The following is a 72089-nucleotide window of genomic DNA, read 5'->3' as shown; positions in this document are numbered from 1 at the left end:
TTCAAGGTGATGTTTCACCAGAGCTTGATTTTCATGGCTTGCTGGTGACTCCTTTAGATCTCACCTCCCAAAGGGCAGACCAAAGAGGCATTTTTGGCAGCCCAAAGAGGAATTTTGAGTAGCCCAAAGGGGCATTTTGACTGTAAGGTCCTGTCAGAGACATGGAAGTGATCCTGGACCTTCCCCTCTCATTGAAGCTGTCAACTGGCTGAGGTGAATTCAAGCAAGATCAGTGCCTTCAGCAGCTCAACTCAAGCTTTGAGATCTCTTTTACAAAAGACAAGCTTCAATTGCATTTATTTTAACCAGCTGCAATCCTCTGCAAGCTGCAACTCATTAGGTTTCTATCTGGGCAAAGACTGGGCTTAAGAAATTTGTGAAGCTCCTAAAAGACATACAGTCTGATAATTAAAACAAAAGAAGTGTGGCAGCTTGACATGACTCAGCAGTCAAATATTTTCATTCAGAGCCATTTAGCATTAAAATTCAAACAGACTCAGCTGCCGTTAGTTATTTATGAAGGAAAGAATCTCAATTAAGTATCCTTGATTTGTTCAGAATTCAAGTTACAATGAAGCTTTTATTTCCTTTTAATTGTAAGCAAACAGTGTTATTAGTGCTCAAGGCAGACAAAACAGCAGTATTATCCTTATTCATCCACCATTATTACTAAAAAGTAACAAGAAAAGGCAACAGAAGCCCCCCAACCTCAATCTCTTCCTCCACCCCTCAAGACATCCTTTCTAATCCTATAAAAGTATCTGTCTTTGATTTCAAGTGGAGTACCTGCTGTGCAGGATGCAATGCCAATCCAATTTGCCTGCAACAAAACCAAATGGGTTGAAATGAACTCTGCATTTTGAAGATGTTTTTGTTTAATCATCACCGCCACTCCTCTCTAATGAATACATTAATCAAGCAAAACTTCGAGCGCAAACGGAAAGGCTCATCTCCAGAAATGAAAAAACAAACATTAAAAAAAAAATTAAAAATCCCAATCTCCACAATATCCGCTGCCACTATCAAACCCTGCCTCGCTTCCCTTTGGCAGGGCTGGAAATGCAGATCCCTGAGGGTTGTTGGTCTCGGGTTTTGTGTTGCTGAAATGGCTCCCGAGGTATTAAAGAGTCTTTTTTCCCAGCCCCGTGATCGAGGAAGAAGTTGAAATTCCTCAGCTTTGGTTTTCAAGGTTGGGGTGGTGTTTGCTTTTTATACTAAGAACTACATGTACTTTATTTGCAATAATATTCCAATACCTATCACCTATGTTAGGCAGTCTGTCTCTGCTCTAAACCAATCCAAAAGTGTCACCATCACAGCAGAAGATGGAGGACAAGAAGAAGGAGGACAGGACACGCCCAGATTCCTCCATCTTGCCTCCTGAACCCCCATTCTAAATCCCCAAAATTCTACTTTTTCACCCTGTGACAAATCAACTATCATTCTACTTCTGGCTTGTAAATCTTCGGGCAAAGTTGGCAACTTTTTCTATGGGCTAAGATGAAGGCACAGGTGGTTTTTGACTCCATGCCAAGGTCTCTGAGCCCCCTGCCAGGGTCTGGAGCCCTCCAGGGCAGCCAGAGGAATATCCTGGGTTCTGAAATTTGGGAGACACAGAGCAGAAGGAAGTGGAGGAGGAAGCAGGTGAGCTGCCAGCACTCCACTCCATGGCTGATTAATGGCTTGCTGCTCAGGATGTGCATCCTGAGCTTTCCTGACACCCCCCCAGATGTCCAGAATCCCACTTTATTTTAAGGAAATGATAACAGCCCCCACTGCAGCGTCAGCAGCATGGAAAGGCCACGTGCATAATGTTTATTCAGAGCTGTGAAATGCGTTTCTTTCAAAACTCGGAACAATTCGCCTTTTCCACCAGACAGTGAAAGGCACAGGGCTCTGGCCTAAAGACACAGTGGTTTTTAAAAGTTAGACTTTATAAATGCTCATTTCTGACATAAATTCAGTCACACCCTTTATTTAGCTTATGATATTCGTCCATATTTTTGAAGTAGATATTGATGATGAATTTGCATGGGAAAATACCAGCAGGGAAGAGGAGTAAAGGAGAGAACACCACGGCTTTTCCAGTCTGGTATTCCCACCATCTCCACCACCCAGGAAAAATTAGGGATTTGTGGAAATTTAACCATTGTGGTACACTGCAAAAAGCCAGTTATTTCACAAATAAAGTGGAGGTAATTCAATATATTTTGCTTGAATGTCAAATGCATTTTAGGTATCTTTTTTCCCTTTATATGAATTTGCCTTGTTGAAATTGAATTTTACCTCTTCCACAGAGGTAAAATTTAAAATTACTTCTTTCTTGCTTCATCTGTGCATCATTTTTTTTTCCATGTGATTGAAGCATTTTGGCTGGTCACTGCCAAAATGGTACCACATGCAAATCTGGGGAAAATAATTGCTCTGCCAAAGTTGCAGTGCTCCTTCAACAGGCTTTGTTCCAGAGCTTTTCCAGGAGGAATTATCACACTGCACTCCATTAAAGGATCATAAAACTTTTAAAGGCATTTTATGATCAGGCCAGTGACCTTTACTAGAGTTTCTGACCTGCCTTCCACAAATTTTATCTCATCACGGATATATCAATGGTAAACAGCAGAGGAACAATCATATTGTTGAAATTAATTTGTAATTTGACAATAAAATAAAGGCAGTCTTTCTTCTATCAGATGGTCTAAGTGAAATATAGTAATATTACACAAAATTATAATAAATTAATTTTAAAATAAGTTAAGATTTTTATGTGCTCTCTCAATTCCTGGAGGGTTCATACCCTTTTCTAATATTTCTGAAAAAATGAGGGAGCAGATTTGACCCCACTGATGCAGAACAAAAAGATATTTTACTGTTCTGATGCTAAGGTCAATTGTGCCATTTTTGGAGTTACCAAGAGAGGAAAGGACAGTTGGATCTTTTGCATGGCTATACAAAAAATTAAATATATGTATATTCAATTACTTTAAATTGATTCAACTTAATTTAACAAATTAAATATATACATATACATGCACACATATATACACATAGTACAGATTTAGCAGGACAGGATAAGAAGTATCTCCCATCCTCTGATGGAAAGGTCTGGAATTCACAGCTATGCTATATTGTGACAACCACAGAACAGGTCTATTTTTATTTGTATATTTAAAAATTCTATCTTGTTCAGAATCATTCCAGAAAAAATACTCAGTTGGGAAAATGGGAGGCTCTGCTTCCATGGCAAACAGGGACTGAATCTGATCACTGCCAAGTTCAGAAAGGGAAGGAGACAGCTCCTCTCAGCCTCATTACAGACGCCAGATGAACCAAGGTGCACATGCATTATGCATGAGGTAATTTGAAAAAGTTGTATAAAAAGTTTAAGTTGTGATTATTTGTCATCACTTTAAAAAAAATAAAAATTCCCTGTCACCGCTAGCAATAACATTTATTTACCAGTTATTCCAGTGTTATGCATTCAAAAGAATAGCTCATATTTTCTTTACTCTTTCTTCCAAATCCTCAATTTGAAAAGCAATTAAAAGATATCCCCAGATATTTGTCTGCGAGAGACTCAACTTCCTGATTTCTGCTGCTGATAGATACGAGGCAACATCACGTAAGGGGGAGAAAAAGACGAGAGAAAACAAGTCATCCCAACCTTCTGTCAGACACTTTACAGCATAATGAGCTATGATGAAAAACAAGTCAAACGCCGGGAAAACCAGAAAGCTTGGAAATTTGATCTCCCTGACGGGATCGGGAGTAATTAATTATATAACCCGTGTGACCACTGGATGTCCCCACCGTTCCTGGAATGCAGCAATTCCCTGGCAGCTCCAAAAAAAACCAGAGTGTGCAAGACACAGGGACGTGATGATGATTCCTACAGATTCCAATTGGATTCCTACAGAAATTCCAATTGGATTCCTACAGAAATTCCAATTCCCAACGCGCTCAGTGGGAGCGGAGCAGGGACCAGGGCACACTCAGAAACACTCTTTGAATTCAGCTTCCTCCAGGTTCACTCGGTGCCTGGCTGGATGGTGAATAATGCAGCACTGAGTGGCGCTGGGTGACAGAATTATTTCTGAGGAGATGTGAAGGAAGCCTGGACTAGAGCACGGGGCAGACAAAAAAGGCCCTTGTGCCACTACAGGTGAGAGAAAAGGTGAGCAGGAGCAGGGATGGCAGCGCAGGGCTGCTGAGAGCTGCCTGTCAAAAGCAGCCAAAAGAGCTGGAAAAACAAGGAGAACATCTGTAACACCCCGGGGTGCTCTTCATATCAAAGCTTGGAGGGCATTGGTGGATGAAAGATGGAGAAGGCAAAGGAAAACAAAAACAACCCCCAAAATACCCAGGAAGACTCCTTGTACACATCCTTCCTTGGAGGTCAGGCCAGGAAAGTTCATGTGAAGCTGTAGAAGCCAAGGTGTTAGCATCAACTCATTTTTATTTATTTCCAAATGTGACAAAAGGCTAGACCTAGTTCTTCCATCAGAGAAGACCCAAGTGTCTTGCTTACTGTGATGAAAAGGAAAGATCACGTCCTGTTTTTAAAGGAAGGAACTTCCTACAAATAAATTCTAAAGCTAACTTCAAATCAACCATGGGTCTATTTTGTGGAGTTAGAAAACTCAAGCTCCAGTAGCTTATGACTTATCTCATTGTTGTAATGAGAGGTTACACCACAAAAAGCACCAGATCTCCTACCATTAGCACAGCTCCCTGTGTTAGATATTGAGCTACAAAGCTATGGGAAGGGCAGCTGGGTCTCAGACAAAATAATATTTGAAGAGAGTGCACTCTGTGAAGGTGATGTGCAGGTTTATTCTCCCTCCTCCATCCAAAATCCCCTTCCTACTACTTGCAGAAACCTGATCAGGGAAGTGTCTGGCCCACAGCTGGTTTCACTTGGACTTCAAAAAGCAAGGCATAAAAACCCCATGAGCCAAAGTACTGGCAGAAAGATACTAAAACCAAATGTAAACTGAAAACAAGTACCTGAATTGAACATTAAACTAGATCATGCCAAACTGGTAATCAGGATTTTGTTCAGCTATTTTTTGTATTACGACTGGTTACAGAAGTTATTGGGAGAGCAGAAACACAGAATAAAGGGATCTCCTTCAGCCTGGGCCCCTCGAAGGTTTTACTCAGATGGCTTTCGTGTTTTGTTCTTTATTTCCCTCCCCCTCAGTAAAAGGATGACTGGTCTGACACACTGTGGATATTCTTTTGTTCAGATTTCAGATGTTCACAAAACAGAGCTGCTCTGAAAAGGCAGGGGTTTTTAGGGGGAGAGCCCAGGGGGAGGAAAGTACATGAATATATTTGAATAATAAACTAATTTGAGGATTTAATGGTTTGCAATTAAATTAATTAGGCACTCAGGCTTACTGGACAGTGTCTTCAAGCTTGTTCCACTTGTTTTGAAGTGATGCACATGTACAAATGTGCCAGAAAACCTCCATAGCTTTTATTCCCTCCCCTTGATTTCATAGATTTCAGACTGACCATAATGCAGACACTTCATATGGAGAAGAAAATGCATAAAGTGATTTGCTGAGATTTCACAATAATAACAGTAAAAAATATTGTTACCTGTTAGGCTGACTTCTGGAAGTCACCACTCTCTTTTGCAGCATGCTGTCTGACAGACAGAATTCACTGTGTACACCTCAGCCTCCCAAAAAGCAGAGTTACTATCGTGGCTCTTCATCCAAAGATTTGAGATTGCTTAAAAATGTCGGGGATGCTTTATGACAGCTGCTCAAATCCAGAGCAGTTTCTTTACAGCTTTTGGCTCTCAGAGAGGATAAAGTAACATATCTAATCCTGAGGCCTGATTGCTTTCCTAGGTGTGAAAGGGAGACAGTGCACTCTCATTTTCAGACTCACCATTGGAAAGCTGGCGCCTCCTCCACTCTCAAACATCACAGCTCCACTTGACTCCAAGCTGAAGTCAAGTAAGGGGGCCCAGAACTCTTCAGTGCTCAGTTTTTGCATCTTAATCAAGTGCTACAATTGCATAGGCCGTAATTATGGCTAACCTGTAAATTTAGGAGAAAATAGTAGCAAAAGCTTAATTGCGACAAATAGTTAAAATCCCTTGAGCCAAATATTTTGGACACAAAAGTTCAAGATCACATGCGGTCTCTGGGGCCTACAGCCCAGAGAAGGAAGAGTTTAATTACACTCATATAAGCAAAATTATTGAGGCATTGCTGAGGATCCTCTCAGTGACTCCGCAAGAAAGATTTTGTCCATGCATGCCAAAGACAATTGAATGGAAAACTATTAAAAGACGCCCACAAAACAAAAATAAAGACAAGATTTTGGCCAACTTTAGTCATATCCTTATTCTGTGGCATTTTTTCTTCATCAATCATTAATTTAACAGATAAAAATTTGGTCCAGAGTGGCTACATTGATCTCTGATGAATGTTTTAGCTAATCATCTGTGATATATATATATAATTTGTGTCTGAAATGTAGCTCAGCCTCAAACACTCCCACTGCCTTCCTAGAGCCCTGATAAACCAGAACAAGGCTGCACAGTAAATCCTGTCTTGCACTAGGGAGTCTCACAAATTCAGTTTTGATTTTTTGTAAACAGATTGCTCCTTGAGTTGTTATTATTAGTGTGAGCTGGACAGCTTGAATTAGAGAATAATTTATTCCCTGTGCATTTCTAATTACAGCAAAGAGGTTCACTCACTGACACACTTGTCCGTCTTGTTCTTTCCTGTCTTTCAGGCATGGCTGATTGCAGCTAAATAGACAGACCAGCACAAACTGCACGAGAAACACAACTCTGTCAAAAACGGACTGAAGTGTTACCATTAATTATTCTGGACCATGTGCTCATTTGCAACAGATCTAACACGAGAAATATTCTCAGAGGTGTCAAACAGCCTCAGTTTCATAGGTGCATGGGGGTGGCACTGACTAAGTGTTTGACTGACTGGTAGGATGTGACCTGCCAGAGACCCTTGAAGCTTGGGGATTTCATGTGCAATTTGTGTTTCAGCATTCAATAGATAATTTAAATTGGGCCGCTCTCTCTGAGCACTTCTGAAGGATCTACACGCCTGAGCCTGTGTCAGAACTGCACAAATATCTAAAAAAAACCCTGAAAAGCAAACAAACAAGCAAGCCCACCCCAAAACACTCATGAACATCTGTGCAAGTGATTGTTTGGAACTCACTGCATCTTAAAAAGGCTTGAAGAAAGTGAAAATGCATTTACTAAAGAATGTTGAAAGGTAGGTGCAACAATAACTGGGTGCATAGGAAGAGAGCTTGAAAATGCTAAGTGGGGGAACAGAACAAACCCCAAATCACCTTGCTTTTGTTAACCTCTGCTACAACTGGGGCTGTTGTTTTAAATAATGGAACAGAGAATAGCTCATTGCAGCCATTAATCAGATGAACAAACTTTGCAAAGGCAAGAATCAATTGACTGCCAATTCACACTTGAACTGTCAGGAGAAGCAGCACTGGATTTACAAGTTATACCCTTCAGCTACTTAAACCAGAACTACAAAAGAAGCATTTTCTGGTATTTTTTTAATAATAATGATAAACAGATACTTTAGGTGTGCCCTTATTGGCACTGTATTTAGATTTTTAGCACCTGTGCAATTTAACAGACAAGACCTTCCTCCACTCTCACATATTCTCCTAAACATGAATTTCCTATCCCAAGGAGCAGCAATCAAAAGCTTCAAGGAATAAAGTAACACCATTTTCAAATGGCTAATAATCACCTCCTTCCCCTCTTCATACAGTTTGCTGTTCTCTATTCTTGAAACTGTTTGCTTATTTTTGCAAGGCTTGCATAATTTTTGTACTTGCATCTCTGCAATGAAATTTCTTCCCTAAAGTCACAGACATTCTCTGGTTCTTTTTTACAGAATATGTAAGGCTGCGTAATATTTTTGCTGTTAAGGTTTTACACAATATTCTCACCTTTAAAGTTTAGTTTACAAACAGCTTAAGTTTAAAGAGCCTTTCCATTAAATGACAGCTCTTTATAACCAGTGACACAGCTTGTTGAGGGGGTTATCATCTGTCAGAATGATGTTAAAATCTCTCAGGTTTTTCCCCTGAATACTTTAAAAGGGAACAATTTCAAGACAACAGCCAAACTCTGTGTACTAAGGTGAAGAAATTCAGAATTGCATGTAGCGCTGGATTTGCTTTCAAGCAGCATCCTCTCTTGCAACCTTTGGTTTACGATTCAACATTAGTTTTGAATTAACAATTTTGCTTGTTATCAAAGATTGCTCCATCCTGCCAGCTAAACAGGCATCACAGCCATTGACTATGCAGAAAATGCAACTCAGAAAACTCACTGTGCCTTTTTATTAAGTGACTGCTACCCCCAACCTCATGGCAATCTTGCTTCTGAACTTCACACTACATGGCAATAAAAGCATTTGGAATCTGCTTTCAAAAGATGCTTTTTACCAGGCTACAAAGCATGTAGGACAAACATCCACTGCTTTCAGGTCTGTTTTTCTGTTGATGTCCCCACTGATTCCTCATGGGTGACTGAGTTTTTTCGGATTGTTTGCTAAGAGTTTCAGCTTTCAAAACATTTCTTCTGATCCCAAAGGAAAAAGAATATATATTTTTAAATAATAAAAGGAGAATACAGAAAATATGCATAATGTGCATTCAGCTCCAACTGGTCAGCACACCCTGCTGGGTATTCAAGATGAAAATTCAGTTTCAAAACCTCTGCTCAAAGCTAAGCTGTGACAGTGCAACCACTTCAACAGGAGTTTCCCACATTAACAGGAAAGAGGCTTAACCCACAAAAATACAAAGCTAATATCTGCAATATTTCCTTGACTTGGACCTTTCCTCAAAAAGCAAGATAGGAATGAGAACATTTTGGCTCTACATAAAATTGTGGTGATGGTAAGGTCATGGACTACCCCCAAGTCAATTGTAGATGTACAGACTCCTATACTTTCATTTAAGCCATGGAGAACAAACAAACAAAAATTCAGCCTCAAAACAAAATAAACAAAATTGAAGTAGGAAAAGATGTTTGTCGTACAATATTTTAAAATAAAGCTTCTGCCAATTTTATTTTTGAAATAAAAAAAGAAATCTATAGACTGTATTTACAATTTGGTAGTCTTAGGGAGTAATATCCAGTATTCTAGAGATGAAATATCTCCAAAACACTGAAAAATTTCCATCAGAGCAGTTTCTTTTGCTCTTAGTACCACTGAGTATTAGAACTGATTAACTTTAAAGAGCTATCACCAATACTAGTAGATTTCATAAGGTTTGGATGTCAACCTTCTCTGATTCACAGAAATCTATATTTAAAGTTACAGACAGAGATTGAAACTAGCATAATTTAAAGTACTACATCACCAGAATACAACTTCTGTGGTGACACTTTCTAGAGACCAGATAGATAGAAAGGAAAAGGTAATTTTTATTCTATTCAGAACAGAGAAATCACGAGGAGATTTGTGAATTTCCTTTTCTTTTCCAGATAAAAAAAAAAAAAGGCAGATTTTCAGAACATCCTCTGGAAGGCAGCTGAATTTGCCCTTGCCAAGACAAATCTGGTACATGTTATAGCAAACAGACTCCAAGCTCAAGTTAAAAGCTTTGGTTCTGCTCTGCAGTTCTGCTCTGTAATGCCACAGGGAAGGGATTCTCCTACCTGACCTTTCCAACTCACAGTTCCCACAGGAACTGAAAAAGGCTGGTTTTCATGTCTGGTGGATCATGCACCTCTTTCCTCCATCTCTGGCAGAAAACAAGTGATTCAAGAAAATTTACAAGAATTTTCAAGAGGCTTCAAGCATTTTCAAATAGCTTCCACTAAAAGAGGGGAAAAGAAATCCAACATAGAACAAGACATCTCAGTTTAGTGCTGTGAAATTACCTCCAGGGCACTTTGATGAGACATTCTCAGAGTTCTTTAAAAAAAAATATTTAAAAATTATAAATGTTATTCTTTCTTTTCTACTCCAGGGAAACAGATTGAAACAAATGAAGTAACTTGCACAAGGGTATTCAAAGCCTGTGTAATTGTCTAATCTGGGTTCTACCTTCTGACTACCACTGCTGAGCCTTAACAACTCCCTCTTTCCTCCACAAAGCTGCAGGCTTCAGCAAACAAAACATTCCTTATAGCTAATTGGTATTACACAGAAACTCAACTGCTCTTATTTACAAAACTACAGATTTATGTCAAGCAAAGCCAATTATGCTTAATGTTTAAACTATTGCAGGTGCTCAGTGACATTGTGCTAGGCAGTAGAAGTGAAATTGCTCTTTTAATGCATCTTGTTCCAACTGGGAGCATGTGTTTTATAATCAGTGCAAATTTAACAGATGGAGATCTTAATCCTCCCCATCAAGTTTTCTTCAGCACCCCTACCCCAAAAATAAATAAAAAATAAAAAAGAAAGGAAAAAAAAAAAAAGGAGTCCCATGCATTTAGACTTAACTGAGGTGGTCTCTGACAAAACTGAGGTTTTGACTGGGCCAAAACTTGCACAATTTTTTTTTGTGTGTGTCCATGAATACAGTACAAAACACACATTTAACCATTAAAAAGACACCCTCAAAACATACCAGCAGAAATCAGGAATCCATCTGGCTATTCAAGGCCAGTAATGACTTCTGATGAGCACTCAGTTAAAACCAGCACAAACTCAGTTAAAACCTGCACAAAAGCAACTTCTTCCCAAGTCAAGTCTGAATCTAGAGTCCTTCATACTAACTACAAGGGAGAACAGTTAGAAAATTAATTACAGTAGAAAATTAAGGAAGTAATCAAATAGGAAACTGAACTGGGATGTTTCTGACCTCTCCTAATCTCATCTAGAAGGCAACATTTTCCACTATACATTTCAAAACTATAAACATGTATGGTGAGGATTAAGACATGAGTATCCTAAATTTACTTTGTGCAAAGCAATCCAGACTGGCAACAGGTGACCTCAAACCCAAGCAGTCAGATCTGAGTGCTTGGTGAAAACTGCCACAGATCAACAAAAGCAGACTCTCCTAACATTTTGTTGCAAAACTTTGTATGCACACACACATCCTTATATTTTCTGTCCTCCAATTTTTTTTTTTTTAATGTAAAAAGTCACTAAGTTTTTCAGAAGTGGAAAGCAGCTTCCTTCAAAGACCAAACCTTTGGAGTCTTTTATATTGATTTCACTGTGTGCTGGCGCAAGATTTATATAATTTAGGCAGTGCCCTGTATGCACAAAGGATTCCATCAGCTTTGAATGGAGTCCTAGATGCTGCAGCTCAAGAAAAATTCCTGTCTGTTGGTTTGGAGTGCTAAATTGCTCTGTCATAACAGTGAGATTGATTGATGGATTGATAGATTTTTGCATGTAGATTCCTCTGCTCCACCAACTGAACTAAGGCCAAATTCAGCATCCAGTACCCTGTTTTGTTCTGCCATCCATCTGAAAAGTCAAATTTCTTATTAAGCCTGATAGAAAAAGCATTTCTCCTCTCCATGTGAATATATTCAATATTCAACTCTTCATCCTAGAACCCATTCTAAGGAATTCCTATACAGGGCGTTAACTAATCCTCTTTTTTTGCAGAATTATCTTCATCTGACAATTCAACTCAAATGGCTGCATTCTGTTATCTGCTGCCGTCTATTCTCAGGTTTCAATTTATGAGGAGAGAAAAAAAGAAAGTGTTCTTGGGACGTTTAAGGCCATTCAGCCTGAGAATGCAGCAGACAAAACATTTTACCTTAAAATAGCCCTAAGTTCCTTGTTCTCTTGTTATTGGTGTAAATGGTTCCAAGCCACTGCTACTTTTGCAATTAAAAAAAAAATACATTAGTTAATAAAACATCTACAGTCCAATCATATTAATCTGCCCAAAATTTAAATTTTACCCTTCTACTACAGAGTTCATCTCCTATTGTGCATTACTCTCAAATACATTGAGAACAATCATACCCATCCTGTCAGCAGACTCCAACCAGCATTTTTGTAGCTTTTCTGCAAGGACAAAGGTCAAGTATTCAAGAATTTCTCAGGAAAGAAACGAATGTTTTTCATGACTTAAACCTGGGTCTATTGCAGTACAAACATTATTTAGAAAATAACACATTACAAACTAATAACTGTCAGGTGTCATGGAAAAACTTACCCAAATATGAGGAAATTAGCCTGTCTCACACTTTCCAGTGCCCTCAGAGAAGAGATGCTTCAGCCTTTGGCTGCCTCTCTTCTCACAGCCCCAGCTCATGCAGCCCCTTTTGGAGAAATACTCTGTCCTTTGCTGGGAAGGGATGTATTCACTATATTTTTCTCCCAATGCCCACCCTAAAGTTACAGCATCAAGTGTTGTTAATGGTGCAGAAGAGATTTCAGATTTTTTTATCAACTCTTGCACAATTTAAACTCAGAAGCTGTCACTTCAGTGAATTTCATCCTTTTCATGCAGCTTCTCCTGTGGTAGAGCATTTCTCATACCTAGCAAGCACTTTTACTCCACTGCCCCTTCTTTATGAATATCTTGATATCAAAGTTCTCCTTTAGTTTTTTTGGGTTTGGGATATTTCCTTATCACATAAAAACCCCACTTCTCCCATCAGTATTTTTAGTTCTATGACTTTTAAATAGAAATGTTAAGGGTTAGATTAACTCTCACAATAACAAAACAGCCAATTTTGGGAGTGTTTAACTTTGTAGATCTTCAAACTGGAAAGCATTTTACTAATAATTATTTCTCCACATCTCCAGCTGCATATACTCTTTCCCAATATTCCTCTCCTGATTCCCTTCACCCCACATCAGCTGGGCTGCAATTAGTAATATCGGTGCTAATATATTCCAGTCTCCCATTCTCCTATTAGCTATTTTCTTCATATCATCCTCCAGGAATGACAAATCTCAGTGTTGCTGTCAAGTGAGACTGGATCACTGATGCCCCAGCATCAATGTTTCATGGCACACGTTATGGACTGATGGCTGATATCTGGTTTCCAGTTTAATTTTTGGTAGATTTCAAAGCAATTTGTAAATAATGTTTGTGTCCATGTCACTGACAGGAAAACTAAAGTAGCAAGAGCCGTACACAAAACTCCCATCATTGCAAACATCAACCAGCCACTAGCAGATTTCAAAATTACTTGTAAATTATACTGTCACAAAATAATTTGCTAAACAAACAAATGAGAATGTTTATTAATTTTTAACCATTCCTAAATACAAATAGATGTGGATACCTTTTTCCATATAAAGATTAAAATCCTCTTTCCAACTGTGGCAAGCAGTGAGTTTTCCTTGGCCTCCACGTGAATTATGACAGTGCAGCCTTCTTCAAGGCCAGATCCTATGAATACTGCTATGTTGTTAACTTCTAAATAACAGTATTATTCACCAGATAATTCATAAATACCAGAACATTGTTCCACTTAAGTGCGCTGGGTAATTTATCCTTAGAGAGCTGGTGGATAAAAACCGCCAAATTTTAGGGTTGAAATTTTATCAGGGTGAAATTCTATCAGGTTTTCTCCACAGGAGACAAAATGGGAGAACTTTCCAGGACAGAATTATAGTGCTTGATGGCTTTTGCATGCTTCAAAAGTTTTTCTCCAGGAAAACCTCCTCTGAACCCATTGGTGCAATCCTCATGCAGATTGTTGTATCTGGGGGAAATACAGAAGGAAAATAAAATAATCATCCTTTAAAGTATTAGCTTCACCCATTGTTATGTATAACTTTTCATATAATATATAAATACTTGTATAATACTCTTTAAGTTACAGTGCCTTCCAAGTCCTGGACTTCAAGGCAGTCAAAAAAAATAGGAAAATGCATATTTGCATTTTCCTAGAGCCTTTCAGAACTTCAGGATGAGAAGTATCAAACTAGGTGCAGATGTTAATAATACCTATACTGCATCCTTTAAAAAAAAAATAATTAACTGCTTTGTTCCTACAGAGAAATTTTAGTGTATTTTTTCTTATTCCAAGTTTTAAAGTCTGTTTCCTCCCCACCTAAATCAGTGTTTATCTGAATAGTCTTCATTCTTTTTCCTCCCTGCTCAAAGAATTCTTATTCTTCAAAAAAAGAAACAATTGATTTCAAAAGACATTTTTAGTAATTAAAAACTTGTATTATTGAAAAATTATATGTTCCTATCTGAAGTCCCTGCCAAAAAATTAACACCTTTCCAGAAAGAATATGATGAAAGAATATGATGAAAGTAAGAATACAATGCTCTTCTTTCTTTAGGGCTTTTTGAATTAAGATCCTTTAACTATTTAAGGTTAATTACATCAGTTGGTTTTTTTTTTTTTTTTTTTACCTCTCCACATGTGATCTATCACTATCAATTCTTTATTACACACTAGTCCCGCAGATTTTATTAGAATTTTTAAATGCACCTACAAACAAGACACCAAGTTTTCGTTTTCTGACACGTACCTGTGTGCAATGGCCCAGAACCCCAGGGTGTTCACCATCATTAAGGAAGCCAAGAAGAAGAAGAACCTCTCCAATTTACCCTCATGCAGCGAGTGTGGGAACCAGCTGCCTGGTGAAGGAGACATTTGCAGCAGGATTAGTTTGCCTTGCAGCAGGACATGCAAATCAGAGATCATTGGGAGATTTAGATTAAAAGCATAGCCTTGATCTGAGCCACTGCAGCATCAGTGTGTCCAAAGACACCTTTTCCTGCATGAAAGACTGGTATCAAATCCTGCCCATCTCAGGAATGTGGCAATTCACCCCTTGAATGAGCTAATGGGGAAAGAAGGAAAACCAGACTTCTCACCATAGCTATATGGTAAAAGCCTGATGGCCTTAACAGATCCTTTGGCCACGAATGCCACTTTTACACACTGATTGTCATCCTTAGATTGTAAATATTTTTCTAATTAGAGACCAAGAGCAGTTCCACAGCACAGGAGAGACACCAGTCAAAGGATTACACCCTGCCAAACGCACATTGATATATTTACATTTTTCTCTTCCCTTCACATCTTAGAGCTATAAACACATTTCTTTTCAGAGCTGTTGCTTTTAGTTCTCCTGGGACTGACAGAGAACAGGTGCCATCAGTTTTCCTAAGCTCCTGCACAGTTCTCTCCATTCCATGTTGCATTTTTGCCCATCACAGAGCAGCACCACCACACCTCTGCGGGCTCCCTTTCTTTCACAGCATTATCTCAGAGCCAGTTTTAAAAACCCATCATCCAACACTGTAAGTGACTGAGCTCCTAGGTGCTGTAACTTCATTTTAGTAGCTTATAAACTTTTACTGCCATCATTCACAATCGGGTAGTTTTTCATTTTGCATCATTTTGCATCCCCCAGGGGCCAGTGGAAGGCAGAGCCAGAGCACGAGGATGTGATGAAAGAGAAATCATGCATGGGGGTGTGCACTGCAGCTTGTCAGAGCAAAACTCACACTCACTGCTGGGTTATTCACCTTGGCTGGGCTAACTGCAGGAGCTTTCTCATGGAATGGCATTTACAGTGAAACCTGAACACAAAATATGTACTTAAAAAGTTAATAAAAACAGTTTTGTATCTTCTGAGTTTCAAAGGTCCATTTGCACCATTCTCTGTGTTATCACTGATAAAGGCACCAGAGACAAGCACTGAATTCCACTCCCACTTCTCCATGGCCTGGGTCAAAGATCCTTGCTCTGTCTCCTCCCTGATTCTTTTAGGACTTGCCAGTGTTTAAACAGTGAGGCCAGGATAATGACAGAGAGCCTTGGGAAAAACCAAATTATCAACAGCTCAGGCAGGGACAAAACCAGGCAGGATATGGTGAGGCTCCAGCTGCCATACAGCACACAATTTCTCCCTAGTTTCCTGCTCTGTCCAAAGCAAGACCTGGGATCAAGGCTTTCTTTTCCTCTCAGAGAGGGACAACAAGGCTTGTTGTCCCTTCTTCTACAGAGGAACAAGGATGGCAGCAGTTCCAAGGATATCCAGACTATAATCCTTGCAGTAAATATTTTCATCAGTGGATGCAGCAAAAATTAATATAACCTTTTCCTACTTACAGTCAAAAAATAATTACTTCTCACTCCTTTTTCTTCTTTCATTACTTTTAATTTTTTTTCTCCCCATGAAATAGGGGATAAACCTGGACTATATTTTACATCTGCTTATAGTCACCTTGCAGAGAAGCCTCTCCTCTGCTTGCAGGGATCATCAGTGCTAGAACTTCACTCATCCCTTCAGATGCTCTCACCCTGACCCCACTAACACCTCCCACAAGCTGTCTGCAGGCTGACTGCCTTTGGGGTTCAAACTCTCAGGATTTCACCCTCAGCCATGAACATCAGGGCCAGTTTTTGGTTTTGCTGGAATTAGGCACCCTGGGCACTGCTGTGATTGAAGAGTCCAGCACTTCCCCTTCCTTACCTCAGCATGCAACATGCTAAAAATTCACTTTCCCCCAAAAGATACTGCCTGTGGGCTCTGTGCATCTTGTTCTTTTCTGTGGAGATTGCCAACAGAAGGGGCAATTACAAGGTTGGTTTGTCACACAGGTAATTGCTCACTGGGAATTAACTTTCTGCAACAAGCTCCTGATTTCCATTTTCATTCCAACAATAGGAACACCTAGAAGCATGAATCACCACAAAGAAACAGAAGTTTCCTTTAGGTGCACTATTTTAAATAGACTTTTCTCTACTGGTTAGAGGTGAATTGCTTATGTATTTTATGGCAAATTTAGAACAAGCTGGAAAACGAAGCCTAGGCAGAGTCTGTTCCTCAAGTCTGCTCTGCAATCATGGAAAGAAAGCACCTGGTAAACTTTCACTGACATTTTGGAGTCCTGTCAAATTTCCATCAAAATCACTCAGTCCAAGAAGAAGGAATAACGTACAATACTATAGTTAGTCCAAGAGGAAGGAATAATTTACCAAGAATTTACCAAAGGTACCAATAATACCAAGAGGAAACAACTGATCCTACCAAGGCAGGCAGGGGTGGAGGTGAAGCAGAAATGGACAAAAACTTTCCTGGGCTGTTTCTGGGGGGTGACTGACAGCAAGGAGCTGCTGCCAATTGAACAAAACCTAAAAAGGGCCAGTCTTAGACAAATACTAGTGCACACAACCTTTCTGCTGCTCTGGTGCACCCTCAGAGAGCTCAAGGGAAAGTTGCACAGGGAGGCATCCAGGATTTTTTGCACTATCCTATTTTATTATGAGGAAAACCTTGAAGAAAAAACAAATGTCACAAGTCACTCAGTCCTGTACCATTCCTGCATTTTTGCAGCTATCCTGCAACCTATGCTAGGATTATTAAAAACAAAATTAATTAATATTTTAACAAGGCTTGTATTGCCTTCCTTCATTTCATCAATTTAGTGGGCATACATTTAGTGTTTGATCATATCCAAATTGAAGTCTCACTCTGCCTCTAATCCCTATTAGCTAAGTAGGCACCAGTGGCCACCACCATCTGGACTGCAAGAAATATCCTTTAGCTTTATCATCTTTGGTATTTTAGAATTACACAAGACTAAAATGATAAAAAGAACCAAAAAACCCAAACTCAAACCACAACTCCCCCCGTGATTCTCTAAATACAAGCAGGAAAACTGTGTCTGGGACAGCTTCCTTCCTCTGACATTTTTTTATTTTTATTTCTTTCTTACATATTTATATTAATATTTTTAGAGAAATGTATTCTGAAATGATTGGCATAAGAGGACAGGTTTTGTCTTGCATCTTCTTCCGTTAAAATGTTAGGAGAGGTAAGGGATCCAAAAGAAAGCAGTTTCCCAGCTTGTACTGAAAATATCACTGTCACCCATCATCTGTTTGCACTCGTCAGATTTTTTAAAAAAAGTCTTATTTTATCATATTCACACCATCCTCCATAGATGCGTTAAAAATGATTAATGCAGCTTTGACTGTGACTGATATCTGATCAACTCTGCCAATAAAACCCCAAATAAAATTCTAAGCTAGTGGCATAAAATAGGATATAAAAATGTTTAAATTTTGTCAACACCCTCTGTGCTTCAACACTTCAAAATACACAGTGGAGGATCTACTTTCGCTGCAGGAACATGGAAAAACATGGTCTCAGTGCTGGAGATGGGAGAACCAGAAATAGTCTTGGCTCAGGTTTCAGTGAAACAAGAATCATGGGACAAGACAAAAGCATCCATAGCCCAGGAATCACTCACTAAACCTTCTTAAATCTCATAGAGCCATTTTATCAACACCATCCTCTCTTGCTGCAAAAGAGAAAGAACTTGCTCTTCCAATATAAAAGAAAATAGTAAATTAGCTGAGCTTTTTTTTAGGAAGAAAAAAAATAGTTTTGGTTGGTTTGCTTGACTCCCAGTTTCATAAATTGTCCACATATTGAATATTTACAAGCTCTTTAAACAGATCTGAAAAAAAACCAGTAAAATTCTTATTTGTGTCATTGGAATTTAATTTTACTTGAGAAGCCACAAATTTGTACCCTACAGCAGTCATCTTTAGTGGGTTCATTAGGCAGCCACTAGGTTTCAATAAATTGAAAAAAAACAAAAGATTTTTTTAAAATTTATTAAAACCTTGTGGGTTTGATATGATTGTAATGAGCACCAAAGTCCTCCGTAAGAAGCTGTCCATTATAAAAATTGTACGTATAACATTTCCTACCAAATTAGGGGAAAACCAAAAGGGAGACTAAAATGCATTTTTTGTTTTGCTATACTCTATCCCCACCTCCAAAAGTCTGATCCTAAACCTACTGTGAGACCCAGGAGTCAGCAGGAGAACAGCCTGGGATGAGCAGAGGAGTGTTAGAACAAAAACTGAACTCCCAGGAACATCACCATCACTTGCAAGCTGTGAATTGTGCGGTAATTTGGAATTATTAGTCTTATTCAAGCAAGGAACACTGAGAAAGAGATACCCAGTAAGATCCTAATTATTTTTAAAAATAAAAAGTGAAAGCCCAGTAATATGTTGTTTACATATTAATAGGAAAAGTAAACTCTAACACTGTCCTAACTAGAGCAGCAGAGCAAACACCAAGCATTTTCCACTTGATTTTCCCTAAAGCTTTTCAAGTTTTGCAGAGGACTTTTCCTGCTTAGCAGCAGTCATTCCCATCACAGCATCTTAATCTGAATACTGAGTGTCACTGATTCCCTTGGAAATTCCAGAGTGACTTTTGCTCAGGATAATGGTGCAGTCAATTCCACCCACAGGAACAGCAGGTCTGACAAAGTTACACAAAGGCAGCTTTGGAAAAAGTAAAAAAAAAAAAAAAAAGAAAAGAAAAGCTAAAGTTGAGAAGTTTGCCACCCAGCTTTCTAAGAGTGAGGAATATTTTAGCCAGGAAACTTTTCAGTTTGCTCAAGAATCCTGAACAAAAGGATGTGGCAACTGCAGCCTGTGGAGAATTTAGATCTCAGCCTTCTTGGTTTCGCCATCTCTCTTAAAACAGTATTTCTGGCAAGTAAAAACTTTTTATGAATCAATTAAACGATTTCACAAAAAAGGGATTAATCACCTTGATAGCAAACCAGACAAAAACCAACTGAATTGAAAATCAAATGCAAAAATTGGTTTCCTCTATCGCAGAGTACAGAAATACTCAGTAAAGAAATTAATTACGCAATAGTGACACAACACAGGCAAAATATTTTGGTGCTGACATTATGCTTGATTATTTTGCAATTATTTAATTTCCAAAGTCAAATTGCGGTAATATGTCAGTTTTAATAAATATTTCAGTCTCATAAAAATTAATAGTTTCCATATTTGGGGGGGGTGGGGGGAGAGAGAGACAAAAAATCAGCAATATAGTCTGTCTTAAAGTGTTTGTTTAATTTACCCCATATTACCATATTACACTGAACTCACAATAATGAAAAACAAACTTTTCCACCAGGGGATATTCAAGGAGCTCAGTTCTCCACACTGGATTGGGGCTTGGGGCTTATAGTTCTTTGCCTGATTCATTTGTGCAGATATTCCTGTTTTTTACCCATCTCCAGGTGATGTTTTATACCTTGTAATAAAATTTTAATTGAATTTTTAACTTAAAAACAGGACTGCGTGTCAAAGCATCATTTGTTTGTTCAGATCTTGCGAGTCGGAATAAAAATTTCTTGTCACACTTTCAAAACACCCATTTCTGCTTGGTTTTAAGTTACATGATTCTTTGTAGAAGAAAGAGAAGGAAAGGGAAAAAGGAAAGAGGAGAACCTAAAATTTTAACCATAACAGTTACAAAATCCTGCACCAATTGCAGTGGTGTCATGCATTAGGGCCAACAGTTGTGGTCTCTAATAAAAAAATTCTCTGTAAATGTTCCACCAGAGCTTGTCAATGGCATCTTCACAAATATTCCTTCAGCAGTGCGACTATTTCAAATTTGTGAACAAATTTGGGAGGCCTGTCTCTCAGTTCAAGAACTCCAGTGATTTCCTTGTTACATTTCCTTGTGGAACAAGTCTTTTCTATATTGAACGAAGATTCGGCAGCAAAGGAAAAATGACTTTAAGAAATTCCTGCCTGATTTTGAAAGTCAGTAACATGGGAACAACAAGTTCTGAGCTTCCACTAAATGCACCTCAACAGGCTGAACCTGCAGTAACTCCTTTTGAAACAGGAAGATTTGTGGGAATTGCAGCACAACAAGCCCACGGTGAGACAGCATTGCCACAGAACCTGGCTGTTCCCAAAGCTGGGCAAAGGCAGAGGAACCAGTGGCTCCAGGAGAGTGAATTCCCCAGACAGCTTTGAAACCCTCAGCCCTGAAACCTCAATCCTGGAACAGACAGAAAGGAATATTCCCCATTCCTTAAAGCTCAGATCTTGCTCTCAAGGCCAGAGGCCTCCATGTAAGTGTGAACAACATGAATGTACTCCTTCATGAACACAAAAAGGTGCTTCCTAGCCAATTTATTTTCAGTCTTCCAGAGCAGAAGTACAGAGATTGGACAGGAGGACTTCCTGCAAGATGCCATCCTCTAATTACTCTGACTATCAAAACTAAGATGACTCATTAAAATTGGATGAATACAGCTGGAAGGCTATTTCCTATCTTAATTCCATCTTAATTGTGAGAGCAAATCAATACAACTTTGGCATCCCTTTTAATTCTGCTGCCTGATTCTCCAAATCAATAATATTAGAAAACTGCTCAGGAGCACCCACCATGAGCATACTCTTACCTTGAGTGCCTGCGTGGGCTGTCTGAACAATGAGAGCTCCCACAAAGCAGCCAGCTCCATTAAAGAGAGCTAAAAAGTGCATGGAAATCCCTCTCATTCTTTCGGGCACGAGCCAGAATGAAAGTAAGGAACCTTTGGAAGGAAGCAGAAACAGTTAAAAGTTAAAAAAAAAAAAAAAAAAAAAAAGAAGGAAAAAATAAGAAAACAAAAGAAAGATGGTAGAACATGGATAATACAAAAATTTCAAAACATCTCTATTAGTGATTTTCTATATTTTATGCAGAGAATTACTTGTGCAGAAGTGCAATCAGATGTACCCTATAACAGGTCAATATGTGCCCTGTAACAAAGCATTATCTGAACTGCTTAAATGAATATCTGTACTAAACTACCCACACACAGCTCTCCGTGTCCCACAAGTGTAGAAACATCTTTTACCCAGACTTTTGCTTGCACCTTTCAAAACCTCAGGCATGAGCAAGAGCAGAGAAACACCACCACAGCCAGTAAAGCATGAAGACAAAGGATGTGGTATTTAATTGCAGAACAGCAGGACCTCCTATCTCAGAGCCAGTGCAGCACAGCCACTGATAAATACTCCAAAATCTAGAGCTCTGCCTTAATTTGGACAGTTAGCTTGCTTTGCCTTTAGGGTGGACCATGCTCCTGTTCCCTGGAGTGCAATCCCCAAGCTCACTTGCTCATTTTTAAGACCTCATCCTTCACTTTCTTGCCAGAAGGCTGAACCAGAAGCAGCAACAGCTTTGGTGGAGAGGGGAAGCTGCAGCATGCTGCTGTAGCATGGGTGCCTATAAATAATCCCACCAGCTGTAATTCGGCTGTAACAGCAAGACTTTATGATAGCTGTTCTTTTTGTGCAATTCTCACTACCACCAAAAACTTTTATTTCCTAATTTCACTCCTTGAGTTGTCCTCCACACCTTTTCTCCCAGTGTCCCCACATGCTTTATTTGTTCAATTAGAATGACCTCCAGCTTGAAAAACTTGCCAGCAGAGGGTCCTGTTTGGATGCTGAGTTGCCTCTGAATACAAATGAAACTTTGCAATCACCACTTTTCACCATTCTTAATTTGGATGTCCAGATGAGAGCTTTGAAAACTCTCAAAAAAAATGAAAGAAAATAATGCCACAGACAATGTTTTCTTCCTCACTCTCAATAGGAACCAGAAGCCTGAGGGCAAGAGAAAGCAGGTGAGCCTGGGTCACCATCTGTAGATGCAACAGCCTGAAGCACTGTACAGCTAACTGGAGACACTAAAGGACTTAAAAGTTTCTAGTTGTTCCTCCCTCCTAAAAGCAGGGGTGCAAAACATGCATATTGGTCAAATTCAGCCTGGGTAATTGCATCCTACTTACCTAAATTACCCCTGCTGTTTCAATAGCCTGCTCCCCTCCTCCCTTTCCCCACGGTGCTGCTGGGAGCTGTTGAACAGCTGCTGCATTTCCCCCTGGAGACCATTGCAATTTATTGGTGGGCAAAGCCATCCCCAATATATCCTCTAACTAACAGAGCTGTGGCTTTCCTGCTTTAAACCAAGCTGGGGTTACAAATTCAGCCTGTCAGAGGCTACTGAGAACTTTGTGGCCCTGTGGAGGGGAGCAATACCATTGTCTGATTTTATTTTTCAGACTTGCTTAGTGGCAGGTATCATTCTAAGAGATGCTCTTGCCACCTGAAGCAGATTATTCAAAACTCCTATCAACAAGATAATGAAATATGTTTTATAAACACAGTTTTAAGTGTCAGGGACCAAATTACAGAATAGATTGGGTTGGGAGGGACTTTAAAAGTCCTCCAGTTCCAACCTCACTGCTATGGGCAAGGACACCCTCCACTAAACAAGGCTGCTCTGGGCTCAGCCTGGCCTTGGACACTGCCAGGGATGGGAGAGTCACAGCTTCTCTGGGTAACCTGGGCAGAGCCTCAGCACCCTCACAGTAAAGAATTTCCTACTGATATTCAATCTAAACCTACTCTCAGTCTGAAGCAGCTTCCCTTTGTCCTGTCACTCCATGCCCTTGTAAAAAATCTCCATCTCTCTTGCAGGCTCTTGTCAAGCACTGAAATGACACAATTAAGTAATCTTGAAGCCTTCTTTTTCCCAGGCTGAACAACCTCAATGAGTGAGGTCCTAATGAAAATAAAGAGCTCAGTGTGCCAAAGCTAACATCTCTAACCAAGCTCTTCACAAATGAGCCATCTCCTTTCTTCCCTCTGCTTAAGGGAGTGAACGTTCCCCTCCTCAGCTTGGATCATGTACTTTCAGGTCCAGTAAATTATTATAATGACTGAATTTGAACTTCTGCATAAGCAAGGCAGTAAAATGTCAGGAAAGGTGGGACAGCTCTGTGAGGGTCTGGGCTGTCACTGACATCCATGGAGATTCACTGAATGAACTGAATTGCTGTTTGGGAGGCAAACTCAAGTGGAAAGCCAGAGCTCAGGTCAGAAGCCTGAATGCAGAGGCTGGGGATGGTTGAGTGAACCTCAGCCAGTGCAAGACCTGGGGGATAAGCAGGCTCCTCTCCATCAGCAGCTGGAATTCTCAGACTGCAGAGAGCTGGCTTGCCCTGCCTGCACAGCCAAGACACTCTGTGACACTCTGCAACCAAATTTTACCATGAATGCAGACCTCCTTCCTCATCAGCTACAGCAATATCTTATTTTAGGCACCTCCCTTTAGCTTTTTATCTGCAAGTCTTTAGACTCAGTCCCATTTAGCTGGGTTCTTAAGTCACACCTGTCACTGCAGCTCTAAGCACGATGCTTAATCCCTATTTAAATGGGGAAGGACAGCTTTTCTTCCTAAGAAATTATAACCTCAATCCTTTAAAAAAGGTCTTAAATAAAAAAAAAAAAAAAAAAAAAAAAAAGGAAGACAAGCCCTAAAATGGAGTTTTATTTTTTTTCTTAAAGGCTAATGTAATCTTCTGGTCACTGGACTCAGTTGCGTCCCAGTGTGCCAGATTAAAAGGCCTTTTTCTACCAGCAATATTCTTCCCCTGCTTTTGCATGAGAAGACTGTAAGCAAGTCACCTCCTAACCTTTTTTTTTTGTTAAGCTAAACAGAGAAGGTCACAGTTTTCAGTTACACTTAGCCTGTAACCTAGAAACCAAATTACCTGCCTAGAAACCTGTCTCAGTTAAGTACTTGAGAGCTATCAGATGAAGAGGCATTATGAAAGTGCTAAGTATTTAAAACTAGGGAAAATTACCTTTTTAATGACAGCCTGTGACCCACAGCTCTCAGTAGTCTCAGAGTGTAAGAATGAAGCTGAAACACTGAAGTTATTTCCCGCTCTTAAACACAAACCTGAACATTTCTGGGGTTGTACTGGAACAAGAGACACTCAACCCAGAGAATTAAATGCCTGCAGAGATCAGCCAGGCAATTACTTTACCTGTGTCTCTAAGTTAATGTTGCTGAGATTATTTTTATAATACTAACTTTTTTTTTTTTATTTTAAAAGCTCTGCAAGGTAAAACACTGGTAAGCACTCTGCATGCTCCTCAGAAGAAAACAAGCCTCAAAAATGTCAGTGAAGACACAGAAAAGTAAACTATGGAAAGCAGAAAAGGTTCAGACTCACAATCAAGAGTATGACTACATGATGTGTGGATGGCAGGCACAAGCTGAGCTCTGAAAAACAGGAGTGTTTATCTCTGGCTCCATGTCACAAGCCAAGACATGAGGATCTGGGAAGGCATGTTCTCACGACTCCTGGTTGGAGCACTAACAAAAGCCTTGCAGCTGCCTACACCAGGTTAACCTGTCCCATTTACCTGCCCACATATGCTCTGTGCCAGTGAAAAACATTCAGTAATTCCATTAGCTGGGCCCAAAAATGAAAATTGCTTCACCTTGCTCTGGCTGTGGCCTTTTAGGTGGTCTCAGAGCATAACCACAGCTCAGCTCTCAGGTGTGTTTTTATTCCATCTCAATAAAATCATCACAGCTCAGAAGGGGTCTCAGGAGCTCATCCAGTCTGCCTGAAGCAGGTTCAGCCCCAGGACCAAACAGGGAATTGTGCTCCCCAGGGACCTGACTGGGCTGTGCTCCCTCCCCATTGATCTGGAACATCACTGCTTGTCCTGAGCTACAGCCAGCAACACAAATTATGCTTCTCTGAAGCAGGTAAAGCACAGATCTGCTCATTAAGCCCATGGAAGAGAGCCAGGGATAAAATATCAGATGACAGGAATTATTTTTAGGCAGCTGATACAGAACCAGGACACCTTTCCTTTAGCCCATTTGATTTTACTCACAGGAGGGAGTCACCAGGGCTTCAGCCACTCCGAGCAGGACGTACTGAGGAGCCAGGTGGAAGCAGGGCATGGAGGAGACCAGGAGAAGCTCCTCAGACAGAGTCTGCTCCACCTGGGGGAAGCGCTTGCGGTGCATCTCGCAGAAGCCAGCAGCCACCACGGAAAGGGCAGCAGATAACTGACCTACAACTGGGTGAAAAGCACAGGGCATTCACCAAGGCCACTCTTACAGCACCATCCTGGCTTTAGAGTGCAGAAAACTCCTAAGAAATGCAAAAGAAGCTTCCTACCCCCAGCCCAAATAATTTTTTCTGGACACCTCAACACAAATAAAGAGCGGCAAAAGGACATCAGCTTAGTACACAGTGTCAGAGTTCAGAATAAATGAGAGAGGAAAAACTTCTCTTAACACCAAAGTCACAAAGAAGAACGTTTTACTTTTCACTTTTTTTTTTTTTTGCATATTGAGGGAGAAAAGGAAGGAGAAAAGAAAGAAGAGGCAAATGTCCTTCCACATAATATAAGAGAAAGGATAGGAATAGAACCAAAGGAAATTCTTCTAAAACTCAGATGTATTGTAACTACCCCACACTTCACCCATTGTAAAGAGGATACTATTAAAATATATTGTTTTGTATTTCTTGATCTTGGCAGTATGAAATGGTTGTGTCCTCTCAACAAAGAAAAACACAAAGAAAGTGAGTCTCTGAATCTGAATTATCTATACTTTTCATGGTTTGAGCTCTCATTGATTTTGACTAAATTTCTGATTTGCCAACATTTCTAAGCCATAATGTGAGAATTTGGTTGCTTTTGACAGTTTGGGCTCAAATGCTTAGACTCTCTTTTTCTTACCAAGCCTTCATGACTGGCAATTGCTTCACTTAATAGATTGGATATCAACAGCCTTTGTTTCATATTATATTTATAACACATATAAACTTTGTCTTTTTTTAGTGCCCATGTTTTTTAGAAAAGAATAAAAAACTCAAACAGTTAAGTGGTCTTAGCCTTGCTGTGTTCTTGCAGGCCTCTGTGTTTCTTCCTCAGCACCAAACTCTCACACCCTTATTCCAGCAGAGTTTTCCTGTATGTTCACAGCTTTAAAAATCCTACCCCCCTGCCTAACCTGGCCTTGGATGCTATTTAGGCTCCTCTAGTGCTTAATGAGAATATCAATGAATTATTGCTTGAAAATTGATGACAGGAGGGAATTCAGCAGCATTTTCTGGCTATTGCACCTTATCAAAGCCAGGTAGGAAGCCCTCAAGGAGCTTCTTGCAGTCATCCAAAGCAAGAGCTCTCCTAGTGAAAAATTATGTTGGTACTGAAGAAACCTCCAGCAGTTCAGTATTCCGAGCAGTGCAACAAACTTGGAGCATTTTGCTTTGCTAAAAGCCAATATATTTCAGAAAAAAAGAACCTCTGGGTGCCCAAAAATTTCAGCTTTTTTTTTTTTTTTTTCTTCAAGACTTTAAGAGGCAAAGGAAGAAACCAAGAGCCTTGGAGGTACAGTTTCATCTTTACTCTTCTCCCTTCAGTCCTCTTTAAAACAAGAGGCTTGGAATGACTGAGGCTTGGGTTTTACAGGAGAACAAGCTGTTTCAGTAATATTTAGGGGTGATTCTAGGACAAGGTTCTTTATATCATCTAGAAACTGTGTTGGACCTTTATGAATAAACCAACAACTAGAGTAACAGACTACAGTTTTTATGTAGACCCAGAGCAACCAGGTATTTCAGTTGTCTGTATGGTTTATCCTTGAAAACTTCTATTCTTAACATGCTGAACATTTCCAGAAAACTATTTAAATTTCTTCTTCTTTTTGCAAGAGTTGAATTAAAATATAGTTATAGGCTGGCTTAACACCAACTGCCTATTTATACTTCCAATTTTGTTGCTGAAAATAATTGAGAACCTAATTAACTGTTGGCAAAAATATTGGCACTTAGAGGTCTACCACACTTGCAGGTGCAGTCATATACTTGGATATCTGAAGCCATTGCCTGTACTCACAGGTATTTTTCTGCCTCAGGTAGTTTATCACCCCTAACAGGAGGCTATTTTGATAAATGAACCTATTAAGAACAAACCACTGCATATATTCTACTGCTGTTCAACATAACAGGATAGAACATTAATACTAACTTGAAATTTCCATGGTTTAAAGGAAAATGATTATCTGAATGTGCTTTTTGTGCTTTAATGCAGATGTTATTTTAAAAACTAGGCTAATTGCAACCTGCTGTGTTATATGCTTCTGGTTTGTATAAAACTTAATAACACTCTTAATTAGGCTAATTTAGTCAGATTAATACCTCTGTGTGTGTCAGTACTCACTGTGCTGCCTGCCATGGGGCACTGAATTAATAGCAGCACACTGAGAAAATAGCAGTTTATAAATATTTTCATCTGAGGTTTGCAATGCAGACTGGAAGATAAAAAATGTAGGGAGTTTAATGAGAGTATCTATGAAAGGTAATAGTTTTAAGTTTAAGGACTGTGTTTTTTTAAATAATTTCTTTGAAACACTTTTACTTCTAAGCATCGTCCCAAACAAATCCATGTTAACATTTATAGTCAGATATAATTGTCTAGGATCATCCATCACACTGAAATTTCTCTTTCAAACCCAGAAAACATATTAAAGCTGTATAAACACGTGTGCTTTTCACATACCAATGTAAATTGTTGGAGAATGTCCAGTATCTTTGGAGCTAAAGAGCCAGGAGTTAATGCACTCCAAAATAGGAACAAGAATCAGAAGGGGCACGATGCTGATCACGTTCATTGCTGCAACTGGCAAGACAAATCCACCAAAGTGCAGGTTGGAATTCATGGTTTGGAGATAATATCCTGAAGGGATCTGTATTGAAGGATAAAACCACAACCCATGGATAAGATTTTCATTTTTTCATTTTTGGAAACCTCTTCAAGTTTTTCCTTCTGAAGAAGTCACATTAAACCAAATACCTGCTGGCAAAAAAGGAATGAGCATTCATGAAGAAAGCCTTTTAGATAATGACAAGATTGCTCTCTGCCAGAACATAACATCTCCCGTTTATGAGATTTTCTCCTACATTTCACAAATTAAGCAACAGTCTAAAAGTTTGTTTGATGACCCCTATTTAGAGCCATCAGCCACTATACTAAATAATTCCACCCAAAACTTCAGTCACTTCACCCAGACAGTGTTTAACAGATCAGAATCTTGAAATAGCAAAATGCAGAGTGATTTAATTTTAGAATTGCAAGGCACAGGGTTATGATTCTGTGCTCAAGGTCAGAGCAATTGAAAAGCTACAGGGAATGAAGATTTGGGTACAGCCTTAGAACCAACTTAGTGCAACTCACAGTCAGGTCACCCATGGAGGATTTCCTTTTACCTGGGGGAACTGAAAACCAAAGACAGAAAGAAGGTGAGGAACCCAGTGGCAGCCAACTGGGTACACAATTAAGTAGTTTTGTAAGACTCTCTCACTAAAAAAGCAAATTATTTCTCCTATCTGTGTGAGGTTATACAGCACAGCTGCTGAGTTTATCAAAAAGTGTAAAATCAAAATCCTGATGGCTTCTGTCAATAGATTTACAGAATTTTCAGTGGGGTTTTTTTGTTTGTTTGGGATTTTTTGGAAGAAGCTTGATTAACTAATTTCATGCGCAGCAGGGAGCCATAATCCACTGTATTTTACAGACTGGGAAATTCTAATTTGAGCAATTCAGAGTACAGTCATGACAGAACTCAACCTAGAACTGGTTTCTTTAATCTGTCTGTTTTTACTGAGCTCTGGATTCCTGCAGCATCCTGCACACTCTTCAATATGATCACTGATTTCAAACCCAGGGAGAATATCGCTGCTTTATAGATGTCCAAAAATCAATGTATAGTTGTTAACTGAGCTCATGTAGGATTTCTCATCAATGGTCATAGCCAGCCCCACACATTCTGAGTCTGTTCAGTGCCCAAGAATTATTCAAATGCTAGCCCTTCACAAAAATATTTTTCACCTACATTCCACCTCCAAATCGAAATGTAAATTGTGAAAGGGAGAATAAACAGAAACAGAACTATGAAAGTTTAGAAGTGAGTCAAATTTCATTGGTTCCTTTTTTCTAATGCCTATTGCGAATAAGAATTGACTTTTGAATAGGAATTAAAATATCATCAACATGAATCATATGCCCTGAAAGCTGTTAACTTAATAATATGAAGAAAATACTATTAATCTTTACAAAAAAGATACTGATCTGAGTTTGAGAAAGAGCCCTAAACTTCTTGGAAATTCTGCCAAAGGATTAACTTCTTTCAGCAGTGGAAAGACATCTGCATTTTCTAGATAAATACTTTATAATCAACTTGATATATTATAATATCAGTTTAATTTTCATGTGGTCACTAATGCATAACCTTGGTCTTGTGTGTGTGGTTTTGATTTTGAATCTTATTTTTGTTTGCTTGGGATTTTTTGTGCTTTTGTATTGGGACACACAAGACAGATGATGGACTTTGGACCTGGTTAGCATAAGAGGTTTGATCACAGGAAGTCTTGGCAAGAACAAACAGCTTTGAAGACTGCAAGAAGATTAAATCATACTGACTTACCAGAAAAAAAAAAATTACATCAACCTCTGCAAGCAAGAGATGTTGTAATATGTAAAGGTTCACGTGATGATTAACCCAACCATTGTAGTAAAACATTACTAATCTTCGTAAAATACTATATAAGCATTTGTACTCCACAATAAATTTGTATTCTCTGATCATCTCAAAATCTTCCCCATATCTCCAATTCCAATACTTTTGGGAGAAAGGGAGGAATTGGGGAGGAAAGAGAAGAAAGAATGAGGCAGATGAAGGGAACATGGAATGATGGCATGAGGAAGTGTCAGTGAACCAGTATATGCCACATATTCGTAAGAATTTCTTTAAGCAGCATTTTAACACCAAGGAGTAAAAATTAATCTCCAAGCTAGCTCAAACTCATCATTCCAGTTGCCTCCAACTCCAGGATCACCCAGACAGAAAGGAATCTGAAGGAATTGTGTCAGCTTAAGGAGCTTCTTGACACATTTACATTTATATCACACACACCTGCTCAGGACAGCCTGACAGAGGGGCTGTGAAAGGACTGGAAACCCACACAAACCTCCCACTGTAGGTACAGCAGCCACACAAGCAGGTCAAAACTGCAGGAGAAACATGCAACCAAAACAGCAAATAAAGTCTTGCTACCTCCCCGCAAAAGTGAGGGAACACATTGGAAAATTGCATTTTTCAAGAACACTGAGCCTGAGTCTCAGTGCTGGTAACGGTTATTACATCACGAGGACTCACACAAGATGGTTCAGCCAGTAAAAAGGTTCCAAGATAGCAGCAAGCATTCACACAAGCTTCTTAATGAGTCTTGACCAAGTCAATTCTCATTATTTGAGGAGATCAGAGGCTACAGCAAGGTATGTTCTTAGGCAATTAGAGCTACTTTTCAAGGCTGCTCATCTGGCAAAGCGACAGTCAGGAAAAGCACACCTAGAGAGACGGTGCTAAACACGCGGCAGAGCGTATTTCAAGAGTTTTGTTTAAAATCTGTGTACCCACCTGCATGATGCACGTCCTGTAGAGAATCTGGAAGGTGAACAAGGGGAAGAGCCTGGCCAGTGACTTTGTGCCCTCCACCTGGGTCTCGCTGTAGTGCCCACCGTGGTGCTCCTTGGCGTGGTCCAGCCAGCTGGGCACGGCCGTGCCGAGGTAGCGCTGGCGCACGCAGCACGTCTTCAGGGCACTGAAAATCACCCCAAAGGTCGTCAGCAGGGAGCTGTCTGCGAGCAGTCAGAGAAGTTAGACACCTCTGAGCATTGATATGCTTTCACCTGCCGTCAAGGTAAACATCAGCCGAGACAAAACACTTTGGGAGGGAAAGCACGAGCTGGTATATTCACCTTCATGTCTTTTTAGGGAGGGGAAAGGTAATAAATCTGGATTTGTTTTAAAAAATCCTCTTTTGAACCCAGCTGGTTCACAACCCAATTGTTACAGAAGCAATCCTGTCCAACAGCCACAGAGAAGAGCTCCTTTTATTACCAGTTATTTAACACAACACCACATGTGTCTCTGGTTGAGCATGTAAAAAACAAAGGAAACTCATACTTTCTTTCCATCTGTTGAATGCCTGCTGAAGTCTGGTAGCAAGGGAAAGGCAGTGAGAAGGAAAAAGAGTTTAAAAAACAGTTGAAGACTTGAGAGAATTTTCATGGATAAATTTCAAGGCCAGAATAATCATCTCGGGTCTTCCAAGTAGCACGCAGGACAAAAGAGGAGTTTCCAGTCTAGTACTTGACATATTAAAACTTATTGACTGGTTAGTGGGGTCAGGAATTGCCAGCTTGTTTCTCAGACAAAATAAAAGTGGAATGAGCGCAAAACTGTTAGCTTCAGGCTTGGAAATGCAGGTTCATTTACCTTTGGCAAATTGCCATCCATACAAATAGAGGTTGTGGCACTTTATGTTTTGCTGAGTGCTAAAGCACTACAATAATTTGAGTGTCTATAAATAAATACTTTCCAAAACCCCAAATGAAATAAAATTGCAGGATGAAAATGTCTCCCTACTATCTCTAATGTGGAAATTATTTTCTAGAAATATCCATTGGCACCTATTGGAAGTACTTGCTTTAAAGAACTAAGTAAGGGCATTTTATAAGATAAGCTAATATTTAAAACTCCCTGACAGTGTGGAATTAACTTGCAGAATGTTGCCATTATAAAATAAAATCTGAAATAGCAAATCAAAACCTGAAAACAGAGAGTTAGTAGAGTTTTTACGGTTCTGCAGGACTGTGCTTGGCAACTATTCTCACCACTCATTGCAAGTGATGTTTAAGTTTCAGACTTAGATTATTTTAAGAGTAAATCTGAGGACTAAAAGAAAAAAAAAAGTGCAAAATTCCAGAGTGAATTGACTAAGAAGCTAACCATAAAATAAGTGGGACTTGGGGCTCTTCTCAAAGCAGAGTTAGTTTCAGAAGTAAATAAAAGATAACAGGAAATTTGGTACTAGCTCAATTCATTGGCAGAGCTCGTAATGAGATTTAAGTTAGAGAAACGTTGTTTTGCTTTGCACTGGAGATTGGACACACACAAAAAAGGAATAAGAAGCAGTGATGGGGTGCTACTGCTCTGCAAGGGTTTGAACCCAGTCAGGTTTGAAACCAGAAGACGCACTGAGTGCCCCATGATGAGCCCAGCAGAGTCAGTAAAGCAGCAGCTCAGCTGTGTCCTGGCTCATCTGACTTGGTCTCCAAGATTGTCATGGTCATCTCCTTTCCTTTGGAATGTGAGGGGTTGGGCAGATAAAAGGTTGAACAAAACATGACAAGATCAATTCCACCAGCAGCAGGCATGTTACATCTCTTCCTGCACAGGCAAATGTACATGCCCTGACATGACAGAAAACCACCATGAGTTTACCAGAGACTGCTTCCCACTATTACAGCCTACCCTGAACTCCAGAGGATGAACAGAATTTCTCACAGGCAGATTTTGGAGGGCTAAACCCCAAGGATCTACCACCAAACAGGGCAGAGTTATAGAATAAATAGTTTAGAGATGCAAATCAATTTCTTCTGTGAAAGCAATCTCTGAAGATGCTTCCTGAGACAGAGCTGCCTCTTACCTGCTTTGGGTTTGTAAATCATTTCACCCCGAACCATGTGAATTGTGATCATAGCCATAAGCCCAGACACAAATGGGATAAGAAAGCCAAGGTTCCTGGCCACGGACTGCTGGATGTAAGAAATGCTGACAAAGACCACTGCTGAATTCAAGTTAACCAGCCAGTGGAACCTGGAGCACACAGACAAGAGAGAGAAAAGTGGAGAGGCTGAATAATATAAAAGTTTTTACAGAAGATTAAAACATCCAATTAAAGGCATGGTTAAGTATAGTAATCATGGACAGCATCAGTACCATGCACACATTAGCACAGCAATTAAAGCAGATTTTCACTCAAATGTCTCAGCTCCAAGAGGTATATGATTAAAGTAAGTGTACTAAGGCAGCAGAGCTGAACAAATTATCAGTCTGGTACTGGAAATATTCTTGTGGGTGACATTAATTAAATACATCAACATTTACCATTTAAACATTTAATATCTGGTAACAAGTTCTGTGTATGAAATATCATCCAATCCTGTGTTTCAAGATTAAGAGAGAAATGTCTTAATGCCACCACCCTTTGGTTAAGAAATATTAAATGTTAAAAAATGCAAGAAATATTAAAATTTGATTTATCAGTTATTAGTTACAAGGCTCAGCTTGAATTTTTGTTGGCTTCTGGAATATCTTGATAAGGAGTTTCCCCTCCATAATTTTGTCTGAGACTGTAATTTGTAGTAGAGGTGCTTCCCAAGTAAGTACTGAGCCCCTCCTAATCACAGAAGGCATCCAAAGGATAAATCACACATTCCTGGAGGCAGATGGCAGCAGTGGCAGGCCTATTGCAGTTTGGAACCCCTGAAAAGAGCGCAATTATTGAGCAGTACTGTCCCAGTGTGTCCAAGATTACAGTCTGGAAGCAACTGCAAGAAGATATTCCTCTGCCTTTGCTGGAACTACAGCAAAATGGTTTCATTTAAAGGTGAAATACACAATTATAACGCTTAATACATATTACTAGAAGAAGAAAAGATCATTTTCTTGTTCAGTGCCACTTCTGCACCATGCATGCTGTTTGAACTTGAGTGTTTGGGCTAATGAATCTGGAATTATCTTCTCAGTGACAAAAGATTTGGAATTATGCTACTCGATGATGATACAGTTGGAGGGATTTCGTACATAAAAATATTGACCCATCCAACTAAAGCTTTTAGAAAATATAATTACATGACTCATTTGGCCAGAACTTGTGTAAAAGTTTTGAATCAACTCTTAACTGACAATTATTAAGTCAGAAGCTTCAGTGGCTGTTTTCCAAACTTTTTAGCGTTGTGCCTGAGCTACCCAAGGTCCTGACATCTTTCATGACTCTACGAGTGTTTGGCTGGAAATAGGAGCTTCCAAAGAAAATCCTGAAGAGCAGGAAAAACAGGAGAGCACTTTCATTTTCACTGCTGTATAGCAACATACTTTATGACAGAAATGCAGATATAAACTTAAATGCTCCAAGCCCATTAAACATTTCACAGAAATGCATTTGTGGTGGAAAACTAAAGAAGTAACATCCAAGTGGTTCTTATTGAAAATTATTGTTCATGTTTATACAGCTTGGCAGGAGGAGGTCAGTTTTCTCAGTACCACTATGGAGTTCTCTGCAAAAACAAAGTGAGGGGAAAAAATCCCAAAGAAGTAGGAAAAGTTATTAAAAAGTCAAAGTAAAATAAATTGAGAAAATGACAGAAATTGATCTGTAATATGTGGAAACAAAACAGAGAGAGTGAGGGTGGAAAACACCATTTGTCTCACAGTCTCTGCAGTTTTTTACAAGTCTGTAAGACAAGATACAGCTCTGCCCATTCTCTCTGTACCCTTTGCTCTCATTCTCTGCCCCCACAGACAGAATGTATTTATCCTCCTGCAAAACAGAACCAGTCCATAACCTTAACCCTGGAAATGCAGAAGGACCTAGAAAAATTTAATCCAACAGAACTCAAGTTGCTTCTTCACTTAGGATTGATATATTCTACTTACTTATAAGATCAGAGCCACAGTACATACTGCAGCTTGGAACCATGCTATAAGATGTGCCAAGCAATCTTCTTGAAGGATTGAATTAGAAAACAAGTAAATACCAGGACTTTTAACCCAATCTTTAATTCAATAATTCTGATTGTTTAAACAGAATTTTGATAAGACCAGACTCAAACTCATCAAGAATATGCCATCCTATTTTATATAATTTTTAAATTAAATCTCATTACAAACACCCACCAAGAGAGGACAGGCTACCAAGAAAACGTGATTACATTCTGAGGGTTTTAATTAGATTAAAAATGCTCAGAATGAACCTTGCATTTTTCTAAATTTTGAGATTGCATTCCAAAGCCCCTCCTCGGGTGCCAGTACAAAAATTAAATTTTTTTGAAACACACTTGTGCCTTTCTTGATATTTCCAAAGTTCCAAGAACTGACCCATTTGGATTCCCCCAAGGAACTTTTTATTCATATTATATCTCCTTTGTAATCAACACTGAGAAATGTCACTTTGATTAAACACAATTCTGAATGGCTAAGACCACAGTACAATAAACTCTCCAGAGCTATCCTTCAGAACAACTGATTGCTCTCCAGTCTTAATCCCCCAGAGTCTTATTTAATCAAAATGATGTTGCTAATTAAGGATTAGAACTCAGAATAAAGTAAAAAGGAAGGATTTTTTGTTTCCTCTTCTCTGCTATGGGCAGGTCAAGGAGGCAGAATGTGCTCTAAGGAACTAAAAAGTCTCATCCACCTTCGGTAAAGTTACTTTATTCACTGAAGTTTGGATTTAATTCAAAACTCCTTGATATTAACATAATTGAAGGAAAAAAGAATAGCCAGGAAAGCCATCCCCAAAGGAGGAGAGACCTGGTTCCCCAAGATCTTCATTGATTCTTCAGCATTGTATTGTTAATATGTAAATGTGCTCAGTTTTTATTTTAATAACCATGCATGTAAAGGAGAAAAAAAAGGGCAGTTTAGGGCTTTCTTTCACCCTGCCTTGAAGGAGAAATATGGGGAGCCCCACTGCATGGTTTAACCAGAAAATATAGCACACTCTATAGGACAACAGAAGGGGAAAATAAGGGCAAACAAACCATCGAAAATTACCTCCCTGATGCATGGAGAAAGAAATAATTCATACCAAAAAAAATTTTAAAAATCTAAACCCTGATTTTAAGAACCATTTTAGGAGCAATTACTCCTATGAATGGGAAAAAAAAAAAAAAAATCAACCAAAATACAAATGCCAAGTGGTTTATCAGATGCCAGAACTTGGCAGCAGCAAAGCTGAAATAATACAGCAGATCCCTACAACTGAGTTTAGCGTGAGACAACTCACAGCCCTGACTTCCAGCAAACCAGTAGTCTACTGCTGAAAAACCTGATGTAAATCTCAATATATCATTGAATTCTGACACTCTTAGGGAGTGAGAGAAAAATATCTTAAAAGCATAGCCATCTTAAAGGCACAAAACTAAATGGAATATTTTCTTCCAACAGCAAAAAGATTAGCCAGTCTTTTGAGTATTTGGGCAATTTTTTTAATCCTAAAAACTCTGACTGAGCACTTCTGTAGGTGTCCAAAATAGATTATCAATTATGAGCAAAAGGGAGAAGCCAGGAAGGGTTTTAACTCTTGGAATCTCTTCCAAAATCTCAAAGTTCTGCCATTAAAAACAAAACATGAAACCCACCATGCACAGAACCTTTGCATTTCAAGGCAATGCTCTACCACTCCAGACAGATATTTAGCCAACACTAAATTACCAACCAGTTGAAAAATGAAAGCAGGTCCTTTGGGCCATAGTCCTCCAGGCTGTAGGCACTCAGAGGACACACAAGGGCTCTTATTCCTCCTATTCCCAGGCTGGCTGTGAGGAGAGCAAAGTAGAACACGATTTTCTGCTCCCTTTTGGGCAGGGTGAGGAGGACGTGTCGTCGGTCAATGTGAACGTCTTCGAAGGGGAATGACACCACAGGTAACAGTGCTGTGCCTGGAATGGAAAGGAAATGGTCATTGGAAGGGAATTGGAACCAGATTAATAAGATCTGTATTTTTTAGAGCAGGTATGTTCTATGCAGGTATGAAAAGAGAGATTGAAAATCAAAGATAAACAAGAGAAAAGTGTAGAGGCAAATTCTGTAGAGAGGTAGAAAATTTTGGTTGTTATGTAAAGCTATACCACTCCGGACCTTTGAGAAACCAAACCTCCTCTGAAGTGCTTGCAAGGATTCAGATTCTTCTATCTACTGAACCACCAATTAATAAAAAAAACCCACAAAACATCCCACAGTGGAGTGCAGATTTTTTTTCTTCTAAAAATCCCAGAATTGTAATAGGAATCATAATTTAGGAAATAAATTCTCAAAACTTTTGTGGGAAAAATTCTTCTTTCTGTAGCAACTTCATGGAAAAGATGATTTTCAGAAAATTTAGCTATAGAAGCACTGCCACAAATTGCATTTGCCTCTTCTAGTCTGCAAAGCAAGTCTTTCATATTTAGTCAGCTGTAGATTTTTCAAGTTTTAATGGACTTAAAGCTTAAAATATATTGGTGTTTCAACACCACCAGTATTAGCTACTCCTATGACTGTGCATTAAACTTTATTTATCAGGAATGTTTAATGATTTATCTCCAAAGGAAGAAATGCTCTAGTTAAAACAATAATCCATCAAATTGTGTTTGTGTCTCCAATCTTCTACTTTAAGAAAAGCACTGAAAAGTGGCAGAAAGATTTAAACCAGAACACCAAAGGAGAAACAGTGGAACACAACAGCAAACATTTTTCCAGACTGCTTGAAAAATGGTTTTGCAATCAGCTCAAGAACATTTCAGGAATGTTCAGATTTTTTGGTCTTTTTTTTTTTTTTTTACTTTCTTTGTTGCATGTCTAAAAACCAATATGGCTGGGTATTGTAGAAATCAGACTTGCTCAACAACTGGTTCAAGCAAGAAGCATTTCTATCAACTTGGTTTAATTTGTCAGGTTGTGCTGGGAGATGCCCTACAGTGGGAGGCCAAAACAGTGCATAGGAGATGCCCTAGCTGCTACAGAACAGGTGGATTTTGTTTGAGAAGTGCCTTTTCTGTAAAAAGCACTCAAAATAATACTCAGGCAAGGTTCAGAACATGCCAACAGCAGGCAGGCCCTTCAGTGCAGGTATTAGGATACTTAAGGCAAAGTTTGTTTATAGTGGTGTGTTCTTAAATACATTTCCTCTTGTCCAAATACAAAAGTCCTTTGCACCTCTACATATTATCTTACTCCTAACTGCAGGAAAGCAGTTAGGAGTTAGAATTTTCTCTCTGACTGAAGCCTGGCACTTGTTCCAAACACTGATAACCTTAGGGACCAACTTTAAGAGTTGAGCATCCTTGCTGCCAGCAGCTGAGCCACTTCAGAGCAGCCAAGTTGCGCACCAGCCACACAAGATGCACACACAAACTCTGCTTTGTCTCACTGAAAGCTGCAAAGGTGAAAACACTGCAGTGCATTTTGCAGAGGAGAAGCTGAGTAACCAGCTGTTAGAGGAGATGCCCAACACCATGCTCAAGAGCACATTCCTACAAGAGAAGCAGTAGAACGCGGCGCAGTCACCCACCTAGGAAGTGCAGGAGCATGCAGATGCACACCAGCTTGGTCCTCCCCACCAGGTACTCTGCCAGCCAGCCCACCAGCACCGGGGTGAGCGTGGAGGTGCCCACGAAGCACATGTTGACCATGGCAGCCTGGTGGCTGGGGTAGCCCAGCCTGGCAGTGCAGAAGAGGATCATGTTGCAGACGATGCCGAAGAAGGTGAACCTCTCGCACAGCTCCACCAGCAGCACGCACACGGCCTCGTGCAGCTTCTTCTCACCTTCAGGCTCCTTCCCAGCTCGTTGCTCCTTGTCAGCCATGTGGTTCACAAACCCCTTCTCCTGTGTGTCTGCAGCAGGCATGACAGTCTTTTTTATTTTAATTTTTTTAAATTTTTTTTTGAGTAGATCAGCTTGAGTTACAGGTACACCTCTGTGCTCCTCCGCTGTCATTAGCAGACTGGTACGAGTCTCGCTTTGAATTCCACACTCTGCTACTACAATTTCTTAGGGCACCTGTCACTTTTGAGATATTACACATAGGATCAAAGAAAATTTAGAAAAAACCCAACAAACAAACAAAAAAAATCAAAGAACTACATGAGCACCTCAGCTTCTGAACACAGCAGCACTAGGAATTTAAGTCGTTTATTTAATTAGTTCACTTGGGGGTGAAAGAGATTCTTTTCCCCCCAGAATTATATTACCTATTAAATTATGTGAATCCAATACTGTATGCAAAACTCAATCTGTATTTTAAAGATAAAGGTTTAAACAAACGAAAGCTAACATTTTCAGCAGAATTCAAATAACAGATTGAGAAAATAATTTGGTTAAAACTATCCAATACTTTAATTAGGCAACAAGTGAAAAACAGCAAGTAGATAAACACAGGGATTTTTTTTTTAAGGTTAACATTATCAAATGATTGTGCTATTTCTTTCTATTTCTGGTTGAAATTCAGATAAAGGTAATTATAAAAATAAGCAATGCTACTAGGTTTAAGTTAGAAAAACAAATTTTAAAATAAAGTAAGTTGACTTTATAATAAAAAGAAAAAAGAGGAACCTAAAAACAGCCTAGTCCAAAACTGTTTCCTAAGGCAGATTCTCCCCTATAGGTACCATACACCAGAAGGTGCAGGGGCACAGGAAATTTTTTATGTTTTCTTTCATATCAAACAAAAGCTATCACAGCCTTGAAAGGGAATTAGGAAGAGCCAAACTCACAGTGCTTTATAATGTTCCTGCTACTTTATCCACAGCAAAGTCTGCTGATTTCCCAGGTCAGCTTCTGCATTTTGTGGAGCTCATTAAGATCACTAACACCTGATCTAAATGCTCCCACTTACAGCTGGAAACATCCCACATCTGTCTTGTGCAAATGTAAATGCGTGCACAAGTTACAAGGAAGTGGAAAACCAGGTCAGATAATCTGAACAGAGCTCTTTTTTGAGACATGGGTTCTGTTATTTCCTTCCATCTGTCCTTATAGCTACTCAAATTTGGCCTCTTCAGGTCTATTTAGAATACGAGAACTACTACATCACAAAACAGAAACACAAAAGCATATAACCAGTGTGGGTAAAGGGTCCAAGATTACCAAAAAAAAAAAAAAAAAAAATCACAATTCAGACACAAAGCCTGAAAACTCTGAAGCTTAAATCTAAACAGTGCTAGGTTGTTTCCTAAAATTAAATATACTTTTAACCTATTACAAGTCTAAAACAAGAACTCAGACAGCAGAAACCTCATAGTTTTCAGAGACATTCAATTGGGGATGGAAACAGCTGTGACCTATGCCAAGAACTGCTTTTGTTTTCTGACCCATGATAGCCAAAATGATCCTACTTTGAGCAAACCAACCAGAGAAGTTACAAGTACACCTCAGCTTACTTTCTTCCTCAAAGCCTAAAGAAGCCAATTTCAAATTAAGACAGGACAGATAAAAGTATTTTAACTCAAAGGTGCACATAACTTCTGTTTCATGAAGTTACTTTTACCTAACTGTTCATAAGGAAAATAATTTTTCCTTAAGCAATTTTTTTTCTTTAAGCAGATACAACGGTATTTTAACATCAGATAGAAAACATACGGACAAATAAACCCTTGCTCCAATAGACATTTGGATGTTAAATACTCTGTTTTCTCTCAGAGTGCCAATTTTACCTGTTCTCATGGGAGCTGGCAGCTCACAGTGAATCACATCATGGGAAGCAGCACAAAGAACAAGACTCCTATCTGGGATGGCTCTTAGTCCCCATGTGGTTTCATTTACCCAAATTTGGGGCTACAAGCTGGGAAAAGGACATAATTGACCAAGCCTTATAAATGCCCTAGAAAGCAGGTATTGGGTGATTTTCATGATTACTTTTGAATTGCCTTTGCATGTGATAAATAAGGGTGTGGTGCTGACAGTCCCAGATCAATCAGTGCATGATTACCATGTGCAGTGCTAAGAGAATGTGCAGCTTCATGTAACAATACGATCTTTATTGATTTACTTTTTTAATCACTTCTGCAGCAATTATAGGTGGTCAGTCTATTTACTTGACATGTTTTTTAGTGAATTCTAGTCTAATCATCTGGCATTCAATTGGCTTATTCTCACCCAAGGTAATAAAACTGCATAAAGCCTGATGAAAAACCTCTATTATTTGCATTAACGTATGTAGAGCTTTATATATACTGAAGCTCCTAGAAACTGGACACGTAAAATAACTGCTATTTCAAAATCCAGCCCTTCTGGCAGTACTTCTGTCTGCCAGTAAGGACTTTGTGTTTTTTTTAAACAAATCTTCTTTAAATACTGAAAATGTGGCAGTCACATCTTGGAGAGAGGTTTATAAAAATACTTATTTCTCACATGGAGTCGTCAGCCCATGAGAGCTGTTAATAAAAGAGTTGCTCTTTGGTGCCCAACCACCCCAGGTTAAAGGTTACTTCTTCTCATACTGGAACCTGCATATTAACATTAGGCAAGTGAATTAAGCTGCTCAGGATGGAACTGAAGTTTTCTACTAATTTTCTCTGACAGGGGATAATAATAATCAGTGTTTTTATTGTAATTTACTGAAATTGTGCCCAGCACAATAGTTCTAGCTAAAAGGTAATAGTGGCTTTAGACCTCTGTCTGTATTCTAGAAAGGTCAGTCTCTATAATTTTTTAGTAAATTTTATTCAGGTTTACTCTTTTTTAAAGAGCATGTGAGAGGTGTCACCCATCATCATAGCAGTGGCTGTGGTTCCTGCTAAATATCCAGGGTGGAAACAGAATTGATATGGACAAGGCTGACAATGCAACACAAGAATTTTGACACTGGTAAATAAAACATTACGTGGGTCAAATCTTTCTATTTAGCTCGAGGATTCCCATCAGCTTGCATGGTTTGAGAAGCTGGCTCAATGACCACTGACTTGAGGACTAAAATTTAAAAGAGAGAAGAAATGCAGAGCAAAAGGTTCATAGTTTAAAAAACAAAAAACCAAAAAACACCCCAAAAAAACCCATTTAGCTTCTAGGGTGAAATTTATCTTTTTCTATTAATTTTGTGGGGAGGTTTTTTTGGGTCCCTTTTTTTCATCTTTAGATGTCATGTTGGACAATGTGTTAATTCCTATGCCCTACATCTTATTTCACAGGTGAATAATGAAACTTCTTTGGTTGGAATTGTTACCTCAGACAACTATTTCAGTGATTTCTGTACTGCCTGTCACTGGAGTGTCAGAGTACTCTGCCCTGAGAGAGAACTGTGACAGAACATGGCAGTTCTTCTTTTGGAGTTCCCAGAATTTCAAAACCATATCAGATGCTTCTGAGAAACTTCATCAGCATCAGTAAAAATGCTGCCTAGTATTTGTCTGACTACATACCAGAAGAATGAATATTGCAAACCCCAAGCGCTTGTGGAGCATGTAAAAGGTCAATTAAGAAACTGAAATGTAGTCATCATGAGTTTGAGAAAAACAATTTATGAAATCTGTTACGTTAGCAAATCTACTAAAAATAAAATAGTTTTATATTTGGCAAAGTAGACTCTAAGCAAGATGGAAAAAGCAAGAAGAAAAAAGTTTCTTGCCCAGTTGCAGGGCATGACCTCTCTGAGTGAGGAATTTACTTGACACTCTATGAGTCCTAATTTATTTTGATAATTTTTTTTTCAGGGAGATGGTTTTAAAATTGCTGATCCTCAAGCCTTTACTATAAATGAGAATTATTTTGGCATGATTACCCTGTTCCTTCAAACTGCACATGTTTTATTTTGGGGATTTTGTTCAAACATATCTAATTATCTATGCTAAGCAGTTTATCATATGTTCTAAAGCTTTTGTCTTTATTGCACCTAGCTGACGGTTTTATAATTCAGGAGTAATTGAATTGCAATTATTTTTCATGATGCATGGTGTGGTTTTATATCATGTTGTTGGCAGATATTCTTTATGGTGTCGTTTGGTCTAATGGGAAAATTAGAAGTAGCTCTATCATACAGAAAGATGGCTTTTTTGTGTCATGTTATAGTTTGTAGATGGCACCCAGGATATTTTTTTTTGACATATAGATTTTTAGGTAGAGGCTGAAATGAGATTCTAAAGCAGAGTTCACAGTTGAGACAATATTATCTGTACATCCAAGATGATTTCAACTATTCTCCCATAGTGACAGTTCATTTATATTCAAGTCCATTTAGTAGACTGTGGTTAGTATTCTAAAACACATATATAAGTGCTATGTGGTGGTGGAGTTTCTGCTCTAAATTCATCCCTGATCCAACAGAGCTGGTTTCAGAGGAGCCAGGAAAAGGTGTCAGCATCTTTTTTAGAAGCAAATCTCCATCAGAGCAGGGGATTGACAGCAGATCTCCCACCTCAGTGAGGAGATTTCCGACCACTGCAGTGCCCAGGTAGTCTTTAATCTCTCCTGCTTCACATTGTGCCAAGATTTGTGAGATGTATGGGAGCTGATTTTCTTAACCTAGAGATTAGGGCTGCTCTCCTGGAATTTGGGAAGGGGCAAATGCAAGGCTCCATGTGAATGAATAGTTAATTGTGTCTGCAGAAGAGAAATTCTTCAACAGACAGGAGAGACAAAAGCTCCCTCTGAGAAAAGTACAGTTTTGGCCCAAGAATGGTAGAAAATGAGAGCTGAATGCTGGACCCAGCAGAGCATCTTTTACAAAGGGAAAAGTACTCAAGAAATTACTCAAACTTTTTAGTTTTATCCACAAAATAATATCTGGAATCTCACAAATTTGCCCAGGACGTGTCAATGGTCATTTGAATCCCAGATTGTCTGCCCATGTAAAATCACACAGGTGACCACATAAAAGTTCATGGCAGGAAGTTTCAGACAGTCCTCTTGAAACCTTTTCTATTTCCCTTATATGTTCATACTCATTTCTGCCTTGTAAGCTAGTACAGAAAGAAGTGTAACATAATTTTATATATCCATCTGCAAACTTGAACATCTACAAGCTGAGAACTGTGTGAGTCACTCCAGACTTTGTATAAAGTGCCTTATGTGGCTTGATTGAGGGAGAAACTGGCAGTTTTTAAAACATTTCTCTTGTAATGGCCAATATTTTCTCATTAAAACTGATTTTGGATGGAGGTTTTGGTCTTTGTGAAGTTGTCAGCATGGTCAGCAGGTAAAGGGAGATGATGCTTTCAGGTACAATGTCCTTTATTGTCAGCAATTTGCCTAAAATGAGAGAAACTGAAGTTACACTCCTAATCTGGGGATATGTACAGCAGAACTGTTAGAAAATTGGCTTCAACTGAAATACACCAGATTAACTTTTCAACTCCATTTACTGTTAAACCTGGCTGATTTGGACAGAAGGCTCACACAATCCTTTCCACTGATGGAATGGGTGAGTACTGGGTGTTTTCAGCTGCAGAGGTTCAGGAAGGAAGGGGAGGTTTTCCATGCCTCAAACACTGATAACACATCACCTAACTCTATAGCTGGCTGCACCTCTGGGCCTCTGCTATTTGATGATGTGAATACACCTTTTGCTAACTGCATTTGGCTCTTTAGAGGCATCACTGAATTTCCCAAAGCACAGTTGCTGTCACTTGGATTGCAGTCTATGAGATCTGAATTTATATTTGGAAATGCTGTTTTCAATTTCCACTTAAAAATCACACTTACAGCCATCAGTGGCTTTTCCACCTGCTATTCAGTGCTCACATAGAATATTTGTCATGTTCAATACAAGAGATGTCTGCAACATCTGCCCAGGCAGTTTTGAAAGCATGGAAGCAATTTAAGAGAAATAGAACTACAAAAATTATTACCTTTATTTATATTTGACACATCTTTAAGGTTTGGAGTTATTGGCTTTTAAACACTGGACTTTAAATTTCAGTTTAAGTGCTGGTGTATGAATTTAGGACAGAAATACAATTGTTTACATGGAATATACTGAGTTTAAAAAGAATCTTTCTCCATTTTGAGACACGCAATATACTACATTTTGAAAAATTCTTTTTTATTTTTTTAGAGAGGTGCACCTGAATACGTGGTTCCAAAACAATATAATCAGACCAAATAGCTTTATCAAAGATAGCAATTCAAAGCTTTTAGTGCAAATGCATCACAAATGCTCGCACTTAGAAATTCTCTTTCTAAGGTCGTGTTTACAGACACTGCCACAATAAAAGAACAAAAATATCTTTGATGATTTAGCAGAGAAAAGGGAGATACCGAAAAAGAGATGAGAAAGAATGGGATGTGAGACACTATTGAAAAATAATTGATACTGTTACAGGAAGAGAGCCTAAACTCAAAAAGAAAGAAAGGGAATAATAGAGAAATAAATTTGGCATTGGGTGCTCACATTTTATAGTCAGATGCATAACTGTTTGTACATCAGTAGTTTAGTCACATTCATAATGCACATTGACCTAAACCTACATTTGAGTTTCTCAGCTTTTCTCCTTGACAGACTTTTTGAAGATCTTAGATATGAAATCTCTTAGCGAGACGAGCATCTAGTAATTGTATTTGTGGCAGAAGAGATGAAGGTGGAGGAAAGCAAACCAAGTTTTGGCTATCACACTATGATCTGACAGGAAAAGAAAACCACAAGGACACCCTGATTTCCTCCCCCAGCTGCCCTGGCTGAGCTGGAATGGTGGAGGAGAAGCCTATGTGCCAAGTGATGCACAAGGAGACCACATGGGCTGCAGGGTTTCACAGTGGTACAGCCACATCACCAAAATATTTGCCTTTTCCCATGTGTAACAGTGGGCATCAATTTCAGAGAGAAGACCTCAAGTTTTAGCAGAAAAAAAAAGTTTGGCAAGTGTTCCAAGGGATGAGGAAGGCACTTTTGGTTACAGTGTCTTCTCACAATTTCAAGTTCCCATTCCATGGAAGACTTTCAATGAGTTTGTGTCTCTCAGATTATCACATTGCACTACTTGAAAATAAACATTGAAGTCAGATCATTTCTTACTTATGGATGACAGAGCACACAGATTAGTCTGGCTCCTTCCAAGAGGAAAGAATCATGCTTCCTGCTAAAAAAAAATGGCAGGGAGAAGTTTAATGTGATTGCAACTAACTGTTAAAATCCAGGCAGCTGTCAGGAGAAAAAACCAGCAGAGTTATATTGTCCCACTGCAGAGATGTTACATTTATAAGATAATCTCCAGCACAGTGCTCGTAGCTCATGTTTGTTCACATCCTTCAGAGGAATGTTTTCTAATCACCCAGAGAGGTTTACAGCGTTGTGCTGAGTTAACACCAGTGGAAATCAGGCCAGCAAGCAGGAGATCCATCATGAGCAGCTGCACAGCACCTGTGTGTGCTGTGTGAGTGGCTGCTGCCCCCAGCTTGGTGAAGAAATCACAGTACACATTTTTCACAGTGGAGGATTTTGGCAGTCACACAAGCACACTTTCATGGAGTTGTAAAATCCTGATGGAGCTCTAAAATCCTGAGCAGATCTAAGCTTAAATTTGAAGTTTTAAAATTTCTTCTCATGGTCCATAATGTGTTTCACCTCTGGATTTTACCGGTGGGATGGCAGAGTTTCCCCTTCTCTGATAAACAAAATGGAATACACCAACCAAGACTAGGCAAGAGTTCAAGTCTTTGGCATTGAATAAGGGAAAAAATTAGGTTTCAAAATATGTGCATGAAAGTATCCATTAATATATTTGCTGTGATATGCAGTAATGTGTTTAAAATGCATCTTATCAGTGCACCAACTGTTTTCCAAGTCATTTGTGAATTCTCAGTGTGAATGTGTATCCAGAGGCTCAACCTCATAGTCTTGAAGAGCGTCAGTTTTCACAGGATGTCTCTAACCAGTCACTTCTGAAAACATTGTCTGCTGCTAATTAAGTCTGGCACGTTTCTGTCAGATAGGCAAGGAATGTTTGCCATGCTGGAAATGGGTCAGTTGTGGTACAGAGAAACTGTGGCTCCCTTGAAAATTAACACCAGGGCCAAATATAGAAATGAAGAATCCTAAATAAGATCAGAAGAAAACTAAGATCCTAAATAATGACCCTACTTACATAAGATTGAATCAAAGCCACTCCAAATTTTACATGGCAGAGGGAAAAAAAAGAGAATATTCAAAATATTCTTCAAAATTCAAAAGAATTTTCAAAATATTCAACACTGTGACAATCAGACCATGGGCTTTACATGTGGGGCACACCATTTAAAGCCTTTCTGTCATGATACTGAACATTATGTTGATATTTGTCTTGCTGAGAGAATAACCCACAGAACCTACAGAAATTTTCTAGATATTCTAGATTTAATATTTATTCTAGATTTTCTAGATATAATATTTCAGATAGTCTCTAAATCGCTCTGCCTTGCAAAGAGGCAGTTAATTGAATCTGATTTTTTGAAATCAGGCATTAAAATAAACTTTACCCAGCTGTAATCCTTTATTGGAAACCCTTGGCAAGAATAGTTTTTCACTGTTTATTTGAAATCAGAAGACAAATACTGTACTCCAAGTATTTCAAGTTATTTGGCAATTTTTTACCACAGCCCAGACTTCAGTTCTACTGTGTAACATGGTGACAATGTGACTGCTGATAGAGAACGTAAAATGGCTTTAATTCTGCACATGAGTTGGATGCTAAGAAATCCTTCTGTGCTCATTGCTAAGGCTGCTGATGCTGCTGCCACAAACTTGGTGTTTTCCTGTCTTGGTGAAATATTTTGCCACACTCTTTTCATTGTTAATTGTATTTAATGCAGATTATAATGTGCTACCATTATCCCTGGCCACAAAAAAAAAGTAGTTTGTACCTGAAACTGCTTACAATCCCTCTGATTTAGACTTTATCTACACTCAAGATCTCTCCCGGTATAACATTTCAGTAGTTTTTTTTTTTTTTCTTTTGGATGTAACTGTAACATCAATAAAAAGCTTCAGTGTGCAATACTGTACAAAATCACCCTGCTCCCCTTGTTGTACAGGGACAAGTACATGACAGAACGATGTTTTACAGGGCTCTAACAGCAGCCAATGGCTTGTAGCACTTTAATTACAGCGGTATATTTAAAGTGGCACAATTTTGGAGTGCAGACAAAGCCTTATTTACCACTTGAGGTATAACAGCTGCATAAAAAATTATACTCCACAGATAAATCACCCCGTGACGGTGGCAAAATACTGCATTTAGCATCTCTCTGTGCCAGTAGGAGTCTCAGCAAAGCCTCAGACACCTGCTAATGGAAAATAGAGAGGCTGCTTATTTTTATTACCTTCAAAGTTTTTGTGATACTAAGCTTTGGATGCATCAGAAATTACTGATTTTATTTCCCCTTTGGAAATTCAAACTTTGCTGAAATAGAAAGAAAAAAACTCCTAGTGACTTCATGGGATTTTTTTCAACAAGCTGTGATACTGAGCTTTTGTATCCCCTAACCCAGCTCTGTGCTGACCATATCTCAGGCGACATTAATGTGGGGAAGAAAATTGAGCTGCATTGTCCCCATTTAGTGGGGGGACAATTCTTTGCCACAGAGACACAGAATATTTGTCACCTGGCCACTTCTCCCTGAGTGTCAGGTAGGTGCCTCAAGCAGTCAGGTTCTTAAAGTTAACACAAACTTCTCAAGGGTGTGATAGTGTCTATCATCTGGGAACAGCTGGAGTATGAAAAGGTATCTTAATTTTCCCTGTTTTTTTCTTCTCTTTCAAAAATTCAAAGGGGATTTTGGGGTTTCCTGGAGATTCATTTTCTTTTATCTACCATCTGTCCCAGCAGTTAGTTACTTAAACAGACAAAGCTTAAGAAAATACTGCCCAATAATGTTTTTTTTTGTTGTTTTCTGAAAGCAGTTTAGACTCTGTTCTGTTTTTCACTAAGCTGAAATCATGACATATTGGAAAGCACAGCTATACTTCCTTCTTTTTTAACTCCTTGTGTCTTCAGGCTACTCAGTACCTCTTTATAAGTGTACAGCTTGCACTTAGAAAGAGAGACAAGGGGATCAAATGAATATTTCTACTAATTATGGCAGTCCAGCAGGACAGGACTGCAGAGCAAGCAAGTGCATGGCAGTGGCACCTATTCCTGCTGGCTGTGAACACTTCTGCACAGCTCACACCAACTTTACCAACCCACCAGAAGGAATATTTTTTTTTTTATTCCTGATACATTCAATATTGCTTCTTCCAGGTCATAATCATTCCACTGATGTCCCACTGAAAAGTTCCAGGTTGCCACTGAGCAGGAGTTTCCCACAGGTCTGCTGTCCATTTCTGGTTGGGGATGGCTGGGCCACCAAGGCACAGACCAGCAAGGAAATTGTGAATCCCAGGAGCCAAAACCACCTCATTTCCACCCAAAGCTGGCACAACAAGGGAGCTTCCTGTTAATACAAGGTTCCAAGGTGAGATATGTCTTCAGGAAGTAAGGCTAATACACAGAATTTAGGTATTTTCAGAGCTTTGTTAAATTTTTAGTTCACTTTCCATTTTTACTCAGCTGATTCTGTTTTGGCTGATAGCAAGGATGTAGTGCAACTCTAGCCTTGAGACAGAAAGGCACTGACTAGAAAGTGAAAAGCTATCAGCCTCAGCAAGCCTGCAGACATCATGGTTCACTGCCTAAATTGCACCCATACAGCTCTCATCATCAGAAATTTGCTGGCTAAGTTCAGGGGTAGGCTAACCTGCCATTGATGTATAAACTTTCTAAATAGTTGTTGTTTTTGTTTTGCATGTAACTGTTCCTAGAAAAGGGTTTGATTTTATTTTTAAAGCAACTCTGAAGTAAGCTAGATAGTAATGAAAGCAGTCAAATGCCCAGTAATTGATTTTTTTTTTTTAAAGAATGGGAAGAAATAAGTTCTGCAATAAATTTGTGGTATTAAATGCTGGTCAGTACAAGCCTCCTCCAGCAGTTTAAATTCCTATAGTCCATTCAGCCTTCTGCCTGTTGGCCACAGCTGCTAACCAAGGGTTATTTACTGACTGCCAATTGTGACAGGACATTTTGCAATGCTGAAGGACCAAAGGGCACAGCACAACGTGCTACGAGAAAAATGCCTCATCTTAATCGGGAAAATTGTGAAGGAAAAAAAAAACCTCAGCCACCACAAAACAACAGGTATTCAGGACTTTCTGCCTGATAAAGATTGAAAAAATATTTTAAACCTCATTAGAAAAATAAAGTTTGCCTATTTCTCCTGTTTCATACACTGTGCAGGGAAGGAACACATACGCTGTCACATTCATATTTTACGGCCTCTTTTTTTCCCCCCAACCTTCGTACCTCAGATTTGAACTTTAAACTTGTGACAGTGTTATGTTCATTAGAATAAAAATCACTTGCTATTTCCATTGCAAAGCTCCCCCCCAGAGGTTATCTTAGCTGTTTTATAAATCATATCAGGAGGAAAGCTGGCATAAAGGTTGACAGCTCACTCCAGATAATCACTTCCCTTTCTCTTAAGTGACTTTAAGCAGAAAGGAGCATGTAGCTTGCCAGTTCAGTTTTTAGTGGTCAAGCATCCACATCCAACCACCACCAACACACTGACTAAATTAGCTTGTAAGTATTTTACTGAAATGCAGGAGGATCACAGGAGAAGGAATCTCAAACATTCATCAGCTATCAAGACATATTTTCTCTGTCCTTCCAGGGCAGAGCTCATTACACAGAAGGACATGAACACCAAAGCCCTTTGACACAGGGTCCTTGAAGGGAACCTGGGGTTCAGATTACTGTTGATTTATCAGCTTCCTCAAGAGCAGGACTGATAAGACTAATGGCTTATAGGGGATATGATTTCAATATTAAAGTCCTGTATCGTGGAGGCAGACAAATGAAGCAAGTTAGATCTTGTAGTAAACAGCCTACAACTCAAGGCAACAACCCATTAAGTAGAATCTTAAAGGGAATAAACACACACCAAAAGAATCCTGGGTTTAGGAGAAAAGGTCAGTTTATGTATTATAATCTTTCTATATAAACTATCAAAACTAAATCCTAATACTCTCTCAGAGAGACTGAAGCAATCCAGAAATGGTGCCACATCTTCCCAGGCTGAGTCAGAAGAGAAAAATAACCAAGAAAACTCTCTTTAACACCTCACTTCCTCATGAAAGGCATTTTGCAATCAATAGGGACTCCCCACTATTTCTTTTGGGCTTTAAGGCAGAGAGCTTGGAAGACAAAGTGTTAACTATAGCAGGGGGAGCAGAGGAAGCAGATGGAAAACCTTTCTTGGAAGTTGGTTGTGATAGAATCAAATATTAAGGAAGGAAAAACCTGAGAATATTAGCCTGAAACATAAGTATGATTCAACTGCTAATCACTCCATCTATCCCTGAAACTGTTTTCTCTAAGTTAAATGAGGATAATAAGCTTGCCCTTTATAAAAAGGCTAGTCCTGAAAGTGAATATCAGTTACAAAGATACAGGGAGGTTATTTTCTCACTGTCTCATAACACAGAATCAGAAGAAAAATTCAGCTCAATGCCATTAGGAAGAATAAAATCCAACCCTGAGAAAACAATAATTTTTTTACTCAGCTTATAGTTGCACTTTGCCGTTAATTGCTCTTGGAAGCCAAGAACTTGACAAGGTACAAAAAGGAACTGGACATTTATGCAGACAATGAAAATTATCTATAGGATTATTGATTTTGAGGAACAAATGTTAGGAAAAGATACTAAATTTCATACTTCAGATATTTGGCAACTATAAACTGAACAGCTTAAACTGACAAAGAGTAGTTAACTAGGTTCCCCCAAATAAATAGTTAACTGTAGTGTTGTGGACATAAAGGAACTTCTGAAACTGGAAAAAAAACCTGAATCTTTGGCAATAATTTGCATGAAAATACTTCCAGTTAAGAGATGTTACACAAAGCACTACCATTGCAGTTCTTACTGGTTCTCAGCCTTTTATTAAGTTGTTCTTAGCTTTTACAACATCCAGCTTTTACAGGAACCAGATGAACCTTACATCTAGTACACCCTGGTACCTTCAGAACTTGGCAGCCTCTTTACAATGATGAAAGACGTATATATATAAAGTATTATTCCTTTATTCACACACACAAATCTTAAAAAAGTGAAGGAATACATGAGGCAGCACCCAGCAAAGGGGGTCAGAGTTGAGGGTGTGTTTGCAGGCAGGTGGGAGGACACTGAGCATCCTTCATTACCAGATTCTTGCAGCATGGTTCTGGTCCTCATTTCTCAGACCTGTCACGTTCCCTCAGGTTCACAAGAAGGAGAGGTTGTAAAACGCAGAGATTCCTAGTCTGAGTAATGGTTCCCTGGCTTTTTGACATGGGAAACTGGCAGAGCTGGGTGTGCACTGGCTGTTTAGCAGATATTGTGCCTTTCTCTCACCTGTGACTGGGTTCAATGCCCAGGAGCTGAACTGGGAGGCAACTACAAAGTCAATATTGTTCCTGCTTTAAAGGAAGAAAAGAGGTGAGGAAACTGAGCCAAAACCTCTGCATTGTGTCTTCCACCTATCTTCACACTTACTAAATGCAAATATTTGGTAATGAAACATTAAATTAGTGTTACTATTCAACTATTAAAAAAGAGGCAACGACTGAGGGAAGAAGAACCATATCTGATTTCTACTGAAACTCCCTTTAGAAGAAAAGTAGTTAGAACTAGCTTAATTTTTAATGTAGCCATTAACTTCTTAAATGAGAATCTGCTGGAACAAAGCTGCAGCTATTCCAGAGCCTGGCTGAGGACTGTTACTGCATTTAAAACTGAGAGTGTGCTTTTAACTTTGTAGCTTGTGATGAAAGAGATTGGTTGCATCAGTGGGAGTTCCTGGCAAGACTCAGTTTCCCAGAGAAGAGCTTGCCTTGGGTAATCTCACAGAAAAAGAAACAATGCAATGTGGATGTGTGCCAAGGTCAGTGACAAGCTTAGGACACAAAAATAAGAATTTACTGGGTCCATTGTCTCCAGGAGCCCAAGTGACATAAAGCATCTTTCAAGAAGCCAGAATATCCCCCTCCCACTGGGAAACCAGTTTTGCTGTGTTTTGCTGTTTATTTTAACTTTGATCAGAGATGTGAAAAGGCATGGGGGGGTGCTGACTCCTGGCAGTTTCTCATGGCATGGTTTCATTTCTCCATGTACACTCCCTGAGGGACAGAGGGACCATTCATGGGTGCTGGGAATTGCTTGGGACAAGGAATGCCTTGGAAGCAGCCAATGGTGTGTGTATGTGTCCATTTCAACAAGAATTAATGGCCATTCCCATTCTACTTTTGATTTGGACTCTGGAGATATTCTTATAAAAATGTAATTTCTGCAGAATGTTTTCTGAAAGCATCAACATGAGCTGTGGGATGAAGATAGTGCCTTATTTACTCCAGACTCACCTTAACCTTGCCCCAATTTTACACAGTCCTTTTGCATTTTGCTGTGAGAGATGCTAAGCCATTAGTGTGACTACCCTGTTGTACTAACCTGAAATTATTAAATTACATGTTGATGAATTTGGCTGCATTTCCTGGCTCCTTGAATGGGGACAGTTCAACACAATTTCTAACCTGCACACGCTTGCAGCCTGGGGGCTGTGAGTCATGTTTGCTTTAAGAGAGGCAGCACTCCCAGACTGTCACTCACCTGGGTTATTAGAAACAGAGCACTTTAAGAATTACTCTGCCACCTCCTCACCTCTAAATATAGCTGGTGTGCGTGGGTCTTAAGCAGTTTAGCTAGTCTGAGGAAAGGTCTCATTCCAAATAATCAATTAAAAATCCATCATTTCAAGAACTGTGCAGGCCTCAGGCCAAATGCCTCTGGATGTAATACCTTTGACTGTTTAATGCTGGTATTAATTATTTGTATTACAGCTGCAGATCTCAGAATGAAATTTCTCTGCACTACCCAGCAGCAAGGCTTGTTCCAAAGGGTGCACTATTTAAACAGGCATGATGGACAAAGAGCAGCAGCAGAAAATCGTCATTATTCCCTGCTTCACAGATGGGAAACTGAAAGACAGATTCAATGACCTGCCAAGGGTCACATAGGAAAAGGACTAATTCATAAATCCCACCACAAGGTCTTAAACCATGAGATTTCCTCTCGTTCTTTAATCAATAATAAAACACCACAGATGTCTAAGAATCGAATATCTGCAAAACTGCTCCAAGGTCTATAGGCATGATACAATTAATTTCCATTAAGAGCAATGTGATGTGAGGGCACTCTGTAGTGACCAGAAAAGTAGGCCTTGCAGACTTTGCAGTTTTTAAATACTGTTTTAAATACTAAATGCAGTTTTAATAGACAATATAAAAATCAGAGATAGTCTCATTAAAATAAAAATATGGGGAAACAGTTGCCAAACCTTTGACCCAAGTTAAAACCAAAGGAACTGATTCAGGAAGTAAACCAATGTTTTAAAAAAATCAGGTCTAGAAAAACCAAAGTCTTTAAGTGAAAATATTTGTAATAAAAAATTAAATTAATTTCATTTAAATCAATTAAATGAAAATATTTATAATTTATTTAATTTAAATCAATTAAATGAAAATATTTATAATTTTCCCTTTGTGAATGAGGATTATGTTTCTCAGTGTTGCATGTGTTGTTTGAGCTTTAGGGCTGTGCTCAGCCACATTTTTAAACTCCTTCCTCCCCCACTAGCACAAAGGATTACCAAGAGAAATTCTCAGAGATTCGCCTGCCTTACAGACTCGGATTTCAGGAAAAACATCGAGTATCAAAGGACTTGCAACGTGATCACAAGCATCAGCAATGCTGAGTTGCATGAGACAACACCTGCAGGTTACAAGGAAGAAGTTAAGCACTGTGGGAAAAGTTCACCTCACTCAGCCTCCATGAGGCCAACACAGGGAACTTCCATAAACACCTCAGCTCCTTCTATCCAAATCCCTCTGCAGTTTCTTTCAGATATTTCCACAAATCTAACAGGAATCATCACTAGGTTGTGCAGTACATAATCAGACTTTCCAGGTATAACTTCTGAATCTTCCCGTCGCCTTCTCTTATTGCTTGTTAAACAAGTTGAAAAAAATAAAATTAAAAAATTATTACTGCTCCAATAGGCCTGAATGTTGCAGTGAGTTATGGTCATGTCTAAATTTTTGTGCAATGTACACATTAGTGACATTAATGCAATTGCACAGTTAAGCATATATATCCATTTTTAGGTGTTGTGACAGGCCTGACTTTTATTTTATGCTTTTGAAGGAAGTAGCTAGACTGGAACCTGTAGCTGCTGTTCCAAATAAAAAAAAAATCAAAGAACAGCACTCATATTATTTTAATACAGCATGCTACACTTTGAGCATTGATACCACCAAACAAAAAGAGAAATTAAACTTGTTTCTTACAACCAGTCTTAAACCTCCAACATTCCCAGTACATAAATCAAACTGACAAAACATTAAAAAAACTTTTGGCCAGCACATTTTAACCACCATTCTGGAGAAATGTAGAAATTCTGGTTCAACCATTCATTCTGTAGAAAGACATTACAATACAGTACAATACAGTACAATACAACACAATAAAATACTATTTTCCTTCCTTGCAGTGCTACACAATGAACTTTGATTCTCTAAGGAATTTGCACAGGTTGCCACTCACTATTCTTTGTTGAAACTATTGCACAGAAGTGAAAAATCAAGTTCACTGCTTTATCAGAGGTGCCAAATTTACTGACTGGCATGGACTAACTAGCTGGAAACTTTGGCCCATCAGTTTATTCTGATAAGTTATCTCCAGATGTTGCAGGGTAAAATTCTCAGATAATAGATGCCATTGCTGCTACTTTCTGCACTTGTGAGAGGTGAGCTGCAGATAGGCTGTACTCATTCAACATCTACTCTTAATCTTCTTCATCACCAAGAAAATTCAGGTTTGAAGGAGGTGTCACTACTTGTGACTGTGGTTATTTTTCAAAATTGTGAAAATTAGTAAAGTCTTTTGTGTATCACTGAAGCTGAATGTGAGCCATGTCCCAAAAATTAGAAAAAAAATCTGTTGAGTTTCATAGGACTTGGTCTATTGCAGTGGAAGAAACAAATCAACTACATTTATTTCTGCAAGAATAGTAGTCAAAAAACTTGAATTCAAGTCAGTACAGCTCATCAAGCAATATCTGTATTTTAGGTGTTTCTGAACATATTGTAAAAGGTCATGAAACCTTGTAGGTGGCTTGTTTATTCAATAAAATTTAGTGAAGGAAGGAAACTTGCACTCCTCCTCATGGAATTAATGTAATGCCCACAGATTTTAACAGCACCTTCTGTGGAAAGCCAGTAGCAGAAAAATTGCATTCAGGCAAATCTGGCCACTCTGATGTGCCCTTGACCTCCCTGGTGTAGCATTAATATCAATTTATCTGCCTTGTCAAGGGAAGAGTAGAGGGAATACTGAGTGGCAAGAATGAGTGATAAGAGTCCCTGAACTGTTTCCAAAGTAGAGGAGGCACAATTTCAGAGAGACTTTTCAGAGGCTAAAAATGAGATGGCGCACCTGAAATTTCAGAACTAAATGACTGAAGTAACTTCACGAAAGTTTTAAAGAAAACATGAATGAAATGTATTGGTGACCTTATATAAAATCTAAGAATGTGTGGCTGGAATTTGTCCTTGGCTTGGAAAGTTATGCAGGGCAGCTAAAGGGGCTCACTTATGAGCAGCTCTTTATTTTGGCTGCTCTGGACTGGAAAGGCAATGCCATGTCCAAGTGTATCATGCAGTGCAATGTTAGCAGCTGGAAAAAAAAAATTACAAAGATGGAAAAAAATCTACACTCCCAAACCAAGAATAATCACTTTACTCTGCTAAGAGTTAATTAAGTACATGACAAAGTTAAGGGGCAAGTACTGTAGTCTTGCCCAGGAGGAACAGTCAGCTCCAGCAGAAGGAAAAGGCAGAACTTGGCTTCCATCCTTCATCTGAAGCTTCCTCTTCAAGGCTTCTCTCACCTCTTCTTGTAGATCATTGAGGTCATCGCTGAGGTAGAGTCCAGGCTGTGATCTGCACAATCTGGGAGACTTTTGCCGAGGCAGTACGGCATGGACTGGGAGGAGGTGGCATGTCAAGGATCTTTGCTTTGATCTTTTCTTGTGAAGCACATTTCTCCAGTTCTCTTCAACCTGAAATACCATGAAAATCCTTTATTCTGCTACACAAGAAAGTAATTATTCTTGTACAAAGGCAGTTAATGCTACCATTGGAGGCAAACATTGCCTTTTGCAATAGGGACCTGTGTGGAAGTTAGGACAGGGTGAAAAACACCAAGAGCTCAATTCCAAATAGCTTTGGTGCAGCTACCAGGGTGGGAAGCCAGTCTTCCACAGAAAGGAGAAAAATCCTGCTGTTCTTAAAGTGGGAAGATGCTCAGTTTGTTTTAGGAACCCTTTCTCATTCTCTTGCTGCACAGCTCCAACACTCTGGTTATATGCTATACATATGCATATATTGATGATTCACTGGAGCTACTGTCAAGGACACATTTTCCCCTCAGTTTCAGCACACCCAAATATGTAGTAAAATGCTTTCTCCTGCAGGAAAGTGGTTCATTCCTGCTGGAACAAGGCAAGGTTACTGCTTTGCTATCCCTGCCATGTAAGGGGGCACAGACATGGCTTTTCAAGGCTCAAAAAAGCAGTGTGTTTCGCACGAAGAGGAAGTGACCTGCCTCAGATCTGTAACATCTGCTGTTACAGATCTGTGTATGACTTCTCTCCAACTCTGAATTCAACACTCCTTGTCAGAGTGCTGGAGATGGGAATAGAAAAGGGGTGAATTCAAGGTCTTTCCCTGCTGCACGGTAAAAATTCTCTGCTCCTCCTGCTTGCCTTCACCCCAGGCAAGACCTGGGGATGCCTTCCCTGCAGAAGGGCACAAGAAGTATTTCAGAGCTCCTGTGTGCAGTGCACACAGATAAGAAAAACCTGGCCTAAGAGTGAAAAGACAGATTATAGTGAAGAAAAAACAACAACCCAACAAAAACTTGCACAGCTCCCAGAATTACTTTATTGAGGATGCTATTTGTCATCTGCTGGATAACAGAGCATACATTTTGAAACAGGCTGGCAATTCCATTTCATTCACTCTTCTCTTTCCTATTCCACAAGTGTCATTGAAGGTAAGCAGCAAAGTCACCCTCTTCATGAATTTCTCAAACTGAAATGCTCTCCTGAGGATTGTTATCCTGCTGCTATGTGATCTAGTCTGGAAGGCTGCATGTACCAAATTAAAGAGAGCTCTATGAATCAAAGCTGAGAGACTTGGTGCTGAGATATATAATGAGCACAAGAGCACAGGAGGCCCAGTCCTGCTCCCACAAAAATGAGCAGCAAGGGTCTGATTCTGATTTTGCTGATCCAGCTATAAATCAAGAGCAACTTCACTGAAGCACACATGAGTAAAAAGTGAACAAGCAGTCTTTCAGCCACTAAATTCCCAACATATCATGCGCTGTGTTTTGTACAAAACATTTTACCAGCTTGACTTTGCCTGCATGGCCATCCTGGGACAAAATGGTGAGGATATATTCAAAGTGTGTCTTAAGAGAAAAGCAGTTATGAAACAGCAGAGGAGTGGGTTAGCAGAGCCCTCTGAGCCCCCACCAACTGCCCAGCTGAATTAAAAACAAACAGGGAGCCTCCCAGAGTCCAAGCTATGCAAGTGTACTTCTCTTCCCCCTCCTGAGTCCTGAGCTGGAGGCAGGTTTTGATGACCAGATACCTGTTAAGAGATTCATAAAATTTTATGAGCACTCTTTATTCAAGCAAAATTGACAGTGCAGCTGAAAATACCTTTGTATTTTAACACTGAAAACAACAGAGAGCATCAAGCCACATGTTGTAACAGTCAAAAGATTTTCACCAGGACTAGTTAGAATTGCAATGGCAAGGAAATTAATTAGTTGCACCAGAATGGTTATAATGGTTTGGAGGGAATAAAATATAAATAGTATTTCTGTTAAGGCATGGTATTCTTCAGAATAGCAAGGCTGAAGCTTTAAGAAAAGAAATTGCCCATATTTATCAGAGGAATGTATGATTTTGTGATGTTCTTTGTAAATAGGATTGCACCAAAGAAGATCATCACTACTGAAGAGAATAATTGTACCTCTATCTTATCACGCTTTTATCTTTTTAATGAGAATTGCCTGGCAAAGAACCATACACTGGGTCACAACACTGCCCAAAGAGGATTTATGTCTGAGTAGTGACTGAGTATGTATTTGTAGCCTATTATTACTGGACATTATAGGGACCACTAAATGAAATATGGTCCCTGTCCCAATTAACTTTTAAATCAATTACACAACTCCTTTTTTCTACCAGCTAAAAGATGCAGTAAGACACAGACTCTTGTCTTGCTACAGTGGCTTGTTTGTTTTTATTTCCCATCCCAGGGCTTTAGGGAGTGTATTTCTGCAAAGTATTTCTGCAGCTGTTCAAAAGCAATCTGACTGCACAATACAGTATCTGAATAATTGTCTCAAGTGACTATTAAAGTCTGCTGCTGCCCCATAAAACCACGAGGAGCAATCTTGCACCACAGCAGAAAATATCCAAGAGCCAGCCCTGCAGAGTGTCATTTCTGTTAGGAGAGAGCAGCTGCACTGAGTGGAGATTCAGGAAAGCAGAAGGAGCACAGGGAAGGCTCTGGACCTTAAATTGTTTCTTTTCTTGCTGACTAAGCAAAGCTGCTGATTGCTAAATATTGAATTGTCTGTATTCATCCCTGCCTAACTGTAGCCAATGGACAGACATGGAGGAGGACTTTAACCTGTTACACATGGAATGTTTGTCCTCCTCTCTGCCTCTCTGTCTCTCCTTAAACTTTTATACTCTGCACTAAAGGAACCCCTTTAAAGCCTAAAGTTTGGCAATACAGTTTAATTGTGATTGGTTGGGCTGCTGGGGATAAAATGAGCTGGTTCCAAGTAATTTTGCTGACTCTAAACTTGGCTCTGTACAGAGAGCTGGAGGAGGGGAGATTACTAATAAAAATATCTGTACTACCTGGGGAAGCTCTGCACACTGCAGAGGTACTGTTAGACTAGGCCCTACAGTTGCAGATAATTGATTTTTTTAAAACAGTGACATTTGCCTCACACTGACTACACAGCCTGCCTCTTAACCGTTCTGTAGGAACAACTCACACACAAATGTAACTCCCAGACAAGCACTGTCTGGGCACTCTTTTCTAACTTAGCCAAATCTACTCACTTTGCATTCATTACACAGCTCCTTTCAGTCTTGGAGCTGGACACAGCTGTATGGTTGCAGGCAAAAATCTCCTTTCTTTCATGCAGGATGAAAATAGACACTCCAAATTTGAGGGGCCTGTTTCTTCTACCCACATCCCCTAATGTAGAACTTCCACTGAATCCCATGCACAGTCCACCAGGTAGTGATACCTGCCTGTGGTAGGGACAAGTGATCAATATTTTACTTACATGGAATATTTAAATCTTTCAGATGGTTACTCCTCAAAAATAACCATCTGTGCAATAATATCTCTCTCACAATCATCACCAAAATGCCAGGCAGAAGCTGCTTTATTAGCTAAGCATGGTTCACATCTCCTTAGTGATATATGTATGTACAAATAAAGTGTTGAGAGACCAATTTTAGATGATGAATAATGTGCAAGGATCATTTAGCCTATTGACATTCAACTGTGATATAAATCCAGTTAAGATTAACAGAAACCAAAGGTTCAAACCATCCTACAGTGGCATAGAAACCTCATGAGAAAATGAGCTTGCTGCAATCCCCAGGGCCAAGCTCTTTCACTGCCTTACATAAATAGGTACATCTACACAAACAGTAGGGAGAGCTTCAGAAATCAACTTCATAACTCTACAAAATTATCTATAGACATACTAGGCCTGTCTATTTGCAGGTATTTCCAATAACTGTAAAGCTTTTGCTTGCTAATTTACAGAAATATCTTGTCTGCAAAGATAAGTTAGCAACTTGCTAGATACTTTTTATCATCTCTGTTTTCTCAGTAGCTCACTCAAGCCCTCTGTGTGCAGTTGGAATGTCACTGTGGCAAGAAATCTTCCAGTCTGGTCTCCAGCTTTATAATTTCCATGTGTCTCTGGAGTAGAGAAGTAGTACAATAACAAGTAAAACCCACTGGACTCTTATATAAATGATCAAAACCTCAGTGTCTTAAAAATCCTTTTGCTCTCTACACTGTCATTTCAATCTGTGAAGTGAAATTTGAAAAGCATTCTGCTTTCATAGTGAATATTTTCTCCTTCTGCCACTTCAGTGTTGTTTTAAAGGATCAAATTTTGTTCTGTGAGCTGTGCGTAATAATGTTTAACAAATAACTCATTGCATTTGTTTAAAAGAAAGTTACTATGGTGGCTGCAAAATCTGTTTTATGGGCATATAACATCTTTCTTATGTCCTTTAATGGTAATAATATTTTGTTTTCCTAGCCAAAACAATTTTACAGCTCAAATAGGATCACAAAAGCTGAGTGAAGCTTTCCCCTCCAGTTCAGCATGGGGCTTCAAATTCCTCACTACACATGCATTACTGCCAGCTGCAAAGGTGGTTCTGTGCTGCAGACTTATTTTCAGGAGCAACAGGGCTGTTGCAGTATTCTTATTCAGTGAAAAAGGAATCAAAGAAAAAAAAAATCCATATTTAGACCTACTAAAAAGGTTTTCCTATATGCCTGCCAATCCCTTTCTGAGTTGTTCCTCAAGTGGGACATCAAGCTGGTAGGAATTACAGATAATTTTCCTGTGTTGTACTATTTGTTATGATTGCTCTGCACCTGACTTTTGATCTGGAAGTTTTTAAGTAACTTTAGATGATAACTTGATAATGATCAGTAAATGAGCTTTGTGGGGTCTCTGCACAATGATAAATGATGTATATATCATATACATATAACCAGCAGATGTAACCACTCCTGTGCTTTGGGGAGTTTTTCTCTCGCTGCCTGTTGGTCACGACCCACTGTGACTGGTCACTTCAATCATTTTCTACTGGTTTTGTCTCACAAGTGAGCATCTGGAATTCTGAAAAAAATGGCAAATTCCAGTACTGAGAATGTTGTCCTCTAAACAGTGGCATGGATAAAACATTGGATGGACACTGCTGTTTTGGTGTTAGAAACTCTACCAAAAGGCAACTTATGCCAGAGAAGCCTTCACTGAGCTATACCCAGCAGGAAGCATTCCCAAAGGATCCTTTCTTGCTGTTTTTGAAGCAGTTCCCCAAAGAAACCAGACAGCAGCTTGAGATCTTATGAGGAAGAGGAAGTGTGTGAATCACAGTGAAATTACATAGGTGTCAACATTTAATATAGTCAAAGTGCTTGCTAACCAGAAGGTGCAGATTTTAGTAGAGTAGCACAAAAAATTATTCCAGTCCATCATACTAAATATTTTTGTAATGCTTTTCTTGTAGTATTAAACAGTATCTCAGATTTTAAGTTAAAATATGGATTGGATCTTAGTGTTCATGATCTGATTAGTGTTCACCAGTGCTCTGCAAAGCATTGGTTTATTTAATGAAGTAAGCATAATTTGCCAGTTTTACTCGAAGAAAAAACTGATTTACATTATCAAGGGGGTGGTGAATAAAAGCTTGAGTGTGGTGAAAATGTACTGCTGCTACCTTCTTTACCACTCTAATTATGGTGAATAGATGGAGCCAGAGAAGGAGACAGGACAGAACAAGTCTGATCAATACTTGCCTCTCTATTGCCCTCCCTGCAGTTAAAAGAGAATGACTGCACTTATCTGGCCTTCTAGGGGAGTATCCATTCCTTGCTGGAGGTTAAATGAAAAACTCTTTTATTCCTACTTTTATGCTGACCCTAAACTCGTGTCCTGATTCTATAGGAGTCTCTGGCTACACAGGTAGTTCTTCAAGTCGATGGGAAAATTGCCATGAAAAAAGGGTTGCTAACATGAATGAGGCTTGCAAGATCAAGCCCTTCATGATCACTACAACCCTGGGCTCTGGGCTGATGTGGCGTCCCTGATTTACAGGAGTAATCCCATTAGCATCCCAGGGACAATTCACAGGAGTAAGAACTGTGGGAATGGGCCCCTCAGGAGCAACTACCAGCACAGTTATGTATCCAGCCTCACTCAGATCCTGCCTCACAGCCCTGTCCAAATGTTCTGCAGGCACTTTATGCTGGAGAGGAGAAAATAGACCTTGGGCACAAGTTCACTTCTGCTTACAGTGCCACTTTGGCACTCTTATTCTCTGCCCTCGAAGAGTCTTCCCTCTAAGAACCTGAACCTTTTAAGTGGTTCAGGGTCTGCAAGAAATCTTGGCTTCTCTCATTTCTTTCTTTCTTCTTTCCCTCTCTACCTTTCTTCTCCCCCCCCTTTTGTTTCAGTCTTTATTTATTTTTAATTTCTTTAAAATCTTAAAATTTTCCCTTTTTAACATCTTCTTTTCTTTTTTAGTCTCCTTTTATCTTTTCTTTTTATCCTTTCTCTTATCTTCTGTTGCCTTCTCCTTCTCATTTTGCTTATATTTTGCTCTCTTCCATATTTTTTCCCTACTCTGCTTTGTTTTAAAAATTCTTTCTCTTTTCTCCTTCTTTCTTCTTTTTCATCCCTTCCTGTCCTTCTCCCTTCCCCCTAATCTTCTTTCTCAGAATCAGAGGTATTCAAAGAGGGTAGGAAAAAATTAACAAGGTGTTTGCCTCAAAATTCAAAGACTGGGAGTATAGCAGCTTTCCCAGTTTCAGAAATGCTTTTTTTAGAGTCACATAAATCAATCTGAATTTCCAGAATCTGAAAAACTGGAACATAAAATCCAAAGGAAAATACAGAAATAATAGAATTTCTACATGCATTTCTGTTTCTTTTTATATCCTACCTACAAAGAATGAAAATCACCTTTTCCCTGGTTTTCTGTTGTTTCCAGGTGTAGTTCTGAGAACTTGAGTAAATCAATTACCAGCTTTTCTTCTCAAGTGTAATAATGTGCGTTTAGTTTTACAATTAACTGCATATGTTTGTCTGCTTTTTAAACTGACTGTGAGTAGGGATTAGAATGCCAAACAAACAAAAAGGTGGCAAGAGAAGATAATTACAGTTTCATTTCAGTCACACCATGTGATCATGATATGTGTTAGGAGTGGTAAAAAAGCTATGGAGACACAATTCCTGCCTTGAACTAAGGCATGAGCTGCAGAAATTCTTCCACGTTTTTGAAATAAATCCATTCTCTGGGATGGACTTATGCTCCTGTGAGTTTTTTTGGTTGATTTCAGCAGAAACACTGTTTGCCGTGTTCTTAGCAAGAGCGAAGGTTGTTGAACCCATCCCCTACCAGCCTTTCAAAACAGTTCTGATACTACAGAACTGTGATACAAAGTTAAGACTAGCAGGACAGTTCTGTTATAACGTGTTAACAATATTGTTAAAAATTCGAGCTCTTGCTCAAATGAGCTTTACTGTGGTTTATGATTTTAGAAAAGAGTTACACAGGAATTTGACATGACATGACAGCACATGACACCAAGTACAGAAGCAACATCAGTGAGCACTGAATATATGTACCTAAGAGCAGAGATTTTTCCATAAGAATGCAGCTTTAAAAATTGTATCCCTTTCCTACTGTGGACACATCTTTAGGATTAGATTTGAACCCTTTCTGGGCATCTGAGTACATTTATGTCTATTTTTTTCAGTCTTGCTTATCATGAGCTGCTTAGTCACAAGCATTGCTCCAGTTGAAGAGGAGTGCTATGGGGATTGCATAATTCTTCCTGAACAACAAGGGGGAAGCTCGGACACCAGGCTCCCTCCATTCATCACACTGTAGCACATTGGTATGAGAACTTTGTGGTCAGTTTCAGAGTTCCTTAATTTTCTGTTTCACTTTGTAAAGCAACATGATGCATTTCTATTGGAACAGCTCTGATGGCTTGGCAATACAAGCAGCTTGGCAATACAGGTTTAATTTTCTTGCCCTTTGGTAAAAGCTAAGGCCCACCAGAACAAGGGAGGGGATGAAGTAGTGAGACTTTCATAGTAGCTTTGAGCCCTCTCGGGAATTTGCACAATCGCTGGACTTGGCCGTCACTACGAGTGCCTGAGTGACAGCCCTTGGCTTCCCGCTGCCCAAGGGCGTTCAGACAGCAGAGCTTTCCCTCGCTCGTTCTCACACGTTTTCCTTCTCTTCCTCCCAGCTTTGCCGCGCTCCGGGCCTGACCCGCCGCTCCCGCCCCGAGCCCGCGGGGCTCCGTGAGGGCGGCCCGGGCAGGACCCGCCTCCGCGGCCGGCGGGGCGAGGCGGGGCCGGGCCGGGCCGGGCCGCAGTGTCCGCCGGGGAGCAGCGGGGCTCGGATCGCCGCGGGCACGGCCGAGGTGCGGGCGCTGCGCGGGGCCCGGCGGGGCCTGAGCCCGCCCGGGTGCGGGAGGGCGGCGCGGGGAGCGCGGCGTGAGGGGCGACCCGGGGAGGCGGCATCTGCGTGAGGGCCGGGCCGGGCATCTGCAGCTGGATTGGGAGCGGAGCCGGCGGCCACACGGCGCTGGGGGAAGTCGCGTTTGGAACGCGCACAAACAAGCGGCCCCCTATGGGCCCGTGGCGGCCCGCGGCCCCGGGACACGCGTGGCGGGGGCGGCGGGAGGGTCTGAGCCCGGCCGCTGCTCCGGGCCATACCATTATTATTACCATTATTATTACCATTATTATTACCATTATTATTACCATTATTATAATTAGTACTACCCATGTAAATCAGGCTATTGGTAACCGTAATGAGCATATCCCTTAAAACCCCGTGCTGTTTTGCGTAGTTGGGGTTTGTTTTTGCAGTTTCTGCTGGCGCTGAAATCCCCGGTTTTTCGGGGCCCTTCCATGTTGTGCTGAAGGCAGGGCCTGGGCATGCCGGGAGCTCGGAGGGCAGCGAGGGGAGATGGATGAATGTGGTGAAGTTCCCAAAGTGTTGCTGAGCACTGTTCCATGCCCATGACTTGGCATCATCCTTGGCTGCATTTACAGCATAGTTTAGGGGAAAATGCTCTGGCGCCGTGGATTTACTTTTTTTTTGTTGTTGTTGTTGTGTGGAACACTGCGTGCTTTTTGCTGTGATACAAAGTTAAGACTCGCAGGACAGTTCTGTTGTAACATGTTAACGAGATTGTTAGAAGGAATGGGAACAGTTACTGTCCATTTCTGAGAGGAGCCTTCGCCAAGCCGCTGTTTATCTTGGGAGCTGGACTGTAGTGAGAGAGGAGGGAGAGTTACATTGAATTAATTTCCCAGGGTCTGCAGACCCTGTGCTGGGCCCAGTGACTCAAGGATAAAAGACCGAGCAGAATCCCATCACCACAGCAGGCAGGTCCAGGCAAGGCTTGTTTGAGCTTTGTTTTCAATGAACAAACAGCTGCTTACCTCCATCCTGCCCACTTCCTCACCAAGGACACGCCTTCAGAGCAAGTCTTCCATCCTGCCCTTTGCTCGTCAAGTTCCTCTTGTTTGGCAATAGCTGACTGTGCTGAAAGCGAGATGAGGGGTTGTTAAAAGTGTAATCAAGTGGATATTAACATTTTTATTACTATTGTTAAAATTATATTACAGGAGGTGAGTTAGCTGTAACAAAAAAAAAAAAATTCATTTATTTCTCTCTAGTGAAGCTAAGACATCCTAGTTGTATGGACTCCAATCACTAAGTGCATGGTTGAAGCACTTGGTGAGGCAAAAGCCTGGGTGTGTGCAGGGCAAAAATTGAATGTGCACGGGGATGTGCTTTTTTTTCCACCTGCATTCACTCCTCAGCACCTCTTAACTTTCTGGTGTTGATAAAAGGTACTGCCTCCATAGGATTGTGGATTTGGTACGGTCTCATTGGAAAGAGACTTCATTAGTTTAAACCTCCCATGATAAAAGCAGAAATAGTCCTCTCCTTTTTGTCATTACAACTCAATCTTTGCCTGTGAGTCATGCTAAAAGCAATTTTTAAGAACAAGGTCTCAAAGGGGAAAAATGCATGTTCAGCTTGGTTTGATCACAAGTTACTGCTGGGTAGGAAGATACTGGTTAGTTTGAAAGCTGAAGTGCAATTATAATTGTGTCATTTTACACACAAAAAAGGGTAGGCAATACTAATTTTCCTCTTTACATTTCATAGTTCATAGTATTGTCACATACTCCTCCTATCCTGGTAGCTGCTTAGAGAAATTTGCTAATTCAAATGAATTGGTCTAAAATTGGTCTAAATCCTTGTGTTATTTCAGAAGAGTACTAATTTCTGTGACTAAGTGTTGTTTCTGCAATTACATTAAATATTTTGGTAGTTTGTACTTTGACAGTTTAATAAGCACTTATAATGGAAGAAAAATATTATAATTTATCATCTTAAGGTATTATATTATGCTATTGTGAAAAGAAAAGGGTAGAAAATTGCTTAAAAAGAAACTTTCCACAGTGGCAGAATCATGCTGTAATTGCAGTGATGCTAAAAAAACAAGGCTATTAGCACAATGTTTTTCTCAGAACTTTGGATTGCAACGATGGTTTTTTTTTTTTTTTTTTACTAACTTTTAATACTTTTTAGAGGTCATCAGTGAGAAGGGGGAAAAATGGCGAAATCCACACAGTTAATTGACAATGAAGTCTTCAGGGCCTATGCTACTTACACAGGCATTGTTCTTCTGAAGATGATGCTAATGAGTCTGATAACAGCATACTTCCGGATCACAAGGAAGGTAATCTTTTGGAAATACTGGCTGGGAGAACAGACTGACATTTATATTGAAATACAGAGATATCACAGCTCTTTATATATATTAATGCATCTCTAGAATTCTGAGGATATTTCACAAATAGGGATCAAGGCTGCCTTGGAAAGCAATCATGTAGCTCTCCTAAAATCAAACTATTTTCTTGACTTGTATCTGCCTTAGCAGTCCACAGAATGCATATGTTACTACATGTGTCAGCAGGGAGAAATCAACTGTACATTGAGTCTGCACTGCCTGAATGAAATGTTGTTTCCAAGTAGTGTCTTGCAGTATTTTGAGGTAATAATGGGTCATGTAAGTGTAAGAATTTGTATTTAAGAGGAAAGGGAGACACTTTCTTGGTCATAAATGAGAATGGGAATAAGGCTGTTGGATGCTGTTGTTGTGTAGGCTTCTGCAGAAGGAAGGGATCCAAAAGGACTTTCAGATAATTTGTCAGGAATGGTGAAAGAGACTTGGGAGCTTCCACCTTGGAGGTGCCCATGTTCTGTCAGCCTACTGGGGTTACTGCAGGCTTGTTCATCTCACAAGTAGGCTTTATCTAAGTGCATAAATTGCATTGCATTAATTTGTCAGCATACAAATGTACAGGCTGGGCTCAAGAAAGCAGCAAACATTGTATTATTCCCTGTACTTTTAACTTCACGTAAGTTAAGTGAGGTTATTAAGACATTGGTAAGAAGAGTGACCTTTACAGCAAGCTGCTTTGACTGGGTAAAACATTTTGGCTGCTAATATCACTTGTGTGCTTGTGTTTGAAACAGGCATTTGTCAACCCAGAAGATACAGCATCATTTGGCAAAGGAGAGAGTGCTAAGAAATTCCTGAGGACTGATCCAGATGTTGAACGTGTACGCAGGTAATACACAAGAACCTGAAAAAGTTATTTTAAATAACAGAATAATATTAAATCAAGGAGTTAATTCCACCCCATTCTCTGTCAAGCTCTGTGTGTGTTTCATGGTGCTTTATGTAGCAATCTAATACATTAATTAGTTTAAATGAATAAACCATTCCACATTCAAATGGTCAGTGTGCATTCCCAAAACAATAGGCCTCTGCCTGGTTATAATAGCTGACTCTTAGGTGGTGTCCTGTCTGCAAAATGGGCAAAATGGTGAGAACACTGTAAAATATGATCACAAGCTAGCTCATGGCAAAATTTTCTGTTTCCAAAATCCTACATTTTGGGATGCTATTTGATACACCTGTGCTAACAAGGAAAACTTTAATCAAATGCTTTCTATAGGATTGTTTCTTGATGAAGCTAAGTTTATTTCTATAGCAAAAACTTGAATGTCAGTGAACTCTTTTCATTTAAGCCTCCATTAGGGAAGACCTTGAAAATATATACCAGTGCTGTTTTAAGAACACTGCACCCTTGCAAATAATGGCTGTTGTTTCACAAAGCATATTTCTGTATGCCTCATATGGATTAAAATCTCAGAAAGAAGAGACTAAGTGGGCTGTAAAGATGTTCTGCTCCTTCCCTTTCTGCCCCTGAGTTCAGGGAAGTTGTTGCTTAGTTTCATGGGTGTTACATAAAAGTGCAAACTTTATGGTGAGGGGTAATTCCTTTCGCTTCGCAAATTGTAAGAGGCCAGCTAAGTTGAGACTAACTTTATCACCCATTTAATTCAATTTGTTGTGGTAGAGAAATGACAACCAGCATGTAATTTTCACAGAATAGATTTTGAAAACACTAAATTTTCAAATCCTGTTTCGTGGAGTTTCTCAGACATCTCTAGAGCTAGTAAGTAAGCGTGGTTCTAGTTACTATGTTGGTGTTGCAGCATCCATATTATCCTCCCAACTCCCAATCTTAGTAGAAGTTTAATATATTTTCTCCTACAAGCTTCATGGCAACAGATAATGCCACATAAATTTAGCATGGCTTCTCTTTTGTATAAGTGATTGGAATGTGTACAGTTTGTGGAGAAAAAAAGATTTTTTTTTCAAGAAAAAAATTACTTTCTTCAGAGTACTTTTATGGGGAATGAGAATAAAAAAATCTGAAGGGCTGTGTTTCCTTGTAATTATAAATATATTCTAAAAGTAGCTGCAAGACAGTGCCACGACCTGATTCCAGTTGGCTCTGAAATTTGACATCATTAGTTAGGCTTAGACATTAGATTGTTTCAATCAGTAAATTGGGCTGGAAGTACAATTTATCTAAAGAGGTGAAGGGAGCTGGGAAGGTTTAGGAAGGGGTGTGAAAGAACACTTCAAGATATATAAGTTCATTCTCAACACATTTTTAGTAAATTATGGTTTCAAAATTTCAAACATTTTTGCAGCTATTTTAGTGCTCAAAGTGAAGAAAGTGAACGAAAAGCGTAACTGTCACACCTGTTAGATGTTCAAAAATAACCTTTTTCAAGATGATGGAACTTCATGAACATTTGATGAACATAGCAGCTCCTATGTAGGATATTTCATATTTTCTTTATGGACACCACAAACGATTTATGGGATTACAATAGTCCATCTGGGCCATGAACTGTAATAGCTTCAGTCACAGCCCTCCAGTTAATTGATGTCAATTGAGAGAAGCTCCAAGAAAACTGCTACCTCTTTTCTTCCCTGACTTTGCATTCTTGCACACCCAGGTGCACTCAGACACCTAATGTAAGTCCTTAGTATTACCAAGATCCTGGGGAAAAACTAATACCTTTTATACAGAAGATCAGAAGCTTAAAAATGTGGGGTGCAGCAGGAGAGACCAGAGTGATGGCAGGTGAACATGCCAAAATAGTTTCAGTAACTGTATCGGGTCCCCTCTGCAGAGGAAGCCAAGAGTTGTTGAATAGTAGCATGCTCTGAAGATGTTGAAAAATAATGAGGCTTGAAGTGGTTTATTCAACAAAATAAAACACTTTAAAATAACTTTGCTTCTTTCTCCAGAGGCCACCTGAATGACCTGGAAAACATTGTCCCTTTTGTTGGCATTGGACTGCTGTATGCTCTGAGCGGCCCTGAGCTGTCCATGGCCCTGCTGCACTTCAGGATCTTTGTGGGGGCTAGGATCTTTCACACTTTTGCGTACTTGATCCCTCTTCCCCAGCCTGGCAGAGGTTTGTCTTGGGCAGTAGGCTACTCAGTGACCTTCTCCATGGCTTACAGAGTGCTGAAGACAGCGTGGCTCCTGTAGCAGAGCCGTAGCTCCCGTGTCCCCTTCGACATTCCACACCAAGTTCCCAGCGCTGTGCCATCATGCCTTGAGTGAGCCAATGAGTCTTCCGTGCTAACTGGAATTCTTCTTTTCAACAAAAGCTTTTTGTTCCTGCTCAGAAGTGTTTCTTTTTTGGAGGAAAAAAAAAGAATACTTCTCCCTGTATTCCCTGTGCATGGGTTGCACTGCCAAATACTAGATTGGATGTTCCCTTTGCGATTTGTCAAGTGCTTACAATTCTAAACATGCCATGATGCTGTATTGATAGAGTGTTTGATAATTTTCTACAGATGCACTATTTTTGGCTGTAGCTCTGAAGTCTAAATCAATAAAGACAAGATTAAAAAAAAAGCCTGTTTGTATTTTTGTTTTCATTTTGACTCTTCCCACTGCAGCCAGCAAATAGCATGTCACTATGTATCAGGAAGAGATTCCAATCATACAGTTCTTTGAAGAGAGCTTACCTTAATAATAAGATATAACCAGTAATGCTAGTCTTGTTGTAAAAAAATCTTTGATGAAAATGTTTGTATAATCCACTTTGGGATTAAAAGACCTAAACCATTGCAGCTCCATTTCTTTCAGTTGAATAGATTAAAAAGAAAGAACATATTTGTGCTAAATTCTTTGGAGAAACTGGTAAAAATTTTAAGTAATTATTTTTGCTGGAGTTCCTGCAAATGTTCATTTTGTGACTGGATAAAGTGTGGACCCTTTGTACAGGATTTTTTTTTTAAATAAATTCAGCATAAAATGAATGACACTTGCAAATGTAGCTATCAAGTAATCCAGATGTACATATATAATTAGTTTGTGTGTCATACTGTCATAAATATGTTTCTGATAGGAAGTTTTGCTCTTTGCTTACATCTTTCTATGATGTGTTAATTTGAAATACATTCTTTAAAGACTTTTCCTTGGCTTCTTTTTGTTTGATTGGTTATT

The 72089-nt window shown here is 39.4% G+C and overlaps 2 protein-coding genes across 3 annotated transcripts; one reads left to right on the top strand and one right to left on the bottom strand.

The window, feature by feature from the left end:
• Positions 1-13261: 13261 nt before the first annotated feature.
• SLC15A5 (solute carrier family 15 member 5) lies at positions 13262-41040 on the bottom strand. Of its 2 annotated transcripts, none has more exons than XM_058805840.1 (10): positions 40921-41040; positions 38779-39274; positions 36946-37168; positions 33151-33320; positions 31077-31297; positions 28160-28346; positions 25481-25669; positions 21193-21324; positions 14460-14568; positions 13262-13678 (listed from the first exon to the last, which is right to left on the bottom strand). In XM_058805840.1, exons 2-10 carry the CDS (start codon positions 39203-39205, stop codon positions 13534-13536), a joined length of 1803 nt encoding a protein of 600 aa, XP_058661823.1. In that variant the 5' UTR covers positions 39206-39274; positions 40921-41040; the 3' UTR covers positions 13262-13533. The 2 variants fall into 2 exon arrangements, with proteins under 2 accessions (XP_058661823.1, XP_058661825.1); XM_058805842.1 differs by having other exon boundaries at positions 38779-39102; positions 40921-41032.
• Positions 41041-65486: 24446 nt separating this feature from the next.
• On the top strand, positions 65487-71495 carry MGST1 (microsomal glutathione S-transferase 1). Its single transcript, XM_058805294.1, has 4 exons — positions 65487-65593; positions 67786-67936; positions 68737-68831; positions 70877-71495. The coding sequence occupies exons 2-4, from the start codon at positions 67811-67813 to the stop codon at positions 71121-71123; spliced, it is 468 nt and encodes a 155-aa protein (XP_058661277.1). The 5' UTR covers positions 65487-65593; positions 67786-67810; the 3' UTR covers positions 71124-71495.
• The last annotated feature ends 594 nt before the right edge of the window (positions 71496-72089 follow it).

The sequence above is a fragment of the Ammospiza caudacuta genome, chromosome 5 (assembly GCF_027887145.1).
Source record: "Ammospiza caudacuta isolate bAmmCau1 chromosome 5, bAmmCau1.pri, whole genome shotgun sequence".
Classification (NCBI taxonomy): domain Eukaryota; kingdom Metazoa; phylum Chordata; class Aves; order Passeriformes; family Passerellidae; genus Ammospiza; species Ammospiza caudacuta.
Note: the sequence above shows the minus strand (reverse complement) of the source record. Positions and strands in the feature narration are given on the sequence as shown.

Excerpts from the sequence above, each read along its gene's own strand:
- MGST1 (XM_058805294.1), top strand. The coding sequence starts at position 67,811 with ATGGCGAAATCCACACAGTTAATTGACAATGAAGTCTTCAGGGCCTAT. Across the intron at positions 67,937-68,736 it reads ACTTCCGGATCACAAGGAAG|GCATTTGTCAACCCAGAAGA; the intron begins GTAATCTTTTGG and ends TGTTTGAAACAG. Across the intron at positions 68,832-70,876 it reads GATGTTGAACGTGTACGCAG|AGGCCACCTGAATGACCTGG; the intron begins GTAATACACAAG and ends TTCTTTCTCCAG.
- SLC15A5 (XM_058805840.1), bottom strand. The coding sequence starts at position 39,205 with ATGACAGCGGAGGAGCACAGAGGTGTACCTGTAACTCAAGCTGATCTA. Across the intron at positions 33,321-36,945 it reads CTGCTTTCATTTTTCAACTG|GTTCCACTGGCTGGTTAACT; the intron begins GTTGGTAATTTA and ends TGTGTGCTCCAG. Across the intron at positions 13,679-14,459 it reads TTCTGGGCCATTGCACACAG|ATACAACAATCTGCATGAGG; the intron begins GTACGTGTCAGA and ends TATTTCCCCCAG.